This window comes from Gymnoscopelus braueri (genome assembly GCF_963280865.1).
Source record: "Gymnoscopelus braueri genome assembly, chromosome: 15".
Taxonomy (NCBI): Eukaryota; Metazoa; Chordata; class Actinopteri; order Myctophiformes; family Myctophidae; genus Gymnoscopelus; species Gymnoscopelus braueri.
In genome coordinates, this window is record NC_137620.1 from 27,707,049 (window position 1) to 27,779,137 (window position 72,089).

A 72,089-nucleotide genomic window follows, 5' to 3' on the forward strand; every position below is an offset into this window, starting at 1 on the left:
ATTAAAGTACTGTACTTATGTAAAATGTTTAGGTATTTGTACTTTACCTGAGTATTTCCAATTTCCAATACTTTTACTTATACACTCCACTACATCTCGGATCAAAATATTATACTTTTACTACTACATTTATTTGAAAACTTGAGTTACTAGTTACTTTGTAGATTTTGATTATTATGACAAAACATACATTAACCACTTCAGCCCAATATTTGAAAATAGCCAATCTATCTCACATATCTCACACAATACTTTTGTACTTTCACTCAAGTAAATTTTGAATTCCGGAATAATTCTACATTGCAGTATTGCTACTTTTACTTAAGTAAAAAATGTGAGTATGTTTTCCACCACCGCACGCGCACGCACGCACGCACACACACACACACGCAGGCACACACACACGCACACACACGGCAGTCCATTCAATTGATGTTGTTGATGATGACATTGAATTGATTATTGTGTTGTGTTGTGTGTCTGGCCATGAGGCCGCTCAGACCAATGCGTGATCCTCAGGGTTTATCAGCAGCATGTGGTCGATGGCCCCCGTGGCACGTTGGTGCCTCTGTGCACGCCGCTGTGCTCTCCTCTCTGTGATCTCCTCCTGAAGAGGAGTAATGCTGGTGGCAGGTAGAGCTCCAGGTGTGAGCGATCAATAGTCGGGGGACTCTAGTGCTGGAGTTTTCAGGAGTTCATTTTGTTTTTGAAATTGGGCCTCTTCCTTAATTCCTTCACAGGTGTTCATGTCATGATTCTAATGAAAGCTCTGTTCCATTTAGTGTAGCACAGTCAGTGGTTCTCAAACCTTTTAATTTCAAGGACCCCCATAACTCTGAGAGTGTACAAATGTACACTCTCAGAGTTACACAACCGTAAGGGGCCATTTGGAACCCCCTCAAGGAACCATGAGGGTCCCTGGACCACACTTTGAGACCCACAGCTGTAGCAGAGTGTTACCAGTGAGCCAACATGCACAATATCAGGCCTGACTCTGTTTGACCAGAATGGAACAGAGCCTTCATTAGTATCATTGGTAACACCTGTGAAGGAAGTAAGAAGAGGCCCAATTTCTTTTCCAATATGGCTGCTGTGCATAGAGCCTATTTAGTCGTTATGCCAGTGAATTCCTCCCAACACACATGTGTGTTGTCACTGCAGTTGTATCCTACTGACTAACAGCTAACAGTGAGGAGCCCCCATCGGGGGGGGGGGCGTAGAGCATTTGTCCTACTCCTCCCGCCCCAACACTCCGTGCTGACAGGTGCCGTGTACGTGCCGTGTACAGGTGCCGTGTACGTGCCGTGTACAGGTGCCGTGTACGTGCCGTGTACAGGTGCCGTGTACGTGCCGTGTACAGGTGCCGTGTACGTGCCGTGTACAGGTGCCGTGTACGTGCCGTGTACAGGTGCCGTGTACGTGCAGTGACAAATGTCACCCTCCCCGCCCGGCTCCCCCCCCTCGAACACGGGCAAATTGTGTTCATGTAGACGCTTTTTGAAATATTTTCAAAAATAGCAGATGTACAATAGTGATGCTATGTTAACTACTTTTGCTGGGGACCCCCTGGAACCCACTTTGAGAACCAATGTACTATAGACCCCTTAACAGACGACGTCACACTGATAAGAACCAGTATGCGCGTGCAGGCCGGCACCAAATGAAACCCATTCTGTCAGGTCTCGCGAGGACGCGCCTCACTAGCCAACACACAAGAGGAGGTTGAATGTATTGAAACAAGCACACCCCGGAAAAAATATGTTGGGAATTGATTGCATAAAATTATGTATCATATAATCATATATCACATAATTGGTCTATAGGGTACGGGAGTAAACCCCTGATGACAAACTCTGCCTTTCAGTCACATCTTTAACAACAACACACACACAGACGTGCATACGCACACACCCACACACACACACACACACACACACACACACACACACACACACACACACACACACACACACACACACACACACACACACAGTCCTCCAAACTGAAGTTGGCTTGTGAGATAGGATTATGCTGATTGACATGGCAAATTGTTGGAACTTGTGAGATTAATCTAGTCCATATCTTTTTATCTGGTAGTTACCACATACTGTCATTTGAAATCATCCCTAATGAGTTGCTGCAAAGCACAAACACTAAAGGCTTTCACAGAACAGCATCAGACACTTTGAAACCCAGCATTGCATGTCACTTTGTTCAATAGCGTGAAAGCAGTGAGTAGCCCTATATGCGCTGGAGGAGGCTGCTAGCATTGCTTACTGTAATAATTAACGACTACACAAAAAAGTGATGCAAAGATGCAAAAATGTGCTGTTCGGGTGGAAACCTTGTATGTCCAAAACCGTCCTAAAAAAAACGTTCTAAAAAGATTTTTAAATAGTGAAAATAGCCGATCTCCAAGCTCGCAACGCGTTGTGAGCTTGTAGATCTGCTTTTTTCACTACTTTTGTGCTCACACTCTTGCGTGATGAACCAGAGCATTCATTTACAACAAAAAATAAGGCAAAAAGTTTACATTTGGAGACACAAGGTTTCTGCTCGTCAGTGACGAAATGAATATTGCTTGCCGTCTGGGCTTAGACTCCTAAAATCAGTGGGTGTTGATTGGACAAGCTTAATAAAAAGTTAGCTTCTTTCAATCAAACATACGGTAAAAATAAGGTCATCGTGATATCAACGACCTTGAGTACAATACATTGCATAACAGTGTTCATTTTGTCGACTAAGACTAAGACTAAAAGACTAAGGTTTTGATATTTAGTCCACTAAGACTAGACTAAACAATTTCAGAAGACTACAATAGGACTAAAACTGGTGTGTTATTCAACAGACTGAGACTAAATAAAAATTTGCTGTCAAAATTAACGCTGTGTCATAACCACTTGGTCACGACAACAGCATTTTTCTGTGAACATTCACATAGTCTTTTCCGACTCTCTCTGTAAATGCAAAGATAAATAAAACACTGTCTCCTACTGTACTGTGTGTGTCTTCAACAGACTCGGCATTAATCACATTGCAAAGTGGAATGCATTTTTATACCTCAGCACTTTGACTTCCACAGTTTTGAGCTGTACTTGGTCATGGGGGGTTTGTGGGGACAAACATAATTACAAAAGCTAGCCATGCCTAGCAAAACACCGCTTAGAGCCGGTGCTACTGTTGCTGCCGAGCGACCCTCTAGTGTCACTGCCATTATTTATAAAGTGAGAAAACAGACTGGAATTGGGCTGGAAGACGCCGCCCGAAAACAAAAGAAAATAAAAGTCATTTGGGGACAAAGCAATAATTGAAGCGAGGAAGGTCGTGATTGAGAAGGAACAAACAACGCCAAAATCCACAAGGCCAAAATCCACAAGCCTAAGTCCTTTTCAGTTTAGTTTGAATTAGGTGGAAAATGAACCCATATCTTAACCCATTAAAACCGGGAAAGCATCCGAGTCATTTTAGATTTTACATTTACAGTTTAGGCATTTAGCAGTCTACACTCTTAATCCAGAGCGATTTACAGTAAGCAAGGACACAAGATAATACATCATAATACACATAATACATCAAATGCATAAAAATAGTAATCTAATAATAAAGTAGTACATAAGTAAACCAATAATCTAATAATAACTAATACATACGTAAACCAAGAACCTATCATCAGCCTGTACATTGAAACTATACACACTATAGGATGCCAGGTCAACAATGACCTGGCATCTGGTCTACATAACATGCTATCTAAATTAAATTTTAGCCTTTGCATAATCCTGCATTTTAGCGTTGGGTACGAGCTTGTACATCTGCTATTTTTGAAAAAAAAAAATTATAATCTTAAAAGTGCTTGAAAACGTTTAATTTATTTTTTAACACAAATCTTCTCTTCTGGGGGTCCCTGGCACAAAAAAAACTTTTCGATGAGGTGGTCCCCGGGCAAAATATATATAAATGTGCTTTGGTCCTTGGCACCAAAAAGTTAGAGAACTACTGATTTAGAAGGCATTGGTAGAATCGGCCTCAGGTCTTAATGGGTTAACCACACAGGGATCATGAGTATAATGTTTGACAGTACAGTCTGAGGTGTGTGTATCGGCCCAGCGGGGCCTTGTGTCTACAAGAGGTAATGTACTTTTTTCCCCCAGTCACCGCTGCCTTTATGAAGGCAAAACACCTGCTAAGGTGACATTCACCAGAAATAGCAAGTCTCTACTTAAATGATTACTTTAAGCCATTCTGTGTTAAGTGAGTTAATGCCAAAGGTGCCATTAAGTGAATCTAATATGGGTATTTATTGCCGCTTCTGCGAGTGAGAAATGGGCTTAATCTTCGAGGAGGGAGTTGAAGGCTCCTGACACGAGACAGGTGTCAAATGGCTGCGATGCGCCAGTGGACACACACACACACACACACACACACACACACACACACACACACACACACACACACACACACACACACACACACACAGGTGGTGTGAACTCACACACACAATATGGGAGATAATTCTATAAAACAGGAAAGTGACAGAAGTGTTCAATGCTGTCAAACGCTGTGCCCCTGAGAGGCGATCAATCCTCACCTCGTCCCTCCAAATGAAAGGAGAGCCAGACGGATTAAGAGTGAATCTCTCTCCGCAGAACAAGAAACCTTCCTCTAACCTCTAACCTCACATAAATAGACACGTTACTGGAAGTTGCTTTAACCAACACGAACCCTATAGCGACACTATTGTGGGCCATGTCATAACTCATGATAGGCGTACTAAACATTCTGCAAAACTAGCAGATCTACAATTTGGAATAGATTCTATACTAGAGTCTATACCTGTGGTTCTCAAACGTTTTCAAATTTCATGAACCACCCTTAACCATGACGGTATACATGGAACCAAATGGACCCGTTAGAGTCCATTTGGTTCCATTTGTATACTGTCAGAGTTACAGACTTGTAAGGGTCACTTTACAACCCCCTAAAAGAACCCTGAGAGTCCCTGGAGGCCACTTTGAGAATCACAGGTCTATACTATGGAGGGCAAAAAGGAGGGGGGAAAGTATAGACCGCTGGGGGACCCCAGTCAACAAAGTGCAGTTTAAGAGGTTGAAGGGAAACACCACAATTTCCAACATTATCTATAATGTGTTGTATCTATAACATTCCATTGACAGCCATAACACTCAGCAGTCTTTTCTGCGTCTCTGAAACACTGCCAAAGATATGCTGAATCCATGCATGTGGGGGTATTGGTGGCCATACACTGTATGAGCCTAGTCTTGCACAGCCAGATGATCGGCCAAATAAAACATAAATACAGTGGAAATACAGTGGGTGTAGCCTTGTAATTGGCAGCCTTGGCCGACAAAACCCCTTTTCTTTATAGAGAATTCCCCAGAGATCTCTCAGGAGGAGCTGTGAAAGGTCTGGCTATACGAGACTATAGCATAATATAGGCCGAACCCTTCAGGGTTAATATACAGTACATGCCTGGGAAATGCATCATGGGAATTATAGGAATGTTCAGAGATGATGACCGTAGCATAAGAAGGGGAATTATCTCGGTCAATACCATTGACGGTGAGGCACTAAAGGTGCGCAGGGGTGTAAAGTTCCTGCCCACCACCAGGGACACTACAGTACAGGGGTTCGATTCCTCCACGGTGCCTCCGGCTTGGCTGGGCGTTCCAACAAACACAATCGCTGTGTTTGAGGGCAGTGGTGGAAAGTAACTAGAGTAAGTACATTTACTTAAGTACTGTACTTAAGTACAATTTTGAGGTATTTGTACTTTACTTGAGTATTTCCAATTGCCAATACTTTTACTTTTGCAAATATTGTATACTTTTACTCCACTAAGATTATTTGAAAACTTTAGTTGCTAGTTACTTTTCAGATATAATAAGTTATGATATTATGAAACATACATTAACCACTTCAGCCCTGTTTTATACATAGGCTATTTGAAAATAGCAGATCTACAAGCTCACAACGCGTCGCATCGCGACGCGTTGTGAGCCTGTAGATCTGCTATTTTCAAACATTTTAATACTTTTACTTTTAGTACTTTAAGTACATTTTGATGCCAATACTTTTGTACTTTTAATCAAGTAAATTTAGAATTAGAATTCTGGACTTGTGCTTGTAACAGAGTATCTCTGTATTGATACTTTTACTTAAGTAAATTTGAGTACTTTTGCCACCACTGTTTGAGGGTTGGAAGCCGGGTGGGGGGAGGGGGGGGGGGGGGGGATCTCACTCACTGCACTAGCCCAACTCCTACAGGTTGTTCAGGGCGCCATGTATAGCTGGAAGAATAACTAGGTCAGATAGAGTGTTCCTTCCTCCGCACATGTTACGCCATCCCGGTGAAATGAAATCACTGTCAGGTGCAGAGAAGCCGCTGGCATGTTCATGTGTGTGAGGAGGAGGAGGAGACGCGTGGTTGTCTACACCTTCCCACATGACTAACCGTAGGGGTTAGCAGTGACAGGGACAACATGAGTGTGGGGGGGGGGGGGGGAAGTGGCAATTGACTACATTGGGAGAAAGCAAGCCTCGCCGAGCCATGTGGCCCATAGGGCAGGAGCCTATCTCCTGTTTCTGTATAGCGTGCTGCGTGAGGCAGCTTGATATACAAGTACACCCCCTGGACATGGCGCTAGTATGTCGGAGGGACTTACCCCTCAATCCCCCCCCTTGATGCTGAGTGCCAAGCAGAGAGGCGTTGGGTCCCATTTTTATAGTCTTTGGTAATGAACCCCGACATCCCAATCTCAGGGCGGACAATCTAACCACAAGGCCACTGAGCTGGTCACATTGGGAGAAAGAGACAGTGGTGGAAAATGTACTCCGATATTTTACTTAAGTAAAAGTATCAATACTGCAATGTAGAAATACTCCATTACACGTAAAAGTACCAAAAGTAAAAGTACTAACATTTTTGAAAATAGCAGATCTACAAGCTCACAACGCGTCACGATGCGACGTGTTGTGAGCTTGTAGATCGGCTATTTTCAAATAGCCTATGTATAAAATAGGGCTAAAGTGGTTAATGTGTGTTTTATAATGTAATAATTTATATCTGCAAAGTCACTAAAGTTTTCAAATAATTGTAGTGGAGTAAAAGTACAATATTTGTCTGTGAGATGTAGTGAAGTAGAAGTAAAAGTATAGACAATTGTAAATACTCCAGTAAAGTAGAAGTACCTCAAAACAGTACTTGAGTAAATGTACACCACTGGAAAAAGAGGGGAAACAACTAAAACATTGGAAAAAAATTAATTAAATATAATTATACGTTTTACCGTAAATGTTGTTCTTATAGACTATGATGCCAGACAACATGTGTTGTAAAAGGACCATACCGGTGTCGTGGCATGTTTAGTTTATTGATTATGACTCACCGTACACACTTGACATTTACTGCCAAACATTTTCCAAAACATAACATGGTTTGTTTGGTCTTCGAGGAAGCCAAAGTTTTCCATTCATTCCAGTACAGAAAATCACCTGGCAAAGACTTGAAACTCGCTGGAGATAATCCAGCGCACAGAATTTCACTATGCTGTTATTTTAATGCAATTTACATGCAGATTGAAAGCTGAAAATAGTCCCCTAGACAAAATATTGATTTACAGAAGGAATGAAATAAACCCATATTTCAGTGATATTAAGCCTGTATTTAGTCAATTATTCAAGCTAGTTTTGTAACATTTAAACAACACAAAATAAAAAAATAAAGCCAGTAGACAAAAATACATGGGCAAAGCTGTTATTATACAAATACATGTATTGCCAAAAATACATGTATCCGAAAATAGCCGGTCGATAAGCTTACAACGCACGACGCGTCGTGCGTTCGGCTATTTTCAGCAAAAGCTTTTCTCACAATAACAGAAAAGACACTAGCATAGAGCCCTGAGGGTCTCCGCTCAACCATATGGGGTTTAAGTGGTTAACATGCCGGTGTGTTGACCTTATTAGGTAGAGAACAATGCTAGCCACCTTTTTTGGGCCTTCCCCCAGGCTAGTGTTGAGTCCTTGATGATATATAACATCACTTTGCAGACAATTTAATTATAAGCCAGGCCCCAAAGCTTGGAGTCCGAAGGGGCCCGCCGTCTGGGTTGTGTGTGTGTGTGTGTGTGTGTGTGTGTGTGTGTGGTGGAGGTAGGTGGCTACTGTATTCCAAACTGTCACAGTCACTATAACCAGATTCACTGAGTCGGGCTCGGTGTCCACACCTCTATAGTACACGCACACGCACACACACACACACACACACACACACACACACACACACACACACACACACACACACACACACACACACACAGAGTTGTGTAATGTCTGCTAGCACAGTGACAACGAGAGCCGCAAATGAGACGCACAATGCATATTCTCCCCTTTCCTCTGCTGTCGCTTTCACACACATGCACACACACACACACACACACACACACACACACACACACACACACACACAGAAAATAACTGCTTATCTGCTTTGAAAAACAGAATAAGGACTAGGTTAATTTCCTGAGGAAGTTCTGTAGCAGTATATGGTTGTTATGGCATGGTGTGTGTGTGTGTGTGTGTGTGTGTGTGTGTGTGTGTGTGTGTGTGTGTGTGTGTGTGTGTGTGTGTGTGTGTGTGTGTGTGTGTGTGTGTGGGTGAGGTGTAGTCGCTATGTGCCTCACAGTGACAGCTCAGGTTCAGCCTGTACCTGCAAAATCACATTTACACCTGTGTGTATTTCAGGCACTGTATGCATGCACTGTGAAGAACTGTGTCTATGACGATGACAGCGAGTCTCAAAGTGTGGTCCAGGGAGGGGGTTCTAAGGGGTCCCTATAGCTAAATGATTGATAGTTATAATAGGAACCAAATTGACCCGTAAGGGTCCAGCTAATATTATATATTCGGGCACCAGCCTACTCGGGACCAACAGGTATGCAATAACTGTTGTACCCGTCTGTTTGTTTGTGTCCTATTCATGCCCGTCAGAGTACTACTCCATATAATAATAATAATAATAATAGTAATAATACTACATGTTATTTGTATAGCACCTTTCATGACATGAAATGCAGTGCTTTACAAAGCAAGAATAAAGCATTAGTGCTTTACAGAAAAAGTACAAATAAACAATAAAGCAAAAAAGAAAAGCAAAATCATAAAAAAACATAAAAAAAATGCCTTTTATGCCTTTATTGATAGCACAGTAGACTGAAAATGGGGGAGTGACACGCAGCAATGGTTGCCGGGATCGGGATTCGAACCCGCGACACGCTGTCAGGCTGGCATTGCAGCCTATATAGGGTGCCCGGACCGCCACACCCCGGCCCGGGCCTACTTTTCCTATTGTTGAATTTTAATCCTGAAAAGCAACATATGTTTTGGACATAATGAGGTTTCCACCCGACAGAGACGATGTGTAGAATGCATTCAAGAGGCGCGTGGGAGGGAAGTGGCCTCAAGGGATATGTCAACAGCTAGTTATAGCTTAGCTTTTTAGGCCGTTTTGTTTTTTGATTGAGGTTTTCTATGATCCCGAACAGCTGTTGTGCTTTGCTTTATTGAGGGGATTAATATATATTATTTACACAATTTTACTGACCTCATTTGGCGTTATTGTAGCTGCTGTGATTATATTATTAAATGTACTGTATCCTTTTGAGAGAGAGAGAGAGAGAGAGAGAGAGAGAGAGAGAGAGAGAGAGAGAGAGAGAGAGAGAGAGAGAGAGAGAGGCATTAAAGGGGTAGTTCACCCCCAAAATAACTTTTTTTCTATTGATTACTCACCCCATGGAGCCTTGAATTCATAGATATTTTTTTGTTTTTGTCACATTCCTAAGCCAATAATTTGATAATAATAAATTTAGCCCCATTGGTTCTGGTAGGAGACACAAATGCATTTGTGTCTCCTACCGGAATCAATGGGGCTACATTTATTATAATCAAATAATAAAGGAAGGAATGCGACAAAAACAAAAAAATATCCATGAATTCAAGGCTCCATGGGGTGAGTAATCAATAGAAAAAAAGTTATTTTGGGGGTGAACTACCCCTTTAAGGTTAGGTTTAGGCATAACCACGCCCACCTGGGCGAAACACCAAGGAAAGAGGGAGTTCCACGCTGCAAGACAGTGCAGCATGGAAGTACTATCAGTCAGTGTGTAGTACTGGCTAAGTGTGGACATCACAATACAGCACGTGTGTGTGCACTGCCCACTGTTTACACGCCAGTCCGTCCACCATGCTCCTTTGTGTGAGTGGAGTGTGTGTCATCGTGTGTGTCCTCCGGCGGGCCGGGGCACACGGAGCAGATTGCCTGGCCGCTAAAGAGGCGCTGAGGCCTGTGGTGCGACACGTTCCCCTCCCCCCACTCCCCCTCCCCTCAGCAGAGCTATACCCACAGATGCCCAGGTACAGTGAGCGCTCTTCTGGGCATGGGCCCCTGCCAATAGACGGGCTGGGTGGAAGGAGAAGTGACAAGCGCGGCCCCACGCTGCTCTCCAAGCTGTCCGGCAGGTCTGCTCCCTCTGCTGTTCTCTCTGCCTGCGTTGCCAGACTTTGCGGGAGAAATGTAAGCAACCGGGTCTATGACAACCAAACGAAGCGACTATTATAGGCCACATGAGCACTTTAAACCTATACGAATCGGCTAATTGAAAACAGACGATCTACAAGCTCACAACGCGTTGCGATGCGACACGTTGTGAGCTTGTAGATCGTCTATTTTCAAATAAATATTGAAAAAAAGGGAAACATTTAGAATATTACTTGCACAAAATATATTTAGATGGGGGCCCGTGGACAAATACACGGTCCTTGACACAAAATTGTTTCAGAACCACTGCTTTAAACAACATTAGGAAACATTAGGAAACCCAAACAAGCAACTACATTTTTACAAAGAAGTCCGAAAATCCGCAACCACCAATCGTTTACAAGCAGCTTTACAGAAACAGCCCAAAATCGCTTAAAATAAGCAGACATGGCAACACTGGTTCTCTCCCTTTCTCTCACTATAGCTTCACAACATTATTCCCTCCCTCCCTCTCTCTCTCTCTCTCTCTCTCTCTCTCTCCCACTCTCTATCTCCCCTTCTCTCTCTCTCTCCCTCCCTCCCACTGCTCCTGCTACTGTACACTGACTGCTGAGGTAAGGAGAAGGAGCAGAAAGTGAAGAAGAAGGGCTTAGAAAGGAGAGAGCACCAGAGGGGGAGCTATGGCACAGTGTGTGTGAACTGTGTTGACGGTGAGTGGGACAGCATGAATGCCCTTCATTAAGAGCCGTTGGAGGCCGCATGTGGCAGGGCCACATCTGGCGTCCCTTTGCCACGTGTGCATATATGCACGTGTGTACAGTACAGTGTGTGCGCACTGTGTACGTTAGTAAACACTGTCACTGTGCGCTGAACGCTAACTGCAGGCGACCTAGCTACTGAACTATGTCAAATGTGGATGACATTCAGCTGCCAAACATTGCTTGATTGCCACGGATGATGTGGTTAAAGGAACCAAAACACGGAGTGGAAAACAAAGGTGCCTTTGATGATTCACAATGGCTTCGTACCAACAATGGCGAGGCCCACCAGCCACACCAGCCTGGTTTCTGAGCCAACTCCCTACAATGTTGGGAAATCCCAGTAAAGACTATTTGTATTGCTTTTTCTTTTACCCCCTTTTCTCCCCAATTTAATCGTTTTGCCAATTCATTCCTCCCCACACACATTTGCTGTGTTGTCACTGCTGCTGTATCCTACTGACTTACCTACTAGTGAGGAGCCACCACCGGGAGGACGTAGAGCCTTTTCGTCTTACTCCTCCCGCCCAACACTCCCTGCGGACAGGCTCCGCCCAGGGTTGCCAGATCTGCTTATTATAATTTCCCCGCAAGATTTTATTTGAAAATAGCCGATCTACAAGCTCACAAGTGAGCTTGTAGATCTGCTATTTTCAAATAGCTGATGTATATGTTAAAGTGCGCATGTGGCCCATAGTCGCTTCTTTTGGGCTGGTTTTCCTAGACCTGGCTGCTTGTTTCTCTCACAGAATCTGGCAACACTGGCTCCGCCCCCCACCCGCAGGAGTGCGTGCGGTGACAATCAATCACCCTCCCCGCCCGGCTTACATCCCCCGAACACGGGCCAATTGTATTCGTGTAGACGCTCGACAAAGCCGGACGCAACACAGTGGATTCAAACACACAAGCTCCACGGTGGTGGGCAGGCACTTTACTTTACCACTGCGCCACCCGAGTGCCATTTTGATGATTTGTCACCCCTGGTTGTGTGGTTGTCCCGGGCTAATCTTGCAAACCGACCGATTGATCAGCACCACATCTTGTTCACGCTACCGGTAAGCCCTAACTCCCTAGTTTCCTAACTCTAGTCCATAGCGTTAGAAGGAGTTCTCCTTAACTTTTGAGCCGTTGCCCGCACATCCGCAGTAACGCAGGCTGCGCAGCCTCTCGTCTTTAGTAATTAAATGAAAAATACACTCTCCCTACTCACCAAAACAAAGACGGTTTTAAGATGTTGAAAGCCTATTTTCCTTAGTGGGAACACTCGGAGCCCCCTACCTCCCGTCTAAAATACACTTTTTGGCCAGAAAAATAAATATTTCACCAGAAGGAAAAATCTGGTCAATAGAAAAAATCCATAGACCAGATCTTTAGAGGGCGCAGTGGACTATTCTTTTCCCGTTTCTATTGAAATATGTCCTTTTCTGGACAAATAGTGTATTTTAGACGTGAGGTGGGGGGCTCCGGGTGTTCCCACAAAGGAAAGTAGGCTTTCAACACATGTTGAATATGTGCTTCACTGATGCCTGGTGGAGATATGCGCTCCACTGAGTGCATCTTTCTAGTTTTGCTTTGGCTTCTCTTTCTTTTTGGAAACAGCTTAATCTGATCAGATCTGATTTGAATGACTAGAGGTATATTCCCCCCCCCCCCCTCCCCCCCTATGATTCTTCTTTTTTCTTTATCAGTTCACAAGAAATGAGAAATGGATATCACAGAATTATATTTTCGTTCTGAACGAATGCCTTATCATTGCAGAGGGGGGTTGCTTGTACTCTGCTGACAGCCTTGTAAACAATTCACACCCTGGTCAATCTGTGGAGCGTGTAGGTCCTTGGAAGACTAGAGAGAGAGAGAGGGGAGGGGGTTGGGGTGTGTGTGTGTGTGTGTGTGTGTGTGTGTGTGTGTGTGTGTGTGTGTGTGTGGGGGGGGGGGGATCCACAGACAGACAGAGAATGGGAACAAGAGAGAGAATGGAGTGAAAATGGCACAAAGGCCACAGGCAGTGTGGACGCCAGCCGCTTTCTTTTTTGGCTGTGCACCGTCACTTTTGTTTGGCGCAGCATCAGGCAGTGACAGATACATGACAGGTCGGATAGTGACAGACCTTGCAACAGGAGCTGTCTGGGGCCTATAGTCAAACATATGGACCTGAGCACCTTGTGTGTTGTATATTATCGTTGCCGTCGGGGAAGAAACCTTGTACGTCGAAAACTGTTAATTTTCAGAAAATGGGGGGAAAAAATAACCTGTGAACCTCTGATGGATAAATGAAGTTATCATTTAGTCACAAGCTTTTGTTAATACTTTTAATTGGTTCAATATTTACGTAGAAAACCCAAAGACACAAGTAACCACTTTGACTTTCACTTTAAAAACAAATCTAAAATAACAGATCTACAAGGACACTGTGTCCTTATAGATAATCTATAGTTGCAACTTTTGTGTGACAGTGTAGTATGGCGAAGTAGGGCATTAATAAAAAGTTAAATATCGCCTCTGTCGGGTGGAAACCTCATACGTTTTAGGATTCAGATAAAAAAATAGCAGATCAACAAGTTCAAAACGAGTCGCTTTGCGGCGCGTTTTGGGCTTGTAGATCTGCTATTTTTGTAGGGTGTTAATTTACAAAAGAAACTCAAAAAGTTAGAATATGGATATATGAGGTTTCTGCTCGACACTGACAATATTACTGGGCAGGAAAACAAGGGAAAGTTAAACGAGTTGGGGTGGAAGGAGGCTGTGAATGCTCTAAGGCTGCCAGATAATTTATATACTTTGTCGCACGGCTGGGTTGTACAACAAAAAACAATGTATTTCCAACTGAAAGTGTTGACGTGTTACGTGTCAAACATCTTTTTTTTTTTACATTTAAAATACTTCAATTAGCCTTGAGGGGCAACAGAAATGAGTTCAGACCAGCTAAGTTATTATTCTTGGTAGACGTTCTGAGATGTATTGTATATAGATAGGCTGTGTCATAATATAGGCCTTGCAGGTAACACAGGCACAGACTTCTTCACATTGTTGCAATATTAATGTTATTTATGAAATAATAGAGACATTTGTATATGTGACCAGGTGCTGTCGTGCACACCTTTCAGTTTTGCAAAGCTGGCTGTGAAAAATACAATCCGCCAATGATATCAATATGATAGACCAGTGGTTTTAAACCTTTTTCATATCAAGGTCCATTATTTATTCTGCATTTGAGCCACGGACCACCGTTTGATGGACCCAAAACTTAGAATATTTTGTTGTCTTGGATAAGATTTTGTCCACAATTCCATGCTGTATTGATGTTGGTACAAAAGGAGAGATAACAGGCAAACGTTGATCAAAATAACAATTATTTAATTGAGTAATGCAGATGTTTAACTTAAAGGGGAATTTTGGACTAAGGTTTTCTTACCTTTTCTATGATGTTATGATATCTTAGGATGAATGGTACAGTAGAAAAATGTCATAACTCCATCCCGGGTCCGCCACAGCTTAAAACGTGCGCGGATAGGCCTTGCGCTAGATCGCGTATTTTAATAGCTTTTTTTTGTGAGATCTGACGTTCATAGTGACAGAACACTATGCAACCAAAAAATTATAATAATAAGTCTCACTAGACGAGATTGAAATCTCGAGATTTCGATCTCGTCTTGCGAGACTTCTGTTTTTTTTTTTATTTGTAAAAAAAGAATTCTTGAGAGCGTAAAATGAAACCAAATGGACCCTTACGGGTCCATTTGGTTTCATTTTACGCTCTCAAGAGTTAAAGATCTACTGTATAAGGGTCCATTTGGTTACCAACTCTCTATCATTTAGCTGGGGACCACCTGGAACCTCCTCAAGGACCACTGGTGGTCCCCGGACCACTGGTTGAGAACCACAGTGATAGACAAATGTCAGTGCTTCAGTTTGACATACTAAACTATATGTGACTGGGGTACAATGCTTTATGCCGCAAGTTGGCATTTTTCATTTTTGAAATTGGCTCAAAACATTTTCAGATGGGGGTCTGCGGCCAAATACATGTCAATTTGGGGGTCCTTAACACGAAAAAGTTTGAGAACAACTGCTTTACAGGGCAGTCAGTCACCTTTGAGAGGGGAGCTTGAGGTGAGATTTGAGTGTGGAGTTTGGTTGGGTTGGGTTAGGGGATAATTCAACCACAGCCATGGCCCTCCAGGTATTAATAACAGCTGTTCATCATTTTGAGTCCTCTATTATTCATAACACATCTTTAAAAGATGAGTTTTATGTAGTAGTTAGGCATTCTGAAAAGCATTCCACTATTTGTTCTACATGCACACCTCTGTTACGGGACATCAATATTTCACCATGGCATTTCAGTGGGAGTTTAGGATGTAGGGTGGACTCTACAGTATAGGGATGATGGGAGTGGGACCATAATCTTTATTGTTTATCAGGACAAAAAAGAAAACCACTCACAACAATCAGATCGCAGAGATAATTTTTTTTTGTGGAATTGTCCATCATACACTGGACATGATTTGGCTCTGGACTACAAATCTCTTTGCCACAAATAGCAGATCTACAAGCTCACAGCTCTGCTATTTTTGGCTAATGGAAAAAGAAAAAGGCTTTTGTAGCACATGAAAATAATGTATGCCAAGACTAATGGACACTAATTGACCACTCTAAGCTGACCGGCCTGGAATTGAGTTGTTCTCTGCAAGAGAGCCCACAAGTCAATGCAGACCAAACCACTATTTCCATAATGATTCGTCTACAGAGTTCCTCTGTAGACGTCTAAATCAGAATCAGAATCAGTTTTATTGTCACATCACAGGTTTACAAGGTAAAAAAGTGGGTGAAATTCTTTTTTGTACATCGTTCCCATCGCAACGTTAGTTTCCATAGAAAGAAGAGGGGGGGGGGGAGAAGAAGAGGGTGGGGGGCAGGTGGGAAGGAGATCAAAAACAAGAGAGCAACAGAAGGCCAGACAAGTTATCTACATATTTACAAAAACCTGAGATAATAAAAACTAAAAAACTAAACTAAGGTGCCTGAGCGTAGCAGCAATGTATTGTACTGTGCATGTTATACTTATACTGTGCATGATAGACAAAGGACGTTAAGGTGCTTAGAGGAAAAGGAGCACAATAAAAAGACCCAAAAAAAGTCAGTGCGTTATACAAGGGATTAAGGTGCAAAAGGTCAGTGCGTGTCCACCTAGAGTGGACTGACCCTAGTATAATCCGCATGTAGCTCCATGAGGGAGTGCAACAAAAGTCATTTGTACCTGGTGTAGTCCACAGGTGTGTCCGAGGGGGGGCTAAAGTCCAAGTCATTGTCCCTGGTATAATCCACAGGTGTGTTCAGGAAGAGCCAGAAAAGTCTGCGCCGCCTGCTGTCAGGCTGCTGAACTCATCCAGGCTTATGCCCCATTCAGCATTCTGACAGCGGCTGGATTGAAACTACACCAAAATCTGGTGGTGGAACTCTTGATACTGCGGTAGAGCCCCTTGCCCGGTCGCGGTCGTTGTAGGGGGTTGAACAGTCTATGACTTGGGTGGTGCTTGTCCTTGATGATGCGCTTGGCTTTGACCACGCACCGCTTTTTGTACAGTTCCTGGAGCGCTGGGAGCTCGATTCCCATTATCCGCTCTGCCGATCGCACTACTCGTTGTAGGCTGACCTTTTCTCGGGCAGTGCAGTTCCCGTACCAGGCCGTGACACAGCCTGTTAGGATGCCTTCAACAGAACTGTTGTAGTACAGCCTGAGGATGCGACGTCCTACTCCGAGCTTCTTCAGGCGGCGGAGCCAGTACAGTCGCTGCTGAGCCTTTTTCCTCACGTGTGTGGAGTGCGTCTCCCATTTGAGGTCCTCCTCGATGTGTACTCCGAGGAACTTGAACTCGCTGACCCTTTCCACTGCAGCACCGTCGATGAGGATGGGCGCATGGTCTCTCCGCGGCCTCCTGAAGTCCACGATCAGTTCTTTGGTCTTGTCGACGTTAAGAGAGAGGTTGTTCTCACGGCACCAGTGTGCCAGTGATTTGATCTCCTCTCTGTAGTCAGACTCGTCGTTGTTGACGATTCGGCCTATCACTGTCGTGTCGTCCGCGTACTTTATGATGGTATTGGAGACATGTGTGGCTATGCAGTCATACGTGTACAGGGAGTAGAGGAGAGGGCTCAGCACGCATCCCTGGGGTGCTCCGGTGTTGAGGGTCAGGGGGTCGGATGTGATGCTGCCCATTCTCACCACCTGATGTCGGTTGGACAAGAAGTCCTGTATCCAGTCGCACATGCTTGGGTGTAGCCCTAGGTGTCTGAGCTTTTTGTCAAGTATTGCTGGGACAATGGAGTTGAATGCTGAGCTGTAGTCCACGAACAGCATACGTACATATTTGTCCTTCAGCAGCTTGTTGTCCATGTGCGAGAGGACGGTGTGGAGAGCCATGGCAATAGCGTCGTCGGTGGATCTGTTTTTGCGGTATGCATACTGCCACGGATCCAGCGAGGCAGGTAGCGTGGAGCTGATGTATTCCCTCACCAGTTTCTCGAAACACTTGCTGACGATCGGGGTGAGAGCAACAGGTCTCCAGTCGTTCAGGCATGTCACTTTGGCCTTTTTGGGAATGGGCACAATGGTTGACATTTTGAACCCTGCAGGGACCACAGCCAGGGAGAGGGAGAGGTTAAAGATGTCAGCGAAGACACCCGCCAGCTGGTCTGCACATGTCTTAAGGACCCGGCCTGGAATCCCATCAGGTCCGGCTGCCTTGTGGATGTTGACCCGTGTGAAGGCTGTACGCACTTCTCTCTCCGAGATGGTTAGAGGAGGGTTCTCCTCTGCTGGTGCTGCTGATGGCCCCGCTTGGCTGCCGCGGTTGGAGCTGATCTCAAACCGGCCGTAGAAAGTGTTCAGTTCGTTGGGGAGGGAGGCAGGCGGGTTAAATCAGTGTTTCTCAAACTTTTTCATGTCAAGGACCCCCATACTGGTATGTATTTGGCCGCGGACCCCATCTGAAAAGGTGCCAGAGACCCCAGAAGAGAAGATTTGTTGAGAAAAAAATCCAAAATTATTCAAATTGCCCAAATTTTTTTCAAATATTTTCAAAAATAGCAGATGTACAAGCTCGCAGTGACGCGCTGTGAGCTTGTACATCTTCTATTTTTGAATAACCAACATATATATGGATAAAGCGGTTAAAATGATGATGCTACTTTTGCTGGGGACCCCCTGCAACCCCCCCAAGGACCCCTGGGGGTCCCCGGATCCCACTTTGAGAACCAATAGTCTAAATAGTTGCCAATGTACTGTATTCAAATCCAAATCTTAGTCTGATTTCCAAACATATCAAAAATAATGTGTAATGTAAAGCATAGGTAAGAAAGTCAGTGATTTTTTTTTGTATTTACTCAATTGTCAATTGTCGCTTCAGACCGGACCCTAAGTATTCCAGTAATTTTTTATTTTCCTAATTATCCTCGGTCTGTTTCGGAATGATGGGTCCAATTTTTTCGGACCTGAAAAAACTAAAAGGGAGTTTATGGAAGGCAAAGCCTTAAATAAACTGAAAGCTTTCACACCTTTGGACACACAAATACTTTTGCCCCAAAGCCCCCAAAAGTTAATTAACAAATTACGAAATTAGTAATTTGCTCTTGTGATGTTCTGCATTGATTAAATTATGAATTCTAGCAAACTAGGCAAACAGCCGTATTAGAATTGCAAAATAGCTAGGCTAGCACTAAACTGGTGTTTCCATTTCACGCTAGGCATCACATCATAGCTGTATACACTCACAACAGGTACCTAGTGGTACCGTTGCAGGGGTCTTGAACACAGCAGGCACAACGTCTGACCCAGAGGTAAGGTGTACACCCACATCACTGCTGTCAGGCAGAAACCTCTCATCTCCATATTCTAACCTTTTGTGTTTTATTTGTAAATTAATGCCCTTCACTTGATCATACTACAGCATCACACAGTAGTATAAAAAACGCGGCGCAAAGCGCTGCGTTTTGAGCTTGTCGATCTGCTGTTTTTTATATTTTTGCTATTTTTGAATTTTAATCCTGAAAAGTAACAGTTTTGGACATATCTCTGCTGTCCGGCAGAAACCAGCTAACTCCAAAATGTTCATTTTTCAGGAAATGAAAAAAACAAAACAAAAAGTGGAGTTAGGAGGTTTTGTTCATCATTGATAAGAACCGCTAAATGGCTTAAAAAAGGAGGTCAAAGGAGGTGGAGCCTGGAGTCAGCAAAACCAGATAACTCCACCCCTCTTTGGTGGATCCAATGGAGTTAGCTGGTTTTGTCAGATGCGCTTTTTAATACTTTTCATTGGTTCATTATTTTTTTAATCAACACACAGACCTAAAGGGTGTTCAATAGCACTGATTTATGGGGGGAAAATGCAAAAGCGGAAACATTGAGTTAGCTGGTTTCTGCCCGACAGCAACGATATGAGGTTTCCAAGGAGACAAGGCCATTTGTGCTATAGAAATTAGAGTGAGTGTGTCAGACCCATGAAATGTAAATGTTACTCTTGTTGAGCTTCTGGCTGTTCTTTGGAAACACGTATTCCGCTACTGAGCTAACACATACAAAAACAAAATATACCACAGGCCTATAGCATCAGGTCAGTGTGTCAGTTAGCTAGTTCACCCAGGTGTCATCACAATCCGTCTAATATTTAGCTCTATTCTGAAACTATGCCATTTGTTTCCAGTGGGCCAATCATAACCAAGCAGTCAATAACTGATATTTTATATCGTCTCTGTCGGGTGGAAACCTCACATGTCCAAAACTGTAACTTTTCAGAATTCAAATAGCAAAAGTCTAGTAGTATATTCAAAATAGCAAAAGTAGCAGATCTACAAGCTCGTGTGTGACGCTATTCGTATGATCAAGTAGGGCGTTAATTCACGAAAAAAATCACAAAACTGTTAAAATATGGAGATATTGAGGTTTTTGCTAGACAGCAAAGGAACTGAAGCAATGGTGGCAGTCTGTCCAACATGTGCTTGATGTTCACATGTGGAGAGAAGATGGACAAGAGTAGGCTACCACTGTCAGGATACTAATCTTATCCAATCAGCAGAAAGAACCCATACAGGATACATGGTAAACAATTGAAATCGGAAGTGATGACAAAGAAATGAGCAGACAAAATTGGAACTGGAACACGGTAACGTTTAAGCTGATACATGACTCTCCTGATTGGATGAAATTGGCAAACTCACCTGAAAATTTATTTTCTGTTTATTAACCCAATCAATCTGGGAACGCATCTCTAACATTTTAGATTTTAGTCATATTTTATACTGGCTATTCAAAACTAGCAGATCTACAAGCTCATAACGTGGCACCAAGTGCCGCGCGAGAGCTTGTAGATGTGCTATCTTTGAAAAATCATGAACATTTTGTGCAAATCTTTGAGTATATATATATTTTTTAAGCGAGCATTTGTTACTCAAATCTTTGCTTCTGGAGGTCCCTGGAACAACAGATTTTTACAAATGCTCGCTTAAAAAAATAAACATTCAACAATTTTCACGATTTTTCAAAAATAGCAGATCTACAAGCTCATAGCGCTATGAGCTTGTAGATCTGCTATTTTTGAATAGCCAAAGAAATCTAAAATGACAGAGATGCGTTCCCGGACTGAATTGGTTAAAGAGCTGGAGAGATGTTTGTTACTGAACAAATCTATTGCAATGATTACTATTAAAATAAAGCTTTACATTTTTAACAAAAAACTATAAATATAACTTACACACTAATTACTTTAATAAACTGTGTTATCTCATATAAACCACATTTGCAGACAACGTGCATACAAATACTAACATTCTAAGCTTTTCATAGTTGGTCTAACTTTCAACATTCTCCAACGCTTTAACCTTTAAAAAATATATATAAGCGAGCATTTCCAGACCCTCCGATAAACTATGTCCTCTCTCTTCTATTCATCATGTCATGGCTCCTCCACTCATATCATATTTACAATAAATCAAGGCACTCAGAGAGACCTACTTTACAGTTGTTTGTTTGTCTGGGTATAGCTGGATCGATAGAGCTACGCGCCTTCGGACCACAAGGTTCTGGGTTCGATTCCTGGTCACCGCCGACTCGGCGTAGGAGTAGCACGCGGCTTGGGGTAACTAAGACATGCGGTAACCTAAGTACTGGCAGTATGTGTTGCGCTCCACCTCAGCAAATCCATGTCACAGGGGTCTAGCACATTGAATAGAAGCTAGACACCCTCGTTCTCAGCCGATACCGACGGCGATAAGCCACTCCGACCTGTTTACAATAGAGTACAGTACAGTATATGACGTGCAGGAGCGAGCAGTGGTGGAAAGTAACTAAGTACATTTACTCAAGTGCTTGCTGTACTGAAGTACAATTTTGAGGTACTTTGACTTTCCTGGACTATTTCCAATTGTCTATACTTTTACTTCTACTACATCTCAGAGGCCAATATTGTACTTTTACTCCACTACAATTATTTGAAAACTTGAGTTACTAGTTACCTTGCAGATAAATAAATGATTACATTATAAAACATACATTAACCACTTTAGCCCTATTTTATACCTCGGCTATTTGAAAATAGCCGATCTACAAGCTCGCGACGCGTTGTGTGCTTGTAGATCTGCTATTTTCAAACATTTTAGTACTTTTACTTTCAGTACTTTAAGTACATTCTGATACCAACACTTTTGTACTTTTCCTCAAGTCAATTTTGAATTCCGGACTTTTACTTGTAACAGAGTACTTCTACACTGCATTATTGATACTTTTACTTAAGTAAAACATTTGAGTACTTTTTCCACCACTGGTGGCGAGACTTGAAAAAATGTTTCAGTTTGATCGAAGTCTGTCAGTAAACAGCGGCTCAGTAATAGCACGGACGACAAGCGTGCGTGTAGCTGGCCCGTGCGTGCAGGTTGTCTTCTGAGCGCCCAATTAAAGGCAATTATTTCAGACAAACTGAGCCGTCGCCTGACTGTCGTCTGTAGATCAGACGATGAATATTTTATCCAAACCTCCCTCTGATCCTCTGTGCTTATACCTTTATTGCTCATTTTCTGTTCTGAGAGACAGACTAAAGAAACGGCTGTCTGACAACAGGCACAGAGATCCACCCACAAAAGCTCTGCAGTAGCAGCTCGCGAGTCGCGACAGCAATCTGAAACTTTTTTGAAAGCCAAATATGGGGAGGATAGAAAAGCATCTCAGAAAATGTTTGATACTAGAAAATGTGATTTTCTTTTTTTTTGCTTTAATGGCCTACATTAACACATTGAATGCCAATCGCGTAGATCTACGCGAACCTATTTAAAGCCGCAGCGTGCCAGTCGCGTAGATCTACACGAACCGCCGATTCCCATTGATTTTGCCCCAGGTGCACTTTCCGAATTTTTTTGATCCATTTCCGTTTCCGGTTTCCGGTCGGAAACAGAATTATTCGGGTTCCGTTTTTTTCGATCGTATCCGCTTCCTGTCTGGGATCCTGTTTAAAACTCGATTTTCTCGGTTGTTGTTTTTCTCCTCGCTGATCACTGTTTACCGTTCGGCTGTATCTTCAAGATGGCGGCTCGCATTTGGAAACTGTTTTCGCTGGCCGTTTCTCACGGATCCGCTGTGTGTTTAGAACCAAATGAACGCGCACTTTTAACTTATTTAGCGAGGTCTGTGGCGACATGAAAAAAACAAAAAAAACAACAATAAAACGCTGGCACTGGTGAGTACATTATGAGATTAAACTCTGGCATGGAATGTGTTAAGTTTCAACTCGAAAGCTCTGAGATTATATGGCTGCAAGACCCGGGCGCCACTCAGACATATAATGAAGAGCTCACTTCTTACAATCTAAGATCAAAGGATGGCACGGTGGATCACACAAAAAGACAGGGCAGGGCAGGGCAGGGCAGGGCACACGCACACGCACACGCACACACACACACACACACACACACACACACACACTATAGGTAAAGTATGTATTATTTAGCGAAAGGAAATACCATACTGGGCGAATACATGAATGAATAACGTTATACCATGTACAGTAGATTAGAAAGCTGTAAATAGTAGAGGTATACTGTGTAGAATGACAAATGCAACAGGAGACATGCAATGTTTTAAATGCATACAGATATATTTTTCTTGCTTATATCACAAGGTCGGAAAAATAGCACTTTGGCAAAGATAGGGGGGAGAAAAAACTGAAGTGATGCATTTTTGGAAATGTCAGACAGAATGACGTTTGCAGTAAAGTGAATAACTGGAAGTGATCATTCTTAAGAAATGTCAGACAGGTTTGAAATTACCGTCGCCTTTTCTTAAAAGCAGAAGCAGCCTAACCACAGCCTGCTCAACTATTGTAATAGCTTTATCAACAGGATGCTGCTCAGACACACCATTCACAGCACCAGGCATGCAGAAACCAACAACTTCACCAAGACCTTACACTTATATCGTCGCTGTCGGGGGAGAAACCTCTTATCTCCACATTTTAACTTTTTTTGTGTTGTTTCGTAAGTCAATGCCCTACTTCATCAGTGTCACACAAAAGCTTTTAGATCTGCTACTTTTGCTATTGTTGAATTTGACAAGTAACAGTTTTGGACATATGAGGTTTCCAACCGACAGAGATGATATAATAAGAGACAACTTATATTACATCCTATATTAAAATTGGCTAATGGGCGGCGGACCTCTGACATCAGTCTGACTCAGCCATAAACAAATCACGGCCACAATAGACCAACCATATGGCCAGTGGCCACGTCACTATGACAACATTACCATAAACAAACCACGGCCACTTAAACAAACCACAGCCACGTCACTATGATAACATAACTATAAACAAACCAACAAACCAGATTACTCATTGTGACATCATCATTCAAACCCGATGACAGCAACGATATGAAAGAAATTGACAGGCCACAGGAAAAAGTACCAGAACAGTTTTTTTGTTTTCTGTCCATTGGGTTCCCAGGGTTTCCCTTTTCATGTGGAGCTTAACCCATTCAATCCGGGAACGCATCTCTATCATTTTACATTTCTTCGGCTATAAAATAATAGCAGATATACCAGCAGATATAGCTCATAGTGCGGCACTGAGTGTCGCACTATGAGCTTGTAGATCTGCTATTCTAGAAAAATCTTGAAAATGTGCACAAATCTTTGAATATATATGTATTTTAAAGCGAACATTTGTTACTCAAATCTTTGCTTCTGGGGGTCCCTGGAACAAAATATTGAACAAATGTTCGCTTTAAAGAGTTTAATATTCAAAGATTTGCACAAATTTTTCACGATTTTTAAAAAATAGACAAAGATATCTTAAAATGACACAGTATGCGTTCCCGTATTGAATGGCTTAAGAAGAGAAACGGTGCTCACCCCAGGCTATAGTTATCTGTCCCTCTCTCCATATCAGACGGTGTGGGAAAGTAAATAAAGTGGACAGGTATAGGCGGTAATAGAGCTCTCTGTTGAAAAGTCCTCTATCTACATGAATCCCCTTGTTGTGATGCACTCACACAGTGGGCCCTGCAGGGTTCGAGTGCTTGGCAACACAAAAATCTCAAGTACGTTAACGCCGACCCACCCACCCACACACATTCACATGCACGCACACACACACACACACACACACACACACACACACACACACACACAGTTGAATGACTGTGAGAGAAGAGATCATAAACATACATATTGTCGCTGTTGGGCAGAAACCTCTTATCTTAATTTGTTTTCATAATTTAACGCATACTACAGCGTCACACAATAGCATCAAAAAGTAGCAGATCTGCAAGCTCGAAACGCGGCGCGAAGTGACGCGTTTGGAGCTTATAGATCTACTACTTTTGCTATTCTTGAATTTGAATCGTGAAAACGTTACAGTGACGATAAAAACAAAAAAATACATGTGCGCACGCACACGCACACGCACACACACACACACACACACACACACACACACACGCACACGGCTGGCATATTCCTGACCCCTTCAGAGGGCAATTAAAGATCCTAAAGACGCCCCCCCCTTTCCCACCCTCATATCTATCTCTCTCTCTCTCTCTCCTGGCTCTGGCCTCTGTCCAGACAACCAATCACATTGATGGCTTTGTTTTCAACTCGCTCGCCCCCTTTCCTCCCTCCATGGCATCACTTCCTCCTGCAGCATGGGTAACATCCAGGAATGCAGGAGCGTACGAGCCCCAAAGAGATGTTTTGGGCGACGGCCAGCGCTGCCAAGCCAAATTGAGAGCAAACCCTCAGTCTAACTGGCTCTCTCACTCTGGAGAGAGAGAGAGGAAATAAATAAACTACAGCAAAGAGTGGAGTGGATAGTGTTATCACAGGTAGCTTAATTATGGTTTTATGTTTCATCTACACTTACAGTTTAGTGTGTGTCTTAGTCTTTATGCGTTCCCCCCAGAATTCCCCCCCGGAGATGTATAGTGGTTTATCTTGTTTTTTACCCATTGAGGCCTAAGGTTCCAATTCTACAAAATGTCTTCTAAATCCTTACAGTTTTCTGGAAAAAATTGCTATATCAGTGGTTCTCAAACGTTTTCATGTCAAGGACCACCCAACATTATATGTATTTGGCCACAGACCCCCCATCTTCAAATACTTTGTTCCAGGATCCCCCAGAAGCAAAGATCTGAGTAAGAAAAAATCCCTTTAAAAATATACATATTCAAAGATTTGCACAAATTGTCAGGATTTAAAAAAAATAGCAGATATCTGCTATTTTTGAATAGCCAAAGTATAAAATACTGGTTTAAGTGGTACACAGATGCGTTCCCCGTTTAAATGGGTTAAGGTGTGAGGTTCAATCCGTAAACCATGCAGCTTCTGTCTTCTCCCTGGGTAATTCTAGTTAACTACAACTAACAAATAATGAAAACTACAATTGAAGAAAAAAAACAAACATTTGAGTTAAAGGCCGACTTCACCCATTTTCAACCTATCTTCATATAATTGGTCCTCACTAATGCTCTTCATAATATGGTGCCATTTCTGTCAACCCCGTCTGTGTCTCAGAGGAGGACTGTGGACAGTTCAGAAACCCTCCTACCAGTGACATCATTGATGGGGAATCCAAGCTCATAGAAACTGCAAGGCTTTCTATTCCTGGAAAGTTAGCATGATGGTGCCCCGTTTTATAATGAGCATTAGTGAGGAGCAATTATATGAAGTTAAAGAAATAGTTCACCCAAGAAATGGCTTATTTTCTATCAATTACACGCCCCACGAAGCGTTGAATTCGTGAAGACTTTTTTGTTTTTGGCGCATTCCTGAGCCAATAATTTGATGACGTGTGTATATCCGGTAGGAGACACAAAGAGTCTCCTTTGTGTCTCCTACCGGATACATTAGCCGGTAGGAGAAGGTACTCAAATTATTGGCTTAGGAATACGACAAAAACTAAAAAAATCGCCATGAATTGAAGGCTTCATGGGGTGTGTAATAGATAGAAAATAAGTAATTTTTTGGGTGAACTATTTCTTTAAGGTTGAAAATGGGTGCAGCTATGTTTAAGCCCTACGTTATCAACAATTTTAACTATTAAAAAATAATTAAAAAAACGGATCTACAAGCTCACAACAATGCCACGTTGTGAGCTTCTAGATGTGCTATTTTTCTGAGCTTATTGAATTACCCTATATTACTACAACGCCCCAGTAAGGTACAGTGGTAGTACCTTGACAATGTCAGGGGTGGTACCCCTCTGGTGCCCCTGTGGTACCACCTATTTTTGTGGTACCACTTTTTTCTATGTGGTGCCACTAGATGGCGGTAGAGAGCAACTAATGGCGGTAGAGACACACAGGCATGTTGTGTCTATTTGAGACAGGGCTGCTTTCAGTCAACAGATAGAAGCTGCAATTGAAGCTGAACTTGTTGAGAAGTGAAACAAATAATTGTATGGGTTATATTATCAAGATGTATTTTGGTAAATTGCAAAACAACTTATGTCATAAAGGTTATAGCCTACACAATAAAGTCCTCATTATTAGTGGCATTTTGACACTCCTAAATGAACACTGAGGATTTTACTGTGTACACTGAGGCCTATACGGTAGGCTATCATATGATACACAGGCTAACAGTCTTTGTTTTTCATGGAGATCCTCATCTTGTAAAGTTCTGCAGATGGTTGATAAGAAATCTTTCTCTATCTGGTGTTTGGGTCAGGATATTCATTGTTGCCTAATAATCATGTATAGGTTGTGAAGACTCCAGCCACGTCTGTCTTCTCAGAATTGCAATGGATTTCATTGAAATGAAAGGACTCGGGAAAGAGGAGAGATGCTAAGCAGAATATATACCTAATATAGTTATACAAATGAACGCTCTTATGTGGAGTTATCCGACCTATATCCAACGTAAACTCCATATATGGAGATAGCTTACATCAGTAAGATGTCACGAGCATCCAGCCAAGCACTATATAAATGGTGAACTCAATATTTCCACGTCCAAGAGAAGAATTATTCAACTTAGTAACTAAGTAATTCACTCTTTGACTATCTCTAATTCTCAAGACGGTCTTGAGGATGGTCATGGCTCCGCCACTGGCTCGCCCTCGAACTAGCTGGTTCCGGCCACCAGACAAAAGAAGGGCCTTTTGTCTAATAGTCACAGGGATGTTGGCCTCCGCCGCGGTTATCCTAATCCACCGTTCTTTGAATTGGAAGAATGAGGACCCGGCTCCAGCTCCGACAGTCCCCAAGAATGTGGACCCGGCTCCAGCTCCGACAGTCCCCTTGGCCCTGACGTGTCAGAGAGAAACGATTGCACCGGAATATCTTCGCTACGACAAACCGAGCGCCCTGACTGGACGCACCGACGTTGTCGCGATGACGCCCTGGTTAGCTCCGATCGTATGGGAATCCACATTCGAACCCGCGTTGTTGGATGGCATCTACAAACCCTGCAACATCACCGTGGCAGTTACAGTTTTTTTCCGTTGGTGAATACATACAATTCCTCAAGGATTTCCTGGAAACCGCAGAGAGGTACTTCTTCGTGGGATTTAAAGTCCATTATTACGTCTTCACGGATAGGCCAGAGCAAGTCCCCTCCGTTAAGATGGCTGCAGGACGGGAGTTGTTTGTCAAGCCAGCGCCAAACTCAAAACGCTGGGAGGAGATAACAGCCGGCAGGTCAAAAATAATTGCCAATTTTATCGAAACGGAGCTGCGCGATGGCGCCGACTACATCTTCTGTTTTGACGTTGATTCGAAGTTCCATGACCACTGGGGATCTGAAACTCTAGGTAAGCTGGTCGCCGTGTTACACTTTAATCACTTCACCAAAGAAGAGCGCAGCCAGTTCATCTACGAACGCAGACCGGAGTCTAAAGCCTTCATGTCCGCCGACGAGGGCGACTTCTACTACGGCGGGGGCGCGTTCGGAGGGGAGCCGGCGTCCGTCCATCACATGCTGTCGACGTGCAGTGACAACTTTGAGCTGGACGCCCAGCGGGGCATCGAGGCAGCGTGGCAGGATGAGTCTCATCTGAACGCCTACCTTTGGCGCCACAAACCCACCAAGATTCTGTCTCCAGAGTATCAGTGGCATGACGTCCACGCCAGAAAGCCAGAGATCAAAATAATCAGATTCTCTGCAATCATTAAGGACTACCGTAAGGTACGTCCAGGATGGACCGGCGGCGCGATGTGGTAGAGAGTCATCAGCAGGGCCGGCGCGTCCATACTAGAGCTGGGATACCCGACCGAAACTGTCGGGTACCGACGGACCGTGCACGGGTCGGATGCATTTGCATAATTGGTGGTCGGAATTCAATTCGGATCGGTCATATTGTTGATATATAGAAAATAAAGTGTAAAAATACGGTCCGCCTGGGCGAAACGCCAAAGAAAGAGGCTCACCCGTGTCTGTTCTACTTCCTGGTTTACGTGACAACGCACAGTGCGTTGTCACGTAGCTTACTATGACATCGTGCTCGGCTTGTGTGTGTCTCTGCGTCTCTGCGTCTCTGTGTGCACTGCCTGTGCACTGCCTGTGTGCAGCCAAGTAAATGTCCAATATAGACGTACCATACATCAAATGAAAGGTCTTTGAAAACTGAACACACCTGTCAAGGTTGCGTTTAAGCCTGCCCCTTCCCCCGGAAGCCACGCCCCGGAGAAGCCTCCTAAAAACTCCCCATTGAAACCCCATGTTAAATGAAAAGTGCCCGAATCGCTCCGAAACTTTTTCTACCCCCCCTAAGTGGGGGTCTACGAAGAAATACTTCGGGCTCGGATTTTGGCTCCGCCCCCCGGAAGTGGGTGAAACACTTTGTTGAATTGTTCAAAAACATTCAAAGTTTTTTTTTTGTGAATTTTTATTTTTCTAAGATGCTCCTTTTAACGCAGATTTCTTTTGTATTTTTTATATATTTTTTTATTGGTTACTTTTTTTTTAATACTTTTTTTTCATTTTTTGTTTTGTTTTTGGCGTTCGCTTCCCGCGTTCGCGCGTCTTACTTGTAATTAATGGTCGGGCTCGATTCGGGTCGGACACAAAGCTGTCGGTAACGGGTCGTATTCGGGCTGAAAAAATCTGCCCGATCCCAGCTCTAGTCCATACAGGCGACCTAGGTGACCGCCTAGAGGCTAGAGCGGCAGTTTGGAGAGGCGGAAAAAAGTGTTGGCAAAAAAACAGCAACATATTGTTGAACAGTTAATGCAAGTCATTAATGCAAAAAATAAAAATAAAAATCACTTTGAAATGCAATCACCCTTCCCCTGTTAATAATGTACTGTAGGGTTCATGGACTCACATGCGCCACATCGTGGCCGATCAGCCACACTACACCTAAAAAAAGGTGTCAAATGTGGCACCACCAAGTAGTGGTGGTGCCTTTGTGGTACCACAGAGGCACTCAGATGGTATTACTGCCGTTATCAAGTGCTAACCACTGTATACAGTCATCACTGTTTCGTCCAGCCAGCCAGCCCCGTTCACTATAGAACCAGCCACACACAGCACATAATCCTCAAATAATACTAATAATTCAGAACAGGCTAAATGACTCCATCAGTGTGATAGGATTCATTTATAAACCCTGCTTCTGTGCTCGCGTCTCCCATTTCCTAAACAGCCTTTTGATCCAACAAGCGCATGAGCATCATTAGCCTGCTAATTAGCTCTTTTCTTCAGCCTTAATCCCCGCGCAACACGTGTCATTGCACTCTCTTTAGACCACACCTGTAGTGTGGTTTAGGCCACCGACCAGAGCAGCCAGTAAAGTGTCTCTTTGTGCAAAACCTAATGTCCTGTGGTGATAATAATAGCCTATACTGATAATACTCACAGTGGTGTAAAGTAACTAAGTGCATTTACTCAGGTAACTTAGGTACAATTTTGAGGTATTTTTTACTTTACTTGAATATTAAATTTTTTCAATACTTTATACGTGTATTATCTCAGAGGCGGTTTTGTACAACACATGCATTAACCAATTAAGCCCTATATTATACATATATACTTATACTTCGGCTATTCAAAAATAGCCGGCTATTTTTGAAAAACTTGAAAAGCATACCGGGCGTTTACTTCTAACAGGGTATTTTTACATTGTGGTATTGCTACTTCTACTTAATGTTTTGACAGGGACCCCCAAAATTATTAAAAAATGTTCCAAACTTTTTTTTCAAGGACCCAAGGACCCCACTATTATGTATCAGAGGCCATTCCACCTGACTATTCTAGCTGTCTGCCCTCATGCTGTTGAGGAAGCGCTGAGCCATGTCATCATGTCAGTCTCCACGACGCAGGCTGTCACACAGGCATTATCATCACTTTATGTATATATGCCTGTGATTACACTCCACTACACCGCTGCACTGGCACTATCACTTATGTATATACACAGTTACAGGTCTGATATCTGCTGCTAAGTGACGTCTCTCCGCTGTGTATAAGAGACTGCAATTGTACAGTATATATCTGCTGCTATCTGTTTCTCTATTTGCAACAAGAAACATTTCTGCCTCAATTATTTCTGTTTTCACCGCATGCACCTTATGTATGTTTGACATTTTCAAAATGATTCAAGGATTGATTTGAAATTTTGCTAAATTACATAGAAGCTGCATCAAAACCCATTTGAACCAATACAAAAAAAGACACGTGTGTGTGTGTGTGTGTGTGTGCGTGCGTGCGTGAGAAGAGAGAGAGACCAAGCTAAGAAGAAAGAGAGATGCACTGACAATGACAACTAATTTGCATTTAAACAGTAAATACATATATTTTTGTGAGGTTGGATATTAATGCAATTACTGTGTACTTGTCACTTGTCACAAAATCACAAAACACACCTGGGCTTTCTCACAGCATACCATTGTGCCTCAGCACACCTACTGTAAGTCAACATGAAAATGTAAATGAATGTATGTATGCAATGTGATGAAAAATCCAAAACTACAATAACCTTGGTGTGGGCTCTACTATTTCTAATACTGTTTGGGACATGACCCATAAAAGAAAATATATACAATACTATCCATTCATATCATGTTTACTTGATATAAAAAACATATCGAACACCAGAAAAGAACGATATTCATTAACAAAATAAAGAATGCCATTATTGTGCATATTTCTGCATGCCAAACATTAGCATCTCTGCTATTTGGTGTGAATAGTTCTAGTGTCCTACACAGAAAAACCCTGAGCGTTAATTTGACTCTGAAGGCAAAAACTGACCAAAATGTTTTTTTCCTTTAACCCATTAAAGGGGAAGACCACCCATTTTCAATATTTAACTATGTCATTAATATAGCATAAAGGAGTTGTGTGGAAATAAGAAAAATTTTAAATGTTAAAAATTTTAAATGTTAAACCCAAATTGATTTTGGGTTTAACATTGCAAATTACACCGTGATGACTCATAATGTGCCAGCGATTTGCGTGTTTTTTTGTTGTTGTTATTTTGTAATTTTTCATTCAAATAGTTTGTCTGGCTGCGGTTTTAAACACATACGACAGATCGACCAGCAGAGAGCAGCAAATCGACACCTTGATCACTCGCTCACTCGCTTCACCCCCCCCCAAACAGGCTCAAACAGTCCATACGTCTAAACCGGATGTGACGTTTTAGCAGATCGGCGATCGGGCTTCAGTTCGATGTGATACACGACGACGATGGCTGTTCGTCATCCAGACTAAAGAAAATAGAACTAGAGCTCTCCGTTAGTTTTTTATACCGTGTGAAAAAACGTGTTTTTCCCTATGCTCGCCTAAAATGCCTAAAAAAGGCCTTCCGAGAACCTGAAACGGAATCTGCGTCATGAATCCGGAACCCGGTGAGTGTGATGTAAACAGAAAACGAAACTGATGATGAAAAATTCACAGAACACCGCGATCACAGATTAAACAATGAAAATTCGAAAGAACGCATATATGCGTTCTTCAGAATTGCGGCAATCAAGCGATGGATTTGAAAGAACGCATATATGCGATCTTGGCAATCAATGTGTTCAGTACCAAAAGTAGAAAGTAGTCATTATGCAGAATGTCCCATTTCACCTGTATAAAATGTATAAAAGATCTCACAATGCGCATCGTGAGCTTGTAGATCAGCTATTTTCAAATGGCCGAAATGTATATTGTATAGGGTTGAAGTGGTTAATGTATGTTTTGTAATAATAATCAAAATCTACAAAGTAACTAAATAAAGTTTTAGTGGAGTAAAAGTATTATTTGCTCTGATATGTAGTGGAATAGAAGTAAAAGTATTGGAAATACTCCAGTAAAGTAAAAAATACCTCAAAATTGTGTGTACTAAAGGTGCAGTACTTGAGGAAATTTTGTAACTTTACACCACTGTGTGTGAGAGGCGAAAGAAGTGGGCAAACACACCAGACGCAGCTCGTCGAGCTCCACTGGGCGTCGAGGCTCGGAGCGACTTCCCCCGCCTTTTTTGTGTGTTGCAAAACAACAATAATAAACTAAAATCCAATCTCACAACACAGACACTCCTATCGGAGTGACAAATGTTCAAGGAGGAAGGCACTGTCTAGCCTTCATGCACACCTCCTCTCTCTCTCTCTCTCTCTCTCTCTGTATTTTTACTTTAATGGAGTACTTCCAATTTTCAATAATTTTACTTCTACTCCACTACATCTCAGAGGCAAATATTGTACTTTTACTCCACTACAAATATTTGAAAACTTTAGTCACTAGCTACTTTGTAGATTTTAATTATTATCACAAAACGTACATTAACCACATCAGCCCTATGAACATTTCAGCCATTTGAAAATAGAAGATCTATAAGCTCACAATGCGTTGCGATGCATTGTGAGCTTGTAGATCTACTTTTTCCACCACTGGTGAATGCACAAAGATGTCAGCACCGCGCTACATTCTCCCACCCACACACACACACGCCGGCACGCACACACTTTTTCTATAAATAACAGTTCATGATTAAAAAACAGGAGACATTGAGGGAGGACAGCCATTAGCCTCTATACCGTGGCAATTTCACTAGGAGGACTGTTCCATGTTTAGGGCTGCATAAATTACACTACTATGCCATGGGCACTCACATACACATACTGTAAGTACTCAGATATTGTACTTACGTAAAAGTATCAATACCATAATTAACTAAAGGACTAAAAGTAAAAGTACCCATTAAGCAGATATTTCCCAAGTTAAAAAAATAATAATAACGATCCTTTCAAAAATAGCCGATCTACAAGCCCACAATGTGTTGCAATAGATTGGCTATTTTCAACAGTAATTGAGTACATGTACTTACATGTAACTTTCCACCACTGCATACTGTACAATGTGCGCGCGCACACACACACACACACACACACACACACACACACACACACACACACACACACACACACACACACACACACACACACACACACACACACACACACACACACACACACACACACACACACACACACACACACACACACACACAGTTATTCCCCCGGATCCCATCCATCCCGACAATGGGACTGTTTCCCCATGACAGCTTTGACAAGTTCATCTCAGCCGTGATATTTCAGACGTATATATGGCTCACATGTCCTTAGAGGCCAAAGCACCGACAATAAACTTTTGACCAGCCTTGGAGCCGCTGGAATTTCATGTTTGTGTCACAGAACATGTCACACATACGCTGATGAAAACTGGGGACATCTGTGTGTGTGAGTGAGTGAACTAACGAGTTAAGGAGTGCCTATACATTATATCCATAGATTGTGGTGCTATATACTGTGCTCAGTGTCCATTCAAATACACCCCCACGATGATGAGATTTTCCACACTTAACGATCTGTTCCCTTGGCACCACTCGTACTCTACGTCATGTCCAAACTAAAAACACTGGCCTGCCAAGCCACTACGCCCCTTCATCCATTCACAATGGCATTGTGTTCAAGTCACGTCGGCTTCCATATTACTGTCACGATGATAGCCCCTCTAGAAGACAATTCATCTTACTATGTTCTCTGGGCGGGTTAATGTTGATTGTGACTCAAATCACTCATACACTGTACAAGTCAGGTGAAAGAACCAGATGTTTTCCATTAAGACCTGAGGCCGATTCTACAAATGCCTTCTAAATCAGCAGTTTCCGTGCCCCCAAAATGATATGTATTTGGCCGCGGACCCCCATCTGAAACATTTTTGTGCCAGGGTCTGCCAGAAGAGAAGATTTTTAAAAAATGTTAAAAAAATAGCAGATACATTTGGTTTTGCTTGTACATGTGGTTGATCCATCAAGACGGCCACACACAAGATGATAAGGACACGCTTTCTATAGGGTTTGGGCCTTATTGATGAGGACAGTTCAGCTCCATTGGCGATGAGAACGCTGCCATAACCCATTAAAACCAGGAACACATCTGTGTAACCACTTATAACCATTATCAAAAATAGCAGATCTGCACGCTCATAGCGCGGCACTCGGTGCCGCACTATGAGCTTGTAGATCTGCTATTTTTGAAAAATCGTGTGTGCAAATCTTTGAATATATATATATTTTTTTTAAGCAAACATTTTAAACTCAAATCTTTGCTTCTGGGGGGTCCCTGGAACAACATATTTTCAGATGGGGGTCCTTGACATGAAAAACTTGAGTTCTTTCAAAACAAATATTTTAGAAGACATTTTTTGAATCCCCAGAAGCAAAGATTTGAGTTACAAATGTTCGCTTTAAAAAATATATATACATTCAAAGATTTGCACACATTTTTATGATTTTTCAAAAAAATAGCAGATCTACAAGCTCACAGTGCGGCACTCGGTGCCGCGCTATGAGGTTGTAGAGCCAAAGTATAGCCAAAGTATAAGATAATGGTTCAAATCTAAAACCCGGTCTAAATGGGTTAAATGGAAGTCATGGGTTTCTGGTTCCCTTGAACAGCATGTTCCCTTGGTACCACTTGAACAGCATGTTTGCTGTTCAAGTGGTACAATTCATGACACTATCGTCCCTGTTCTGAGGAGAACATGCTGTGAAAATAGCTGATCCACAAGCTCACAACACGTCACAATGCTACAAGTTGTGAGCTTGTAGATTTGGTGAGGGGAAAAGGAGGGGGCCTATATACTGTATCCCTGGATAGCTGTGGTCAATGAAATATGTAGGGTTTAAATGGTTAAGCCCAGTATGTTATGAAAATTATGTTTCGTACTGAGCCAATAAAATCCGTATACTAACTTTCAGTGGTGGAAAGTGACTAAGTACATGTACTCAAGTATTGTGCTTTTTTTGTTGTTGATACCAACACTTTTGTACTTTTACTCAATTACATTTTTAATACTTGTAACAGAGTACATCTACATTGCTGTATTGATACGTTTACTTAAGTAAAACATGTAGGTACTTCTTCCATCACTTCTAACTTCTAACTATTCTTTAAAATGATTAATTCTAAAGAATATAAAGTTAGTTAATGGATTTTATTGGCTCAGTACCAAACCTAATTTTCATGACGTATAATTTTCATGACAAATTGACATTGGTTACTTCTTTCAAAGATGCATAAGTGATCCAAATTAATGTTACCTTCAGCTGAGAATTATGAGGGGAAACAGAAGCACCTTTGGCCGTCTGTGGCAAGCTGAATCAATGAGGAGGAGAAGAGAGTCCATCCTGCCTTCAATGAGGATCACAGTGTGCTGATATCAGTGGTTCAGGCTCAATCCATTTCAGTTAATGGGGTTCAATCACTGCAATGGATCTAATGGAAAGGTTCGGCTTGCATTTTTGTTCCAGTGCACTCCTCTGCCTTTGGTTTCTCGACAAGTATTATGCATCAAACGTTGAAAGGTAGAGCTTCATCAGTGAAATATTAAAAGCCGGGGATAGAGATGCTGACACAGTGCCGTAAGTAAACTAATGAGAGAATTAAGGCGAAGCCATAAATACACACTCAGTTGATTTAAGTTGATTAAAATTCCATGTTCAATTTTACTGTCAGCAATAGACGTTGGCTATGGCTTCTTGCCTTCCTCTACCTCACACTTGATTTGTTCACTATCAGCAGCACTGCGGCCCGGCCGTTCTTGACTATAAGGTGTGAGTGTTGTTTACAGCAATAAAACGAGTGGTTGTTAAAATTTAAGGAGTTATAGAGTGTAGTATGCCCGGCAGATTTCATAGTTGTGTATGTACCGGGGCGTGGAAACTACTTTGGAATGAGGGAATAATTGAAATGGGATGACAGTAATGCATACTGACATAAATTAACTATAAAAGTTTTCAGATGAATACCATCCAGATTTGGTTCATTATATCTCGACCGGCACAATAGTTTTCAGTAACGACGGTAAATCATATTTGCCAGATTTTTTAGACTTTACAAATGAAATGCGCTCGCGGCAATTACTGTGGCGTGATTGACATTTTAACACCCACAATTACAATACCTCTGCGGCGGTTTAGCTTGCTATAGATCATGGAGAGAATCCCTAATCAGACTGTCAAAGGGATCAACTTGGCTACAACCTAATAAACTCTGGCAAAGTCAAGAAAGTACCGTGAATAACCCATTAAAACCGGGGAAACATCTACGTGTCATTTTAGATTTCAGCGTTGGCTATTCAAAAATAGCAGATATACAAGCTCGCAGCGAGCTTGTATATCTGCTATTTTTGAACATTTTTGAAAAAAATCGTGAAAGTGTGAGAGCCAACATTGGTTCTCAAAGTGGGGTCCTTGAGGGAGTTCCAGGGGGTCCCCAGCTAAATGATAGATAGTTAGGAACCAAATGGACCCTTATGGGTTGTAACTCTGAGATTGTACAAATGGACCCTAACGGGTCCATTTGGTTCCATTTGTACACTCTCAGAGTTACATTAACATTGATTTTACAATATAAATTGGGGTCCCAGAGATAGAAATGCCATTAAATGGGGGTCCTTGAAATTAAAATGGTTGAGAATAACTGCTAGAGCCATAAAAATCTTCTGTTATGGGGGTCCCTGGCATATGTTTTCAAATGGGGGTCCGCGGGCTAATACGTGTTAATTTGGAGGTCCTTGACATGAAAAAGTTTGAGAACCACTGATTTAGAAGGCGTTCGTAGTTAGAATCGGCCTCGGGTCTTAATGGGATAAATGGCCATTATGTTGTGATTAGGTTGGATATGAGGGACCGTTTTAAATGTGAGCCAGGCAAATGGAGAATGTGCCTCATAAGCAGACCCCGGTTATAGAGCAAATTGTGTTGTGTTGTGTGCACGGCACCGAGCAATTTACGAGCGTTCAAGCCTAGCTGCATGGTTCTCCCAAGCGTGGGAAGAAGAGATCACTGGTCAGTCAGTAAATCTGAGGGCTTCGCCGTTGGGTTGGCGGAAATAAATAATTTAGAAAAAGGGCCCCTTCATGCGCACAGTTTAATTAAGGGCTTCTGGGAATTATAATCAGTGCTAAAAGAGATGCCGTGGTGATGAAGCATAAATCCATAGCGGTGGAGCAGACGCCACGGCCAATCTAATACGTCTGCAATACTGCTCGATGGGTAAACAAGTGCCTAGGAGGAGAGTGTGTGTGTGTGTGTGTGTGTGTGTGTGTGTGTGTGTGTGTGTGACATTCTGTTTCCGTTTGTGTAATCCTCTAATAATTCACGAGGGTTTTGATCGAGCCACGTTTTATTTGTGCGTGAGTGTGTGTGTGTGTGTGTGTGTGTGTGTGTGTGTGTGTGTGTGTGTGTGTGTGTGTGTGTGTGTGTGTGTGTGTGTGCCACTGCCTGCCAACAGTTCCATTTACATAGAGATGTATTTTCCATCAGGTTATGCGTGCACTTCTTGACTATATCAGCAAAAACGTTTATCTCTCTCTCCATGTCTATCTCTTGATCTACTAGACCAGTGGTTCTCAACCTTTGTGGCTGGTCGACCCCCCAAAAAGACTTGGACATAAGGCGACCACCCTCCTTCACAACTCACCAATCTAACAACACACAATGAACAAACGAGTGTACGCACACTGAACAAACACGTGCGTGCACACTACCGACTGAGACTGCTACACTAAACAAAATAGCTATATTAGTTATTGCGAACGCGGAAGGAGGCGTGCAGCTTACTATGAAACCGTGCTCGGGTTGTGTGTGTGTCTGTGTGTCTGTGTGTCTGTGTGCGTGCACTGCCTGTGTACAGCCGCCAGAGTGCGCCAGAGTGCAGGAATGTAGACAATGCACACACACACACACACACACACACACACACACACACACACACACACACACACACACACACACACACACACACACACACACACACACACACACACACACACACACACACACACACACACACACACACACACACGATGTCAATGTTCTCTCCCCATCACGGTGAAATAACAGGGATTACAAGTACACAATATTTTCGAGCTGCGTTCGCTTCCAGTGTTCGCGCGTCTTACTTGTATATATAGAAACCAGTTATTTAAACTATAAATTACAGAGTGGCAACACGGCAAAAGTTGTGCAAAATAGTTATCTTCCATGGATGTTTATTATTTAAAATGATTATTATTTTACTTTATGTTTGTGTTTGTTTATGTATTTACTTACTAACCATATATATATTATAATGCTCTGTGACTTTGATGTTATAATTGCTTTCAACTGTCTTGGAGTTTGATATGGTATGTTTCAGTGCCATTAAAATATAGAACACAGACTGTCATTTCATTTATAGTTGCTGTTTTTGTAAAAACAAAAAACAAACAACTCAATGATGGTCAATTATTTCAGTCTTTCAAAGTTGATAATAAATATTGAATTCAAGTATCTAGGTTTCTATATAAATGGCGAGCAGGGGGCTCTCTCTTCTGTTGCTGCTAGGAAGTCCACCGATTAAAAAGAAAGAAACAATACAAGAAATAACAGAAATGGAGATAATAACTTGTACACACACACACACACACACACACACACACACACACACACACACACACACACACACACACACACACACACACACACACACACACACAGTTATGCGTATATAGGTACATTTTCTAAAACGGGGGTTTTGCTAAGAGGAGTAATATTACACTCGAGTCGAACTGTGCATCCGAGAGGAAGGTATACACACCTCTTCACACAGCTCCAGTTGCCAATTGCATTGGCCACTGGCCACAACGGAAACAAGCCAGGGCTTTTTGTGTTATCCTTTTAGCACCTCTAAAAGTACCTAGTACCTCTGTACCTTATGCAAACTGTTAATAAAGTATTAAATCAATCAATCAATGACGTTAGCCCTGCAATACCACCCCTTATGTTGGAAAAACTCCACTGATTTATCGATGTGATTTGGATGTTTGGTGTAATACATCTTCGGTTTCACTGACGTTAAGCATCAAACATTGGGGCTGATCAATACATATGTTCCTCCTCTTTCTAAACAGCTGTGCCTCAACTTGCCCACTTCGAGTTTCTCATTTGCGGGTCGAAGTCGGCATTATTTCTGGGGTGTTAGGTGTGTGATATCTTTTATGGATCTTAGTAGCCCATCTTACTAACAGCAAGATGCATCCACCAAACTGTTCCATCCACGCGTTCGCAGGCTGTTGAGAGCCACCGTTTCATGTATTGTGACAGTTTCCTTACATAGAGTAACTTTTCGCTATTGTCATATGAACGTGTCTTAAACCAGGGGTCTTCAACAGGGGGTCCGGGACCCCTTGGGGGTCCTCAGAGCTACTATAGGGGGTCTGCCAAATCTTTGTGTGATAGGATGTTTTTTTTGCCATTAACCACTTGAACCCTATTCTGAGGGGAACATTAGCCGAAAAATAGCAGATCTACAAGTGTAGGCAAAGGGAGGTGTACAGTAAATCTCCCCTGTGCTGCAGGGAGCTCAGAGCCTGTCTGTCTTAGTGTGTCCAGTGCCAAGTACAATGAGGTCGTTAAACAGAGAAACACTACATAGTGAGTAAATAAGAAAAAGAGGTTGCGCATCAACAATGGGTTTTCTCAGTGGAGTGCTAGACCCAAAATCCAATATACATATAAAAAGTAGGAATTAAAAAAAATCCCCAAAAAGGTAGCACATCCAAAATTTCAAATCAATTGGACAAAGTACTCACATTTCCACTTTTTGTTATTGGCACACACCAATAAACGAACACGTTTCGGCGTGAGCCTTCATCAGAGCATTGATGTGAAATGTGAGTACTTTGTCCTCCATTGAGTTGACATTTTGGATGTGCTACCTTTTTGGGGATTTTTTTCAATTCCTACTTTTTTTAATGATTTTTTGGGGGTCTTTTTATGCCTTTATTAGAGAGGGATAGGGAAAGTAGGCTGACAGGAAATGGGGAGAGAGACGGGGGGGGGGGGGGGGTGACACGCAGTAAAGGTCGTCGGGAACGGGAGTCGAACCCGCGACACGCTGTCAGGCTGGCATTGGAATTAGAGAATAATTAACTGATCCGAGTTTCTGATCCGCTCAGAAATGATTGATCGATATGGTCATTCCTGGAGTGAATTTGGATCAGAGTAAGCAATAATAATGCCGCTGCCAGGAACGGACAAGAAAGAGAAAGAAAGGGGAGAAAAATCTGAGGGAATGAAGCCAATTAGTAAATTGGCGTCCGGCAATTGCACGTCCACATATGTTCCTTCTTTTTAATCAAGGGGCTACTTACCGATATTAAGTGGAACGAAAGCAAAGCATCAGCAAAGAGATGGAAAAGTGCTGCACATTAGTGAGAGTTTGCTCCACTTGCATTATTAAGTAGTCCTTTTTATATACTGATGCAATTATATAACTGTTCAAATGCAACTCAGTGGGTCGAACCTCACGCTCCTTGGTGAATTAAGGTGTTTCTTATTTATGTTTTCTTTTTTCACACAATAAAATGATAAAATGCATTGAACTTTCCTTGACATCCGAGCAATTGCATTATGTATTCATAAAGCACGGCTTTTCCACTCTGTATATTTTAAAGTATAATATGAGAATAAAGGGAGTGATAAATTCGATAGGCTATTCCTAACAGCAGCTTTATAATCCATGAGCTGCTCCAGTTTGCCCCCCATATGAAACTCTGTGACATTCACTATGTGGTATACCGCCAAAACAAATGGCCAAGCACACTTATTAATACGTCCTGTTAATTCATAAGTGCAGGCCAGATGCAGGAGACAAGAAAGGGGGATCCCCTTCACGACACACTGAGTTAGTATAGGGGTCATACTCATTCTCTCTTTACCATTAATCACCTCAAACAAACCCCATAATAAATACTATTAAGCCCTTAATAACAATATAATTACTGGCCAAGAGTTTAAACATAGTGTACAAGTGAAAGAGGCAGCAGGCCCTTAAGATGCAGCTGGACAGTGAGAAAGAGCCTGACCATTTAGCAGGGATGCATTATGAGGAATAATAAGTATGTCAGGATATTAAGCAATATTGCGCATTACAGTAACTTATAAAAACACAAACGGGCCACTCTTGCAAACTTTGAAAGCCAATCTTAGCCGATCAGGATGGAATATGACAAATCCAACAGATCTGTCTTGATCACATGACTATAGAGATAATGTGTACCTATTTTCACGATGTTTGGACAAAATCTGTAGAAGTAATAACAACAAGTCTACTGTATGTGTTTAGCAAATATCGGCTTCCTTGGTGGCGCTATAACAGGACGATGTGAAAAATTTGCCCCGACCTCCATGCCTTTGGCCTCGCGGAGACATTTTTTTTAAACAATTACCCGAATGCCCCCGCCCCCCAGTTAAAAATCACAGAAACTATTTAGAAAGCAATAAATGAGTACATTTTAACACTCATCTTTTCATTATTATCATTACAAGGTAATAAAAGAACCCTTGTTCTAAAAAATCAAAGTTGTCCTTTAATATCACATGCCCTTGGTGTATAAAACACCAGTCAACAACACTTAAACATTATTACTTTGTTTTCCAGGGACCCTGGGGGTCTATTCTTGGCCCATTGCTTTTGTTCCTCCACACACTGGGTTTTTAGAGTATCTTTAGTTTGTTGTTTAATATCTTGATTAGGAGCAGTTGCTTAATAAAACGGTCATTAAAATCCCATATGCAATTCATATTTAGTTCCAGGCAGACTATAGGTAAAAAAGAAAACAGTTTATGAAGAAACAAAAACAATAGTAAAGTTAGCATAATGGCAAACAAAGTAAATTAATTATCCTCAGTCTATCCCAAAATATTCATGAACATCATACAGTAGCTACTTGTATTGCTCTAATTTCCCATTGAGAGCAACTCAGGGGAAAAGCATTGCCTTTAGCAACTTTGCATGTAGACCAATTCATTTATTTCTCCTGGTGCCAACGCAGTCAGTGGTGTAAAGTAAGTACATTTACTCAAGTAGTGTACTTAGGTACAATTTTGAGGTATTTTTTACTTCAATGGAGAATTTCGAATTTTCACTTTTACTTATACTCCTCTACATCTCAGAGGCAAATATCATACTTTTACTCCACTACAATTATTTGAAAACTAGTTACTAGTTACTTTGTAGATTTTGATTATTATTACAAAACATAATACATTAACCACTCGCCATTTGAAAATAGCCGATCTACAAGCTCACAATGCGTTGCGACGCATTGTGAGCTTGTAGATCTGCTATTTTCAAAAGATTTTTATAAATGTTTTGAAAACTTGAGAAAGGGGACATTCTGCATAATGAGTACTTTCTACTTTTGGTACTTTAAGTACATTTTGATACCAATACTTTTGTACTTGTACTCGAGTAAATGTTTTATTCCGGACTTTCACTTGTAACGGAGTATTTCTATAATTGCAGTATTGATACTTTCACTTAAGTAAAAAAAGTGAGTATACTTTTTCCACCACTGAATCTAGTCTGGTGTTTCTAATGAAGGAGTTCAGAGCATGTTGAATAACTGTACAGTACCTCCTGTGGATAGGCCATGGATGAGGATATTAATAATAACACATTATTACTGAAACGTTGAGGACACATATTGACCTTCCACACACATGATTACAGTTGGAATTGAAATATTACTATGTTATGAATGTTTGCATTCATTTCTTAATCAATTTTGAAATGCTTTCCGGTGTGTGGGATTCGTTTTTCTCTTATCGCCTCGTCTCTGTTGAGTGGAAACCTCATATGTCCAAAACCGTTACTTTTCAGGATTCAAATAAAAAAAAAAAACAGCAAAAGTAGCAGATCTACAACAAGCTTGAAACGCGCCGCGATCCGCATACTTTTGATACAGTACTTTTGTGTTACGTGACGTAGTATGATCAAGGACGTTAATTTACGGGAAAAAAACGCAGAAAGTTAAAATATGGCGATAAGAGGTTTCTGCCTCAGCAACGTTATAAAGTCTTAAGGTCTCATGGTAACAGCCTACTCTAACATTCGAGGATAATAATACTGCTTCCATGCGACTACCTCTAACTACCTCTAACTACCGCTGTGTGTCAGAGAAAGGATGTACAGGATGCTTTTATAAGTTCTATGCACACTACATCCTACGTATGGCTATGGGTTAACTTTACTTGAGTACAGTATTTATCCCGTATAGCACTTGCCCTAGTCTTGACGGCCATGCAGTCTTATGCATAGGTTAAAATATAATTTCGATAGCATGTTATTCAGACAGATGCCAGGTTAATTTGTTGACCTGGCATCCTACAGTTTGTATAGTTGATTGATATTATAATGTTTAGAATGATGATAGGTTCTTGGTTTACCTATCTTAGATTACTGAGGCACTACACTGTCTCTATGCATTTGATGTATTACCTCCAGTCTCCGATTCATATGAATGACGACTTTGGACGGTGGAAGAGAACCTGATCTAATGGAGTAAACCTAATATGTCCAAGTCTGCTACTTTTTCAGGAAATGGAGAAAAAAATAACATGTGTTCCAATGGATCTAATTTAGATATTATCTAGTTATTATTTTGTCACAAGTTCTTGTTGAATACTTTTCATCGGATAAAACCCACAGACTTAACCACTTTCATCAATAAATAACATATCTACCAGCTCACAATGGTCTATTCTTAAACCATCATTTCACCCATTTCCAACCCTATCTTCATATAATTGGTCCTCACTAATTATTATCATTATCGGGGCGGCAGTGGCTCAGGAGGTAGAGCGGCCGTCTTGGAATCCGAACGTTTCCAGGTTCAATCGCCATGCAATCTCCTCCTGGCTAAATGTCGAAGTGTCCTTGAGCAAGAAACGACGGAACCCCTAACTGCCCCCGGTGAGCAGGTTGGGGGTGGCATAGTGGCATAGGCAAAACCATGCAGGTTTCCTCCACCATCGGTGTGTGAATGTGTGTGTGTGAGTGGGTGTATTACAGCGCTTTGAAGGGTCGGAAAGACTAGAAAGGAACTATTTAAATGCAGTCCATTTGCCATTATAAGATGGTGCATTTTCCGTCTACTCGCTCTGAATTTCAGAGGTGGGCAGTTTAGTAACCTGCCTACCAATGATATCCTCAGCGATTCCAAGCTAATGGAAAACTACAGCCTCTCTCTTCCTGGCAAGTTAGCACTCTGAAAATAGAAGCCATTGTTCTTGCATATTTTTGTTTTTGAAAGAGAAAGGTTTGCTTACCAGTGTCATTGGTGGACAGTCTTGCCATCTTATAAGGAGCATCGGTGAGGAGTGGACCAATTACAGTATAATGGAGATAATGTTGAAAATGGGTGAAGTGCTCCTTTAAACCGGAAAAGCATCCGTGTCATTTTAGATTGTTTTGCGTTGGCAATTCAAAAATAGCAGATATACAAGCTCACTTTGTGCAGCGTTGCAAGCTTGTACATCTGCTATTATTGAAAGTGTGAGCGCTACTGATTTAGAGGGCATTTGTGGAATCGGCCTCAGTTCTTAATGGAATAAGCACCAACACTAACGTTGCAAAGAGGCTGCTTTAAGAACCCTTTTCAATACTTTTTTTCACCCAAAAAATGGAGATACAGTACATTTTCCAGGGGCTAAAGAAGTCACACTTGTTGTTTTACACACAATGCTCTAAAGACTGGCTCCAGGCTCGGCATTTACAAGTCAAACAAACTACTGTCGCAGAGCTGCCAGAGTTTAGTATAGCAAAGTCACTGCAGAGCAGTTCTCCACCTGCACCAAATAAAAAGTCATATTAACCCATTAAGACCTGAGGCCGATTCTACAAAATGCCTTCTAATTCAGTAGTTATCAAACTTTTCGTAATTCAAAATTATAACAAAAAATACATATTCAACACTTTCAAGATTTAAAAAAAAATCTTGAAAGTGTTGAATTTTTTTTAAAACAAATTTTGGAACATTTAATGTTCAAAAATAGCGCTGCGAGCTTGTATAATATGCTATTTTTGAATAGCTAACGCAGAAATAAAAAATGTCTGCGTTAGCTAATCTAAAATAGCATTTTTTTTCATAGAGTATTTGTGTGAACAAATAAACGACTCTTCCAAAGACAGTAAATATTTAATAATAGTAGCTGGTGGCTACTTTAGTAATAGTGTTTGCATATGAAACTAGCTCATTCTCAGTTCTCTTAACTATCACATCCAATTGAATTTAGATTATAGCTAACACCATCAGTTGTGAATAAAGTTCTTTTTTATTTGAAAGGAAATCATAAGGGCTGCAGTCACAGATATCAGATTCCATTTTCTTCAGTGCATTTCTCTTTGAAGCCGTGTGACAACAGCTGGCATATGAAAAATATATTGCAAAGCACACAAATTCATTAAAAATGCTATGTATACATTCCAAGTGTTATTCAATGACAGCATCACGTACCATGAAGAAAGCATAAACTCTGAAGATAGCATAAAAGTACAGCGTGTTCAACTTGATGCTTTAAAGGCATTCTCACACTGGTTCAAGGTTCAAGGATGTAATTTATTGTCACGTCTTTGCAGAGGCACATAAAAGTAAAAATGTATTTTGTTTGACTTCCTTCAGAAAATATAGCTGCATAGGTACTCCTAATAAGTGAAGAAAAAGAAAGAGGAAAAACAAGCGCAAAAGTCAGTAGTTTTGTACTAATAGTATAATAAAAATAGATCAGCATATATACAACGAACGTTTAAGTTTGGCATATTATGTTACAGTACATGTGGAAAATCAGTAAGATCGAGAAGGAGCGCTCGTTTTCGGGCGGCGAGTCAATGCGAAAACGATGCTATAGTCGGGGGGGTGGGGGCACTAAGCTTAGGCTTAGTGCCTAAGCTAAGCTCACATTTCAGCAGAGGAGGGGCTCGCTCGTTCCGTACCGCGGCGAGATCAAAGCCTCCCGCTCGCTCTCGCGCTGGTGCCAAGCAAGCCGAAAAACGAGCGCTCCTTTCTCGATCTTACCGATTTTCCACATGTACCGTAACATATACACCATCAGCATTCACCAGTAGCTGCCAGAGTAACTTACACAAACAACTTCACAGTAACTTCTATGTATATACAACAGTCTAGGTCAATATAATAGTCAGACACTTATAATAAAATCAACACAAAGTTGTTGTTTTTATTAAAAAAGATAATACACTGGCTCCCTTCGCGTGTCTCAACCAATCACAGCGATTTGGGGTGGCTGTCCTATTTAAAAACACAGAAGTCAAAGACAACATTCATAGTAGCTCAAGGGCAGAGCGCTGTGGGGATAATTCGTTCAAATACCCATGGCCTTGTTATTCACAAACACTATGAAAAATGCTTGTTGCATTTCAACAAGCCTTTTTCCATTTGCAAATATCTGTACAGAAGCCATGTTAACTTTGTATTTCAGGGCTTCTCACTTAACTGTTATATACTTCCATATTATGTTACTGTAGGACCGAGCTCAGAGAAGCAGATAACATCCATTTCACATACTGTGTAAGGGAGTGGTTCTCAATGTGGGCTCCGGAGACCCCCAGGGGTCCTTGAGGGGGTTTCCAGGGGGTCCCCAGCAAAATAAAGAACCAGCACCAGGGTTGCCAGATCTGCTTATTATAATTTCCCCGCAAGATTTTATTTGAAAATAGCCGATCTACAAGCTCACAACGCGTCGCATCGCGACGCGTTGTGAGCTTGTAGATCTGCTATTTTCAAATAGCTGATGTATATGTTAAAGTGCTCATGTGACCCACTGTCGCTTCTTTTGGGCTGGTTTTCCTAGACCTGGTTGCTTGTTTCTCTCACAGAATCTGGCAACACTGACCAGAACCGGTTTAACCACTTCAACACCATTTTGAAACACAAGTTTTTTTCAGATGAGGGTCCAAATACATATCAATTTGGGGGGTCCTTGACATAAAAAAAACGTTTGAGAACTACTGCTGAAAGTCACCGTTCTGTACTGTGCTTCATCCGCATCGAGATCCATTTTCCTGCCAAACAGTTCCCGTCTTCCCCAGGTTTCCAATGTGAAATCATTTACTACCCCCCCCCCCCCCCCCCTCCTCTCTCATATTATGCATACCTGAGGAGGAAATTATTTGTCAGAGTGAATGTCATCTCATTTAGCTGAGCCTAGGCCAGCGTGCTGATATGATCTCCTCGGCTTGGTCTAGAGCCCGGGTTTCTGCCCAGATATATTGTTCAGTGGCTACCCTTTTTTAAGATCTCAATCTGCAGAGAGCGCCTTTTCCCTTTTTTCCCTCTCTCTCTCTCTCTCTCCCACTGCATTTTATTACATTGACGGCGTCTGACTAATGCAATGCACTGCTGGCCTGCTGCCATACGCCAATTTATAACACGATAGCTCAGGCTGCTGCATGCATACCAACTAATGTTGATTTGTTGTATTGGCTTCCATGTGCACACAGCCCCCCCCCCTCTCTCTCTCTCTCTCTCTCTCTCTCTCTCTCTCTTTCTCTCTCCTCCGTCCCCATCTCTCTCTTTCAAAATGGTAATAAGAGTGGTAAAACACAGAGAGGTGGTAAAGTGTATGATTGGTATAGGAAACTTAATATAAGCCCTGGAACAAAGTAGTAGCGTTTATAAAATAAAAAATAAAAACTTTGAAGGAGAAAGGACATTGAATTACAGGCTTAAGGTATCGGGGGGGGGGGGGGGGGGTAGTGTTTCACAGCCTTTGTGGGGTAAATAGATAGGAATGTCTGCCTGCCTGTGTGTGTGTGTGTGTGTGTGTGTTTTGCGTGCGTACGTATATGTGTGTGTGCATGCGTGCGTGCGTGCGTGTGTTGCGTGCGTGCGTACGTACGTACGTACGTGCGTGCGTGCGTGCGTGCGTGCGTGCGTACGTACGTATGTGTGTGTGTTGCGTGCGTATGTGTGTGTGTGTGTGTGTGTGTGTGTGTGTGTGTTTGTGTGTGTGTGTGTGTGTGTGTGTGTGTGTGTTGCGTGCGTGTGTGCACACGTGTGTGATGTGCACACGTGTGCATGCATGCATGCATGTGTATATGCAATTAAATTGTGTGTGAATGCTTAGGTGAACACCCCCCTCTTATTTGCCAATCGCACTAATTCCAATGTGTCCTAATTAGCAGCAGTCCTTGGTTAGCACTCTTTCTACAAGTGCACACCATGCCCGAGGTCTCACCACTGAACTGGTGGGAAGAAGCCTGGTTCTCATGGGAAGACGAGAAGGCCTTTGACATGTTTTTTTCTTCTTCTTAAAATCATGGTAGAACCTAGTGCTAGGTGATTTGGATAACATCAAATATCACAATATTTTTTTACCAATTACCTCAGTCGTGATGATATTGTATTGTGATGATAATATCAAAAAAAAAAATCTTTTACATTTTTCAAAAATGTACTCACAATACGCCGCAACACATGAGTTTTATAGATTGGTTATTTTTTTGGAAACACTTACGCCGTATCACAATATTATTATATCCAAAATCAGACTATATCTAGGTTCTTATTACAATATTGATGTTGTATATAGATATATTGCCCAGGCCATTTAATGTACTGTACTTATGTACAGGATATGAAAAATAGAATGTATACAGCAGAAAGCCATAATGCAGTAGAGAGACAGTAATAGATGGTTTCATTCAAAAGCTTTTACAGTAGGCTATGTTGCTAGGAGACATCCAGAACCAAAATTATCTTTCGGAAAACACTGGAATAAAGAATCACAGGTTGTGTGTGTGTTTTTTGTTTGTTTGTTCTTTGTCTTAACCCTTTAAGACCGGGGACGCATCTATGTCCTTTTTAGATTTCTTTGGGCTTTTAAAAAATAGCAGATCTACAAGCTCATAGCGTGACACTCGGTGCCTTGCTATGAACTTGTAGATCTGTTATTTTTTCTGTAGATCTGCTATTTTTGAAAAATCTTGAAAATGTGTGCAAATCTTTGAACATATATATATTTTTAAAGCGAACATTTGTAAAATATTTTGTTCCAGGGACCCCCCAGAAGCAAAGATTTGAGTTACAATGTTCGCTTAAAAAAAAGATTTTAAAAAAAACAGCAGACCTACAAGCTCATAGCGCGGCACTCGGTGCCGCGCTATGAGCTTGTAGATCTGCTGTTTTTGAATAGCCAAAGAAATAAAAAAATGACAGAGACGCGTCCTCCGGATTGAATGAGTTAAATGCCTCAGAATCTCATGTTGCATCTGCCACGGCTGTGTGGTTTAATGAACATCAAGCACCTATTTCTTCACGCTGGCTGCCTTTCCCCCATCCTCTGAGAATGTCAGCGGCTCACACATAGCGTTAGCCTATACGTGCTACGTTTGGCACACGACCGCCTCGTCTAAACAGATGCATTTAAATATCGCTCTATTAGTTAAATGGATCATCCACAACATGCTCTGTCAGCTACTAGGCGAACGAAAAGGCATCTGGATGTGTGGCGTGAGCCAGGGACCACTAGCAGTGGTGGAAAAAGTACTCAAATGTTTTACTTAATTAAAAGTATCACTACTGCAATGTAGAAGTACTCTGTTACAAGTCTGGAATTAAAACTGTACTTGAGTAAAAGTACAAAAGTATTGGTTTCAAAATGTACTTCAAGTACCAAAAGTAAAAGTACTAAACTGTTTGAAAATAGCAGATCTACAAGCTCACAAAGTGTCGCATCGCGACGCCTTGTGAGCTTGTAGATCGGCTATTTTCAAATAGCCTGTGTATAAAATAGGGCTAAAGTGGTTAATGTATGTTTTATAATGTAATAATTTATATCTACAAAGTAACTAGTAACTAAAGTTTTTAAATAGATGTAGTGGAGTAAAAGTACAATATTTGTCTCTGAGATGTAGTGGAGTAGAAGTAAAAGCACTGAAAATTGGAAATACTCCAGTAAAGTAAAAGTACCTCAACATTGTACTTGAGTAAATGTACTTAGTTACTTTACACCACTGGCAGTGAGCCAGGGACCACTAGGACGGTGAAGTGTAAACCCTCACTTTGTCTCCGTCAGGTGGAGACCTTGCACGTCCCAACTTTTCAGGAAATGTGGGGGGGGGGGGGGGGGGGAGAACCTGTGTTTCATGGATCCAATGTAGATATGATTCAGTCACAAGCTCTTGTTAATACTTCTCACTGGTTTAATATTTATAAAAAAAACAAGATGGGGGCTCGCCACTCACTTTTAACTCGTTGGGTGCCAAAACCGGAGATTCCCGGTTTTGCAAAGACACCCGTCGAGTGCCATAACCGGGAATCTCCGTGAGCCTCACAAGGGGCGGGCTAGCGCAACTTTGGAATCACCCATGGTGCCTCTTAAATGGAAGGGACAGATGGATCACCGTGCCAAAAAAACCTTCCGTCCGCTCCCATTCGATCTCCTTAACTTTTTACAGTGGAGAAAAAGGAGCCATTTCGATGCGCGATCACTCCGCAATGGCGACTCGCGTGAGAGATGTTATTGTTCCAGGCGTTAGCCTGGACCATCCACCGTCGTACACGCATCCATTGTTTACATCCGGGTGCTCGTCGTCGATTCTACAGCTCTAAACAGCGCAGCGTAAACGCTAGGAATGCCAGCACTAGATGTACCTTGTTTTAATAAACCTCTGGCACCGAATGAGTTAACACATCGGGTGCCAATCGCGTAGTTCTACGCGAACCTAAATAACAGCACAGCGTGCCAGTCGCGTAGATCTACACAAAGTGGTCTTTTTTTTTCTTTTTTCGCAGTGACACATTTCAATGTGGCACACCCGGAAACGGAAATTAATGTCAATCGAAGATTTTCGTTCCCATCCGCCGCTGCTCTAAAGCTTCCGCTAAATCGCCATTATCTCGGTGTTGTTTTTCTCCGCGCTGAACGCTGTTTAAAAAGTTTTTTAGAAACTGCGGCTACTGCAAAATGGAATGTCGCCGATTGAAAATGTCTTCTCTGGGCCACTCACACAGCTACCCTGTGTGTCTACAAACAGTTTATAAGGTATTTAGCGAGGTCTGTGGCGAGGTGAAAAAAACAAAAAAACAACAACAAATCGCTGGCAGTGGTGAGTACATTATGATATTAAACTTTGGCATGGAATGTGTTAATATTTATAAAACCCACGGACTTAACCACTTTCAAAATTAATATAGCTATCATCTACTTTCAACATTTATCAAAAATTGCTATAATCTACAAGCTCATAGCTTGTAAATAGCTAATATCTACAAGCTCACAACGCGTTGACACGTTGTAAGCTTGTAGAACGGTTATAATACTTGAAGATAGGGAAAAACAATATGTTTGACTAAGAATAAATGGTTTAATTTTCGAAGAATCATAAAAAAGTTGAAATATGGAGATACGTGGTTTCTGCCCCACGCCAACGACTTGAAGCTTTAGCATCAAAAAGGCTTTCTGGCCACTCTCCCATGCCGGGCTTGAAAGGATTTTGTGAAATGCTCAGAGAAGCAGTTTCTCTAATTGATGTCATTAATCGTTGAGGAACGGTCAAACACAGTCGTATAGTGATAATTTGATTAATTACTAGCGTATTAAAACTTTTAAAGATGTCTAATGCACTGGCAGGAAAAAACAGCACAAGTTGTTCAAGGCTACTTAAGAACAAAATACAAATAAAATAAGTTAGGGGACAAGGTAAAAAAAAGAAAAAAGAAAAAAAGGACACAATATAAAAAAATATATTTCTGATAGTACTCATTGCCATAGAGTGTTTGTTCAGTAACAGGAGTTTCCATGTCTCTCCACCTCTTTATTAAACAGAAAATACATTTTCAGGTCAGGATGCCAATTGTATCCAATCAGGATAGAGAAATCAGTCAGGATACAGATAAAACAAGTGAAATTGGAAGTGATGACACTAAGAAATGAGCAAACAGAATTAGAACTGGAACACTATAACAGGAGACCTGGTTCTGCCAGACCCAGACTTCACATGACGTGTCAGCCTGTGTCTATGCCCATGTATGGACGAAAGGGGGACAGACTTTTATGGCTGGGGCCTAAGGACAAAGTGACCAAAACCTGTTTTTTGCCCATGTATGGAGAAAACAGGTACAAAACATGCCCATGTATGGACGATAGGTGGACAGACTTTTATGGCTGGGGCCTAAGGACAAAGTGACCATGCCCATGTATGGAGGAAACAGGTACAAAGCCTCATGTAAGCCAGACCCCCTGGGTCCGGCAAAAATGAAGGTGATACATGGGTACTCTCTCCTGATTGGCTGAGATGTTCTCACCTACCTGAAAAACAAAATTCTTTATTAAAGAGCTGGAGAGACAAGGAGACCCCTGTGACTGAAAAAACACTCTACAATGATTACTATCAGACTATAGTGCTTTAACCTTTTAACAAAAAACTTTTTGTTTTAACCAAAACATATCATTTACCCTACCTTTAAGGGGGACAGTGTATAGACTGTGTATAGACAGTGAATAGACTCTCGTCACCCTGCTGACGTTTCCAGCATAGCGTAAACATGCGGCACTCCCATTGGAAACAATTCAAAACATCCGCTGCACTCAGGGGGATAAAAAGGCTGTGGTGAACACGAGCACCTTAACGTGCTCATGTGGTGGAGCATCTCTTCATTCTGCACAGCTGCACACATACAGACGTAAAGGTCTTTCAGACGCATAGCTCACACATAAGAGCACAATCCAGTGAAAGGTAATTCCACTCTAGAAAGCCATGCATGCAGGCTTCGGCCGCGGCATATTCATCGGCCACCTGCGATGACAATGTGTGGCCCCTCAGGGGTCAACAATGGGGGCTTCTGAAGTGAAGAGTCGGCATAATTATCTATCGCCTCCCATTCCCTACATTCGATGAGAAAGGGACACGGCGATCCGTAGGCCACTCACTGACAGAGCCAGTCAGTGAGTGCTTGGACAAGCGCCCGGTAACAAAAGGTTAGCCGTGCTATAAATAGCACTGATTGGAGGCAGTGGATGGAAGAGATTGTGGTGAGATGCAGTGGTGGAAAGTAACTAAATACATTTACTTAAGTACTGTACTTAAGAACTGTACTTAAGTACGATGTTGAGGTATTTGTACTTTACTTGAGTATTTCCAATTTCCAATACTTCTTACTTCTACTCCACTACATCTCGGATCCAGATGTTGTACTTTTACTCCACAACAATTATTTGAAAACTTTAGTTACTAGTTACTTTGTAGATTTAGATTATTATTACAAAACATGCATTAACCACTTCAGACCTACAGTATGCTATATACATTTTGGCCATTTGCAAATAGCAGATCTACAAGCTCACAATGTGTTGCGATGCGACGCATTGTGAGCTTGTATATCGGCTATTTTCAAATGATTTGTATACATTTGAAAACTTGAAATGGGATATTCTGCATAATGAGTAGTTTTACTTTTGGTACTGTACTTAACACATGGGGTGCCAAAACCGAATACCCTTCGGTTTTGCAAATAGTTACGCGGAGTGCCAAAACCGAATACCCTTTGGTTTTGCTGTCTTTTTGTTTTTTTCGTTTTTTTCCACACGGGAGGGGCTGGAGCAGCTCTGGGAGTACCCATTGTGATCCTGAGAAGGATAGGCCAAATAGATCACCGGAAACATGGCTTCCCATCCGCTTCCTGTCTATTTCCTTCTTTAAAACGCCTATATCTCGAAAACATACCTCAGGAACACTGTTTTTATGCTTTAATGAAATACCATCCCAATTCTAAACACTTAATATCCAAATTTGTCTCATTGTTTTCTAAATTATCTATTCCATCAACAACTCATATCAAGACCTCATGGGAGGCTGATTTTGGTGTGGAACTGTCTGATGAGATCTGGAGCGAGGGTTTGAAGAGGATTCACTCGAGCACAGTCAATGCCAGATTGCAGCTTGTCCAGTTCAAGGTCATGCACAGATTACATTACTCTAAGGTCAAGATGAATAAAATGTATCCAACTGTTTCCGATACCTGTGACAGATGCAACATCTCCAAGGGCACGTTGGGTCACACCTTCTGGTCTTGCCCAAGGATTGTTTTATTTTGGCAAAACATTTTCGCTTGGTACAGCAGAGTATATGGTTTTGACATCGAACCTGATGCACTAACTGCATTGTTTGGTTGCTCAGAGGCCTCTCTTGATCTGCCGTATTCTGTCCAGCAGACTCTTATGCTTGGCACACTGGTAGCAAAGAGAATTATTTTAACAGAGTGGAAAACCGCCACCGCTCCTTGCTTTACCAGATGGCTTAATGAATTTGTATCTTTGATACACCTGGAGAGGCTTCGTTGCAACAAACCGGACAGTCTGGCAACATTTGAATATATGGGGTCCTGTCGTGACTCATCTCGACTCTGTGTGACTGCTCTATTTTTATCTTTTATTTTTTACAAGCTCGATTGTTAATGTGTCCAATTGTATATTGTGGTCTGTTGTACTCTGTCTGCCTATATATTCATTGAGATAGGTCAATTACTCATGCTTACACATTATAGTCTGGTGTTTGTTTGTTTGTCCTGTTGTGTCTTGTCTTATGAAAAAATCAATACAAATAAATAAAAAACGCCTATATCTCCGAATCTGTTTCCGGTGGGGAAAACCGGTCATGCGCGATGCGTGATCCCCCCCCCCCCCCCCGTTGTAACTCGCGAGTGAAATGTTATAGTTCCAGGATGTAGTTCATCGCGCTACATGAATGCATGCTTTTTTTTACGTGGATTTGCTCGTCGTGGAGTCTAGAGCTTTAAACAGCAAAGCGCAGTCAATGGGGAGAATGCTGGCACCCACGGTAAGTTGTTATGAAAAAATCACACCCAGTGTGAAGTGGGCGGTGTGGTCACAGTGGTCATCACAGTGATGGAAGTTCACTTAAAGAAAAGTAATATCGTGGACCAACCATTGTACACCCCTAACTTAAAAAAAAACATAAATGTGTTTTTTTTAAGTGCATAGTCCTATTTTACAGGGCTATGCACATGTGTCATGTTTCACTAGCCAATCACAGTCCTGAATAGACTGTGATTGGCCAATCACGATGCAGGGTTAGGGTGTTACAATTGTGGCCAATCACAGCGCAGGGTTGGGGGGGTGCAATGGGTGGGGGGGTACAATGGTGGCCAATCACAGTGCAGCGAATGTTGATGTCCAAACCTCACATATAGGGGCGGTTTCACCGCCCAAAAATGCTGGCACCCAATGTGTTAAGTACATTTTGATACCAATACATTTGTACTTTTACTCGAGTATTTTTTTTATTCTGGACTTTTGCTTGTGACAGAGTGTTTCTACATTGCAGTATCCATATGTTTACGTAAGTAAAAAAAAATAGTACTTTTTCCACCACTGGTGAGATGACCAGGCTAAAGGTTGTTCTGGTACTGGATCGTACAGTGGTTCTCAAAGTGGGGTCCGGGGACCCCCAGGGGTCCTTGAAAGGGTTCCAGGGATGTCTCCAGCCAAAGGTTGCAAAAGTAATAAAACATAATATATTACATAATATATTACTATATTATTTTTTACAACAGCCCCCAGACTGTACAATACAATGTGTTTAAGCCAGTTCCTTTTTAGAACCAAATCCAATTTATTGGATTAATAATAGGAGTCACCGGTCAGGCAAACTGCATAACTGCACAGCACATATTAATATAGGCTATATAACAAAATAATCAACAGCCTCTCCAACTTTTCTTTTTTTTACGTTTTTTTTTCTGCATATTCCATTTATTGAAACAATAATTCTCCTTACAGGAACAATGCACAGTGCAGACAGAGGAACACTTTTCCCCTCAGTGCTTTCACCAACCGATCTGAACTTGCACACAGGCATTGACCATTTCCATACGTGGACAGTGTTTTTCACTTTGCCCAAATGTAAGCTCTTTATTCCATTAAGACCGGGAACACATTTTAAGATTTACAAGCTTTTAAGCTCATCTTACAAGCAGATACAAGCTCACAATGCGTCGCATTGTGGGCTTGTAGATCGGCTATTTTCAAATGGCCGAAATGTATAGGGCTGAAGTGGGTAATGTATGTTTTGTAATAATAATCAAAACCTACAAAGTAACTAGTAACTTAATTTTCATATAATTGTAGTGGAGTAAAGTACAATATTTTCCTCTGAAATGTAGTGGAGTAGAGTTAAAAGTACTGAACATCGGAAATACTCCAGTAAAGTAAAAATACCTCAAAATTGTACTTAACACATTGACTGCCAGAGTTTTTCAGAAAAGTCTGTAGCCTCTGCCAGGGTTTTGAACGATTTTGGTACCTTTTCGCATAGCCACAGAATATTTTTCTCCAGTATGATTGATCCCAGATAATTTCTAATCACAGATGAGATTCAGGTGTGGTTTCACAAATGTCAACGAGGTCATTATGACCTTGTTGTCATGTGTTGTTTGATGTTTGAAAATAGCTCAAAACCAGTAGTTTCAAACCAAAAAACAATGTGAATTGTTTGTCCGTTTGAATTTTAACATTGAAGTGGATGGAGCAGCAAATCTTTGGAAATTGTTATCTCCTTATTCGTTTGGAATATCGAAAGAGTGTCAATACTAAATAATTAGAGAATCTTTTTAGAATTTTTTTTTTTTTCATGACGTTCTTTAACGTCTTTGGCAGGCAATAGCTGAATGCCCAAAGACGTTTATAAACGTCTTTGGCAGTTAAGCAGTACTTGAGTAAATGTACTACACCACTGGTATCACAGCGCATAAACCAAAGTTTGCACACTTTTGAGTGCACTCATCCCTGTGTAACTATGGACTAGTTACTTAACAATTCATAATATGTAGTGGCAGAATAATAGTTTTTTTTTTTGGCCAACATTTCATTTTATAATATTTTTAATGTTTGAATGTGAAGATGAAAAATCCTTGAGTTATGATTGAAGGCAGCAGATTCAATACGTGTTTTCTGGGGAAAACGAGTGCCGCGCTATGAGCTTGCAGATCTGCTATTTATTGAAAAATCGTGAAAATGTGTGCAAATCTTTGAATATATATATATTTTTTCAAGCAAACATTTGTCACTCAAATCTTTGCTTCAGGGGATCCCGGGAACAAAATATTTTACAAATGTTTATTTAAAGGTTTTCAAATTTTTCTTCAAAAATAGCAGATCTACAATGTCATTGGTTATTTCAGGTATAAATCAGTCCACATCATGAGAGCTAATGTTGGCCTCGTTTGATTTGACTGTAATTAATTATTATTATTATATCTATGAATTTTGTTTTGAACCTACAGTACAAAGCAAAATAATTTAATTAAGAGAAAGAGAGTACAAATAGTACCAATGGATCCTTAAGTACAGTTAAATTTACACTGAGAATTTTAATGTGCAGACAGATTTGGTCATCCGTTTTTTTAACTTGGTTTTGCAGACAGTAGCTAACAAAAGCAGGTATTTTTGAATAGCCAAATAAATCTCAAAATGACAGTTACCACGTTCCCGGATTGAAAGGGTTAAACCAATAATGCATAGTGCTCATATTAGCAGTAATTTGGTTTAGCACTTTACACTTCAATTTAAGATCTTGTTTTCGTCTTCGTCTCTGTATTGAATGTCCTGTGTGTGGGGCAACCTGTCTGGCCAGCTCTCTGTGTAGAGAATGAGACCTGAGGTCTCAAAGAGATTACCTGTCTAAACAAATAATCTCCTTCAGCAGTGGACGCAGACACCTGGAAGTGTTCATCAGTACGCCTAATAAAGCAGGTAATAAGAATGCACTAAGTCCGCATCTACTCCCAGAATCACAATTACTGCAGAGCAGGTGTTAAGGTGAACCATACTGGAAACTTGTATTGCAATATCGGTATTGGTTTGATCGATATATGACCGTGCTATTAATCAGTTATTGTACATAGAAGATGACCACAAGGCAAGCATGCAGTGGTGGAAAAAGTACTCACATGTTTACTTAAGTAAAAGTATCAATGTATAAATACTCTGTTACTAGTAAAAGTCTGGTAATCAAAATTGACTTGAGTAAAAGTGCAAAAGTGTAGGCATCAAAATATGCTTAAAGTACCAAAAGTACTCATTGTGCAGAATATCCCGTTTTAGAAGTTATCATATGTCTAAAATGTATATATATTCTTTTGAAAATAGCAGATCTACAAGCTCACAACGCGTCGCGATGTGGTACTTTACGTTAGACCGGGGCGGACCCCCATCTGACCCCCAAGAAAAGAAGATTTATGTAAAAGCAAAAATAATTCTAAATTCAAATTTATTTGAAAAAAGTTATATTTTTAAAATCTAAAAAAAAATAGCAGATGTACAAGCTCGCAGTGTGGCATGAAATGACGCCCAGTGAGCTTGTAGATCTGCTACTTTTTTAATAGGCAATGTATAAATGGATAAAGTGGTTTAAATGATTGTGATGCTATGTTAACTACCTTTGCTGGGGGTCCCCGGACCTCACTTTGAGAACCCTTTTATCTACTCTAGTATCCATCCCCAGACCAAACCGTAGGGGTTGGCAGACAGTGACATGGATTATAATACACATTCAGGTAATTGCCATGACACAATGGGAGAACCGTTCATATGAAGAAAAAAAACCTTGAAGTGGTACTTATTTTAACAGCATCGACTTCATAGCCGTCTTTGAAAGCCAGCTCAGTCGACTTCATAGCCTTTGAAAGCCAGCTCAGTTTTCCGCGACAACAGATCTTTCTGAAAAACATCAACTGAGAATAGATCGAGCCCCGGCAGTTGTAAGTAGAACCAATAGGTGGACGGAGAGAGTGCTTTAGATGATGACAGCCAGCAGTTATATACGTATTTTGTAAATGTCAACAATGGCTGCAGTTGAAGAGGTTAGCTTTGACGCTGCAGCTGCTGTATTATTCGTTTTACCAATAGGCTACTGGAGTTCATAACATTCATTGGTTGCTCGCTAGCGAATAGAGCTGTTTACTAGCAGACAATGCGTGTGTAGTCGTGGCGCTCCGGTTCAAGAGTGCTATAGCTCTGAAGAATGTCTTTCCCTGTCTTAGTGCCTCAGTATAGAAACCTTTTCAGACTGTGTGGCGTGGTGATCTCCTGATCATTTTAGTTCATCTCCTCTATAGTGTGCAGTGGTGCAAAGTAATTAAGTGCATTTATTCAAGTAAGTCACTTCCGCATTGGCTTCATTTGTCAGACCAGAAGCTTCCGTTTTCCAGACTGACATCTGCAGTGCCAACAGGCTAGCCATGCGGTAACTGTGTGGATATCAGAAGGTCACCGGTTTGCCCCATGGCCTCTGTCTATGTGTTGAAGTGTCCCCGAACAAGACACTTAAACCCTAACTGCTCCCCGGACACTGTATCAATAGGGCCCACATCTCCTAACACTTAAATGAAATGCAGAGGACAAATATCACATTATGTGCAAATGTACTGTGAAATATAAAAACCCATTTCCCCTCACTCTATGGCATGTCAACTACATCTCTGACAGGTTTAAAGGACTGATTCAATCACCTGATGCTCCCGACCCAAGCAAATGCCAGACGACAACAATGAGCAAAGAGAAACATCGTCAGGCTATCATCTACATGCATCATGGAAACAGTTTCTGATGCACCCTGCAGTCCAGTGCATCCCCCGCCAAATGAAATAAACAGCGGGAAGAAAAGTGTTTTGCTTTGAAGTGTGTTTCGTTGCATTGATTACGAATCCTAGATGGGAAGTTCAAAAGCCCCATCAAAACCTCCCTCCTTTTCACCCCCCCCCCCCAACACACCGAACCCTCCACAACTCCCGATCTCCCCGCTTGGCAGTCTATTCCCCAATAATATGCGTTGCGGCAGCTCAGTTTTCCACTTGGCTCAATCAGATGCCGATCGGTAGAGAAGGGAAGAGAGAGAGGAAGAAGCCAGTGTTTTTTTTTTTTTTCTCCGCCCGCTCCGCAAATTAGGGCCTTTCCGTCAGCACTAGGCCCCTGTTTCATCTCCGAGAAAGCACCCCGCATTTTTTGGTATAGTGCAAAAACACGGGAGACGGGTGCACGCAGCGGGGGGGGGGGGGGGGGGGGTGTAACACGCATCCATTTCCAGAGACGCTCAACATCCAAACCGTTGACGTTTTCTTCCGCCTACACACATTCCGGTATCGACGGGCAAAACTAGAGGGAGTGGCAGGCATGCAGCTCCACACACAGACGAGGAGGGAGCGAGAGGAGAGAGAACGCTTTGAAAAACAGAGAGAGGGGAAACTGTTCTACAGTTGCTTCTCGTGGAAGGAGGCTTGAATATTAATGTGGATGAGGGTCGTCGATTTATTTATCTATCCAGTTAGGCAGGTGGATGAGGAGTCGGGGTAGGTTTTAGCATGGTTAATTATTCTCACTTGTCCCAGTTAATCCTTGAGCACTGAGGTACAGGCAGATGCAGCGAAGGGGCCGGTGCCAAAAAAGCACATCTGTGCTGGAGGGGGCGGGGGGGGGGGGGGGGGGGCGGGGAGGGAAGAGAGAGAGAGAGAGAGAAAGAGAGAGAGACAAGGAAGGAAGATAGGATATTCACTGCTGTGCACACACTTTTCAGTAGGTAGATGCTTTTTTGGCACCGGCAGGTGTAATTTAGAGCCGATTGCATATTGCAGAGTCTCGGATTTGGATTGTGTTTTGGAGAAGTAAGCAGAAAAGCTCTAGAGGCGCTACTTCTTGAAGTTTGAATGAGGAGTGCATGTTTCAAGTCAAAAAGCACAGTATTGTAAGGTCTTGATTTGAGCCGTAGCCGTACTGTTGTGGGACTAGTAAGTGAAGAATAGGCAAAACATTTAAGGGTGTTGCGGTTTATAGAGTCTTATTATTCTAAAATAGGCACGAGCATGATTTCTCAGGAGAAAACGGTTTAAAATGTAAAAATACGTCGGCATTTTGTTGTGAATTGTGCAATTAAGGCACAGAAATCCACTCTAATCTGGACTTTTCCTCTATCGTATCCATCTTTGTTCTTCATTATTTTTTGAAGTTTACGACTCATCCTTACAAACAAATAATTGTGCTATAACCTACTGGGAGAAGCACACATTTTAATCAGCGCTAACCCCAAGCTTTGACATGAAAATGTTATCAAGTCTTTTTTTTCTCCATTTCCCAGTGATGTAGAGATGGTATATGCATTATTCAAAATCTATTTCACTTATTATCTTTACCTCCACAGTATTCCCGATAGTTTTGTATTTCTACTCAAGTAAAATTTTGAATTCAAGACTTTTACTTGTAACACAGTATTTCTACATTGCAGTACAGATACTTTTACTTAAAGTTGTACAATGCAGAATCCCAAATAACGATTTTTAGCAACCTCTGCTGGTCACTACCGTCACTGCATACAATTTCCGTAATCCTCGATTACCCAGAATTCCATTCGTTTTCACCGGAAGCCGGAAGCGTTTCAAAAAGCGATCTTTTAATTGTTTTATACTATCTACGGATCGTTTCTCTTAGCCAGTGGAGCATTAGTTACCATGAGCTGTGCTTTCTTTTTCTGTTCTTTTTCGATCTTCCAATCCTACATTCTCTTAACATCAGCGTGAGGTTCCTTTTTGCTATTACCGCGGTAGTTCCTGGCCAAACAGGAAACCGTTGCGGTAGTTCCTGGGGACGTCGGCCACGACGTCATGACGTTGGCCAGGAACGTCATTTTCCCGGGAAAGTCCCCCCCTTCACCGTTCAATAGAAAATATATAAATAAAAGGCTTCCGGGGGTGAAATTCATGGAGTGGGTGTTGTGAAACTTTTGCCACTGACAAAAGATATACAATTTAACTTTAGTTTTGTTGAAAACGTTACCTAGTATTACTTTAACCCTGCAAGACCCGGATATATTTCTACTTACAAAAAAAAATAATCAACCTTTCAGATGGTGTTTTAGGAGTACTTTGGAGAGGGAAATATAATGTTTTTTAAAAAAAATAGTTTTCGTAAGGTTTAATTGAAATGTTGTAATATTACAACAGTGGGTCTAACGGGTAGCAGAATTTCCTATAGGCCATTTTTACTCACTGTCAGAATAGCATGGCAAATGTCTATATACTTCACTAAAACAACTTAAGGGTTCATTTATATGGTTATGGTTTATCATTTGGCCTCAGAACAGTATACATTATGAATAATATTGGGCCTCAGAACAGTACATTATGAATAATAACATCAATAAGCCATATTTTTAAGAATTTTGATTTTATTAAAAGAACAAAATGAAAAACAGTACAATGAATGTACTAAAGAAACCTAATTACAATATACACTGGTCACAATGTGATGCAAACAGCCCTCCACCGAAGACCAATTCACACCTGCTCAAAATGAAACAGGCACCCCCTCTCATCCATCAATTTGAACACCATTTACAATCACTTGCTTTTTAGCAGTGATAGTCCCAGAAACAGTTTCGGTCTCCTGAAATGCACAGACGAACACCACACTTGTGGCAGAGTAAGCTGGTGTAACTTGAACAGCCACTATTCCTGCAGCGCCCCCTCTCTGTCTTCCGTGGGAGGTGTCCAACTTGGTCCTGGCGCACATCTGATGGCCGATGTTGACATGGTGCCTTGCGTGGATTGCAGTCTGGACACATCCCTTGCAGTGAAGCGAGGCTCTCTCCTTGCTTGTGGCATTCTGGGTTTGGCGTGTTTGGCCGGTTGGGGGGGGGGGCAGTGGGTCAGTGGGTCAGTGGGTTCACTGGGTTCACTGGGTGGATGGTTTTCTTTGGACTCCTCTCCACAGGCCTCTTCATCCGACTCTTCATCAGTTTCAGTAAAGTCGATGTCCACATCACTCTCTCCATGCATTACAATATCCAACACATCCCTTGCAGTGAAGCGAGGCTCTCTCCTTGCTTGTGGCATTCTGAAATGAAAATAAAGAAATACCATTAGTACATTAGTACTAGCACATCTCACTGCAGGTACATATTTCACAAGTCACACAATACTGTCTGGCCAACCTATTGTACTTTGCTTATCCTCACAAGTGGCATCAGTGATGATGGTACTTAGCACTATCAGTGATGAATGATGATGCTTAGCCTAACAAAGGGATTGGGGATGACTGTAAGTGGGCAATCCCAACACCCATCACATGAACAATGATGAGAGATTCTTAACTGGGCGACTCCCATATGAACAATTACCATACACTGATTGCTAACCACAAACATTACCAAAATGTTTTGCTAAAACATTATAGGCAATGACATGTTATAAGCTAATGATGCAGTATATTTGTATTCGAGTACAATTGGTTACAATATACAAATTGGTATATATATATATATATATATATATATATATATATATATATATATATATATATATATATATATATATATATATATACACACACACACACACACACACACACACACACACACACATACCAATTTGTATGTTTTAACCAATTGTACTCGAAGACAAATATACTGCTTTAGCTTAAAAGTTATAACATTTCATTGCCTATAATGTTTTAGCAAAACATTTTGGTAATGTTTGTGGTTATTTGTGGTATATATATATATATATAGTAATGCAATGTGGGGAAAATACACATAATTGTATAAATGTATTGTGAAAACTATAAGACTCCACTTAGCCAGGTGAACAGGTGGCATTGCTATTTGCTACCACTATGACCCAGAGTTGTAAAAAAACAACAAGTATAAAGCATGCTCTAATTTACATTTGGGGGATATCTTTCCCAATAATATCATATGTACATGTTCTAGACATTCTAATGATCACCAAAAAAAATATTGCAGACATTTTACTTACTTTTTTGTGAGAAATCCTGTCCAGTGAAAAAGAGATTGTTCTTCCTTCAAGGATTTTCAAGTTGTGACTTTTCCTGCCTCTGTGGGGGGTATTTATATGCAAATATCCCGGCCAATGACATTGCAAGACTAAACAATAGGATCCAATGATGATGTTTAGGTGAAAGAATAACAGGAAAACAAATGATTTATACCATGTTTTTGATAAAATACAAATGTTGTAATATTACAACTGCGGGTCTTGGAGGGTTAAGTAAAACATGGGAGTACTTTTTTCCACCACTGAGTATACAATAGGTAACCTGAAATGAAGGATTTGAGATCTACCTGCTATATGCTCCACTTTCATGGCTGTCGAGAAACCCATTGCAACAATGTGGCCAAATGAAGTGACATTCGAGAGGAAAGTCGGTCACTAGCACACACTGCAGCTGTGAGGGCCACCGAGTGCTCAGGCACGCATGACAACTCTCACACACACACACACACACACACACGCGCGCGCGTTCACACAGGTGGAACGTGTGGTCCCAAGTGTATCTTTGTGAGGCTTATCCAACCGTTCCTAACACCATCAGAGTACGCTAGAGAGAACCAACGGCACTCTGTGCTATATATTCCCCGTTAGCTGCCCACTCTCGCTGGACGTAGCCTATCGACCCGGCGCTTTTGCTCTCTAACCTGGAGAGATGCAACGTCCGGGCGTATCACGCAAAGGTGAAACACTTCCCTATGACCCATGAAAAGCTTAACCCATTAAGACCTGGAACGCATTTGTGTCACTTTTTTATTTGAGCTAAAAAGCATTATTTTACACTTTGGCTATTCAAAAATAGCAGATCTACAAGCTCATAGCGCGGCACCGAGTGCCGCGCTACGAGCTTGTAGGTCTGCTATTTTTTTAAATCTTGAAAATGTGTGCAAATCTTTGAATGTATATATGTTTTAAAGCAACATTTTTTTTACTCAAATCTTTGCTTCTTGGGGTCCCTGGAACAAAACATTTTGAGATGGGGGTCCGCAGCTCATAGCGCGGCACGCGCTATGAGCTTGTATATCTGCTATTTTTGAATAGCCAAAGAAATCTAAAAATGGCACAGATTATTTCCTTGTCTTGAAGGGTTAACATCCAAGAAGCAACTCAGAATGTGCTGCGCCGTTAAACACATTCCCTGCCATTGACGCAGATCTATACGTCATTTAGAAAAATAAATCATGTTTTTAGCGATCACGCTAGAGGGCGCCCTTCGCCAACCAATGAATGATCCCTTGACTGCGAGAGAAGGCTAGAACAAGAAATGACGTCATCCCCCCAAAAAATGTCACTCCATCCACTCTTATGTTATGAGAAAAACACATCTAGCTCTGATTTCTTCTTTTTTTTTTTTTACGAGCTATATTCAACTGCCGATAACAAGAGAGTGTACGATCGCGGTTAAAACGTTTTTGTTCCGGTGGATAGACGAGACCCTCCCCCTCCCCCCCAGAGAGCTTTGTTTATATCCGTGTCCACATTGTGGCTTCTCCGTGGATAGTCAAAATAAGGTAAAAAACGCTGGCAGTGGCGGATTAATTAATTGATACTGGCAGTGAATGTGTTAAAATAGCACCTGTCTAAAATATGTAACGAGCCAGAGAAATATCTTCAAAAGTTTAACCCCAGAAATTCTGTCAGTTCTGGCTATTATCATAACACTCTCTTATCCTTATTGTTTCAATGTGTCTTTGATATTTCTTTAAAATACATTTTGTTTTTAGAGAACCAAACAGCATTAGTATTTATGTATTCATAAGCCTTAATCTTTGTACATCTTTTCATTTACATTTCAAACTCAATTTAAAGTGTAGGTGGGCTGACTTTGTATCTGCAGAGGGAGTGTTATAATGCAGATAACTGCACTGCTATTGCATCGGTTGGTTATTGCTCACAACAAATAGAACATGAATTCCACTCCTCATCTCCTTTCAACTCCTTTCCTTTATGCTTATCGGCTCCCCCCTCCCCTCCACCCTTAACTATTTTTTTTTGGCTCAGTCTTCATCCTCATCTCATTGTGTCTCCTCTCCTGATTACAGCGGCACGCCGGCCTGTCCCATCATCAGCAGTCTCAGCCGCAGCGCACTCACAGATCTAAAAGCTCTCGCCTTAGCCACACACGGTGACAGCGTGATTACCCCGTTTCATCATAACTGTGAGGTCTAAACACGAGCTGACTCGTCTCCGCTGAAATAACTGTCGGTAGCTGGGGAGACAGAGAGAGAGAGATAGAGAGAGTGTGTGCGTGAGTGAGTGAGTGAGTGAGTGAGTGAGTGAGTGAGTGAGTGAGTGTGTGTGTGTGTGTGTGTGTGTGTGTGTGTGTGTGTGTGTGTGTGTGTGTGTGATGGACATATTTTTTAAATCTGCAAAGCAATCAGACAAAAGGTAGCACAGTCATTTTGTGATCATGCTCCTACGTATAGTACTTAGAAGTGGAAAGGCCACTTTAGAGTGTATATGCATGTGTTTGTTAGTACCATAGTCATCATGGAATCGTTAAATTCCTAAAGGATCCCAACCTAACCCAACCCAACCTATAAGGGGTATTCCATTAACCTGGGTGGGCCAAGTTGCATGTCCTCGGATTGCACATGGCGAGCGGTTGTTGGCGTAGTACTCAAATGTTTTACTTAAGTAAAAGTATCAATATTGCAATGTAGAAATACTCTGTTACAAATAAAAGTCCGGAATTCAAAGTACAAAAGTATTGGTATCAAAATGTACTTAAAGTACCAAAAGTAGAAAGTACTCATTACGCAGAATGTCCCATTTCAAGTTTTCAAATATATAAAAATCGTTTGAAAATAGCAGAACTACAAGCTCACAATGCGTCACATCGCGACACATTATGAGCTTGTAGATCTGCTATTTTCAAATGGCCAAAATGTATATAGGGCTGAAGTGGTTAATGTATGTTTTGTAATCAAAATCAAAATCTACAAAGTAACTAGTAACAAAAGTAGTGGAGTAAAAGTACAATATTTGGATCCGAGATGTAGTGGAGTGGAAGTAAAATAATTGGAAATTGGAAATACTCAAGTAAAGTAGAAATACCTCAAAATTGTACTTAAGTACAGTACTTAAGTAAATGTACTTAGATACTTTCCACCACTGCGTAGCAGCATCATCTGAGCTGTGTTGTTTCCTGTACGCACGTGGCAGTGTGATTGGTGTACGTTTGTGGAGAGAACCATGATACAGCTGGTCTCTCCGGCGCCAGCCGTAAAAAAAAACACACACATACAACATGTACTGTATGTCATGATAAATCATGGCATATGGTGGAGAAACACAAGTGTGAAATTGCACACACATGAATGTGCCACACATCCACTCCCAATTTCAACCATAAGTAGAAAACAGTGAGATAAGCATATAGCAGACTGTCAAATCGAAACCGCCATCAATAAACATTATCATTTGCATATCGTAGCATATCAGAAAGAAATAAATAGGGTCTGGGAGGAATTGGCTTGTGCTGTAAATATACCGTATGTACGCCACGCCGTTGATTCAGAGCAAAGCAAAGAAATGATTAAAGTGGTGGTGGGTTTCCATTTCATGTATTTAATGAGCAATAAAGTAGCAAATTCAAATCTGATCTTGAGCATAATACACTAATTTAGAATGCATGTCAATGTTACCATGCAATGTTATTGGACCTCAGAACATAAGACTTTTACACTGAGCTTAAGAACAGCAAAACAGCAAAACAAGGGCGCTCGGGTGGCACAGTGGTAAAGTCACTGCCCACCACCACGGAGGTTGTGGGTTCAAATCCACCACAGTGCATCCGGCTTTGTCGAGCGTCTACACTAACACAATTGCCCCTTGTTCGGGGGCCGGGCGGGGAGGGTGATATCGGTCATTTCACGTACTCCAACGGGCTAGGCCGGCAGTGGCGTGGGAAGGGGGGGGGGCTATGGGGGCTGCAGCCCCCCTGGTGGTGGGAAGCAAAAAAAATAATATATATATACATATATATATATATATATATATATATATATATATATATATATATATATATATATATATATATATTATTATTATTATTTATTTTTTTTGTAAATTAAAAAAATACATATAATTTTTAAAGTCTACACACATATATATTAAAACAATGATGTATTTAACTTTGTGGAATAAAATATTTGCTGAAAAAGGTGAAAACTAGAAAAAGTGCTCCCCGGAGCACAGGTCTCCGCCAGGTCAGGTAAGTTATTGTGGCCTCCTGGTGGCGCTATAATAGGCCAATGTGAAAAGGGTGGCATTTCTTCCTCGGCCTAGTGGGAATGTGCGTGCAAATTTTCACGGAAATCGCACGCCACGTTCATGATTTCAGACATTTTGTTCAAAACGGACCAATCCTGCAAACTTTGGAAGTCAACCTTAGCCAATCAGGATGGAATATGAAATATCGGACAGATGCGTCTATGACTATAGAGATATTGTGTACCGATGTGCGTGATGTTTGGATAAAATCTGAAGGATTAATATCCAAAAATGTATTTGACATAAGTCGGCCTCCTGGTGGCGCTGTAAAAAGCAGATGTGAAAAATGCAGTGCAGATGTTTTTCCTTGGCCTCTAGGGAGTAGGCGTGCAAAGTTTCACGCAGATCGGTGCAGTTATAGTTAAAAATGCAAATAGGCCTGTTATAGCGCCACCATGAGGCTGATGTGAAAAGTTTTAAGTGCCATTTCTTCCTCGGCCTAGTGGGAATGTGCGTGTGCAATTTTATGGAAAAAAGTTCATGGTTTGAGGCAGTTTGTTCAAAACGGACCAATCCTGCAAACTTTGGATGGTAACCTTAGCCAATGAGGATGGAATATGGGAAATCGGACAGATCAGGGTTGATCACATGCCTATAGAGATACTGTGTACCGATTTGCATGAGGTTTGGTTAAAAACTGTAGGAGTAATGGGGAAAAATGGGTTTTGCACAAATCGGCCTCCTGGTGGCGCTATGACAGGCCTATGTGAAAAATTTGAGGCAGAGGTTCTGAATTGGCATCCAGGGAGTGTGTGTGCACAGTTTCGCAGCGACCGGGCCAACGGTGCCTGAGATTTGGTGCTAACACACAGACAGGACGGACGGACACACACACGGACGGACGGACAGGGGGCAAAACATACTCTCTCGCCATGCCTTACGGCCTGGCGGAGACAAAAATGTGAAAAGATGTGGGGAAAAAAAGGCAAAACAATTTGGGGGGAATAACGTAATTGGCATAACGACTAAATTGGGGAGAAAAAGGGGTAAAAAATAATTGGCTACTCTAAATCAAAAAATACATAAAAGGAACAGCAAAACCATCCCTTTTGTTCATCACATCACAATTGTTCCTGCAATAATTACTCCTCGCGAAAGCGGCCAAAAACACTGCGTACATCCACAGTGTTTTGGCGTCATCACACACAATGGCTCCTGGTTCGGCCGTGGGAGCGACTCGGCAAACAGTGAATAGCATAAAGATTCGACGTTAACACCGGAGATTGCGCGCTCGGCTGTGGGGAAGATTTTAGAAATGATCCCGCTTCCTCCTACAGGGACAACAGGAAAGCGTAAAGTGATTCTCCATCCCGATCCGCTCGTGGCTGTTTGTCTTTGCTTTGTGGATTGGGAGCATCATTAGCCGAGGATTCCGTCAGTGTCACCACATTCTGTTGGCTGCCATCTGCTCCGCTCTATTACAGTGGGGATTAATGGCCGAGGGTGAGGCGCAACAAATCCCTCCTCCTCCACCCATGCTAATCTACGGCCTCTTCTGTGTCCACCTCCATGTGATCTCTGTGTGTGTGCGTGCGTGCGTGCGTGCGTGCGTGCGTGCGTGCGTGCGTGCGTGCGTGCGTGTTACTATACTTGTGAGAGCCAAATGTTCACACGACAATAGTAGAATTTAAGAAATGGACACGTGAGGACCAGTGTTGCCAGATTCTGTCTGAGAAACAAGCAACCAGGTCTAGGAAAACAAGCCCAAAAGAAGCGACTATGGGCCACATGAGCACTTTAAACATATACATCTGCTATTTTCAAATAAAATCTTGGGGGGAAATTATAATAAGCAAACCTGGCAACACTGGTGAGGACAATTGTCCCCGCGAAATGGACGTTTTGTTTTATGGTGAAATGGAAAATAGAGTTAAGCTTACGGTTAGAAAAAGATTCAGATTAAGGTTAGGATCAGGGGTTGGGGTTGGAGTTATGCCTGATTTACAGTATATACTAGCTCTGGTCCATAGCCTTGAAGGAGTTCTCCTTAAGGCTAGGGGACCTTTCGAGCCTTTGTGCTCGCACCATAGGCTGCTTGCATAGCCTCTCGTCTGCAGTAAAAAAAAATACTTTTGCTACTCACCAAAATAAAGACGGTTTTAGTTGAAAGCCAACTCTACTAAGTGGGAACACTCTCAGCCCCCCACCTTACGTCTAAAATACACTATTTGGACAAAATGTTAAATATTTCACCGGAAGGAAAACAGCTGCACCCTCTACAGATCCGGTCAATGGAATATTTTTCTATTCCTCAGAAGTATAGTAATACAAATGTGTGTGTGTGTGTGTGTGTGTGTGTGTGTGTGTGTGTGTGTGTGTGTGTGTGTGTGTGTGTGTGTGTGTGTGTGTGTGTGTGAGTGTGTCTGCTTGTGTAGCCTACTGTACGTAGTACTGTATGTGTGTTCATACAGTAGGTCTTTAGACAACAAGTCAAAGAAAGTCAAACAAAAAGCTCTTTTCCACCTATAGCTATAGTGAGAAAACAAGCCTTCAATCCATGATGGCAGATGTCAATATTGTGTCCGTGAGAAACCTAGGTACCTGTGTGAACCCTATTCTACGCAACACTGAGATCCTGCAGTAATGAATACACTTGACTTTACAACGTGCATCACGCTGTGTAATAGATCCATATACCCCAGTAGCACGCTCTGGCCATGCACGCCAATAATTAACCCGTTAAGACCGGGAATGCGTCTGTGTCATTTTAAGATTTCTTTGGGCTATTCAAAAATAGCAGATATACAAGCTCATTGCCGTGCTACAAGCTTGTAGATCTGCTATTTTTTGAAAAATCGTGGAAAATGCGTGCAAATCTTTGAATATATAT

At 41.7% G+C, this 72,089-nt stretch overlaps 1 pseudogene across 1 annotated transcript; it reads left to right on the plus strand.

Annotated features, from left to right (window-relative positions):
- The first annotated feature begins 27,972 nt into the window (after positions 1–27,972).
- On the plus strand, positions 27,973–29,014 carry LOC308101462 (histo-blood group ABO system transferase 2-like; annotated as a pseudogene). The gene has a single exon. The product of its transcript is annotated as a histo-blood group ABO system transferase 2-like (transcript).
- The last annotated feature ends 43,075 nt before the right edge of the window (positions 29,015–72,089 follow it).